The sequence below is a fragment of the Musca domestica genome, unplaced genomic scaffold, assembly GCF_030504385.1.
Source record: "Musca domestica strain aabys unplaced genomic scaffold, Musca_domestica.polishedcontigs.V.1.1 1, whole genome shotgun sequence".
NCBI lineage: Eukaryota > Metazoa > Arthropoda > Insecta > Diptera > Muscidae > Musca > Musca domestica.
This window is the reverse complement of record NW_026712114.1, coordinates 15,496,342-15,568,430: the sequence shown is the minus strand read 5'-3', so window position 1 is coordinate 15,568,430 and position 72,089 is coordinate 15,496,342. Positions and strand designations below refer to the sequence as shown.

At 37.0% G+C, this 72,089-nt stretch overlaps 3 protein-coding genes across 5 annotated transcripts in view; all 3 read left to right on the top strand.

Moving 5' to 3' along the window:
* Positions 1-6,996, top strand: part of LOC101890756 (aminopeptidase N) — a 10,022-nt gene extending 3,026 nt beyond the window's left edge. Inside the window, exons 2-5 of the mRNA XM_005179398.4 lie at positions 2,317-2,472; positions 2,547-3,021; positions 3,091-3,329; positions 5,412-6,996. Coding sequence (XP_005179455.2) covers positions 2,317-2,472; positions 2,547-3,021; positions 3,091-3,329; positions 5,412-6,933 — 2,392 coding nt within the window. The 3' untranslated portion in view covers positions 6,934-6,996. The remainder of the gene's footprint in view (positions 1-2,316; positions 2,473-2,546; positions 3,022-3,090; positions 3,330-5,411) is intronic.
* Positions 6,997-22,365: 15,369 nt separating this feature from the next.
* Positions 22,366-30,837, top strand: LOC101889891 (membrane alanyl aminopeptidase). Of its 3 annotated transcripts, none has more exons than XM_059119558.1 (7): positions 22,366-22,519; positions 25,155-25,669; positions 25,738-25,896; positions 25,975-26,449; positions 26,552-26,793; positions 29,232-30,356; positions 30,419-30,837. In XM_059119558.1, exons 2-7 carry the CDS (start codon positions 25,170-25,172, stop codon positions 30,720-30,722), a joined length of 2,805 nt encoding a protein of 934 aa, XP_058975541.1. In that variant the 5' UTR covers positions 22,366-22,519; positions 25,155-25,169; the 3' UTR covers positions 30,723-30,837. The 3 variants fall into 3 exon arrangements, with proteins under 3 accessions (XP_058975541.1, XP_058975559.1, XP_058975549.1); XM_059119576.1 differs by having other exon boundaries at positions 22,421-22,519; positions 25,152-25,669; XM_059119566.1 differs by having other exon boundaries at positions 22,436-22,580.
* A 7,164-nt stretch (positions 30,838-38,001) lies between these two features.
* LOC101889721 (uncharacterized) lies at positions 38,002-71,790 on the top strand. Its single transcript, XM_059124313.1, has 23 exons — positions 38,002-38,162; positions 41,461-41,975; positions 42,125-42,283; positions 42,349-42,823; positions 42,894-43,135; positions 45,238-46,359; positions 46,422-46,720; positions 49,108-49,136; positions 49,217-49,749; positions 49,816-49,992; positions 50,051-50,344; positions 52,954-53,140; positions 53,219-53,466; positions 56,498-57,616; positions 57,691-57,984; positions 61,182-61,246; positions 61,354-61,903; positions 67,054-67,212; positions 67,386-67,682; positions 67,746-67,932; positions 67,997-68,244; positions 70,264-71,382; positions 71,446-71,790. The coding sequence occupies exons 2-23, from the start codon at positions 41,476-41,478 to the stop codon at positions 71,741-71,743; spliced, it is 8,601 nt and encodes a 2,866-aa protein (XP_058980296.1). The 5' UTR covers positions 38,002-38,162; positions 41,461-41,475; the 3' UTR covers positions 71,744-71,790.
* The last annotated feature ends 299 nt before the right edge of the window (positions 71,791-72,089 follow it).

Sequence of the window (72,089 nt, the reverse complement as noted above, 5' to 3'; positions counted from 1 at the left end):
GAATATTTGAAGGTACCGTTATATGGGGGCTATACAAAAACGTAGGGGCTAGAACTCATTATGTACTACAAATACCAATTTTAGAGAAGTCCGTGAAAAAATGTGGCAAAAATCACCAACATACCGAATATCGGGAAGTACTGATATATAAGGGCTATACAAAAACGTGGACGTATACATACAATGTTTAGCCACCGGAGCCAGACCAACAAATACCAATTTTTAGGCAAATTCCTTGAAAAATGTGGCAAAAATCATCAAAATACCGAATATCGGGAGGACCACTAGACTAAAAGTTTCGCATGCATTGGTTGCTTTCCCGATGGTTCCGGTGGATTTTCCCTTCCAAATAGCCAATTCTATTGTGCCAAAAATGAGCTTCGTCACTGAATACAACTTTTCGTTAAAAAAAGTAGATTTTCGGGCATCTTCTCAAATGCAATGCGCTGTTCGTTGCTAAGACGATTTAGGGTAAAATCATAGGCCAAACTGAAGATGCTTGTCAGTTAAATAAAACACGAATTAATTTATTCATTCGATATACCCTACAACACTTTGTGTTGTAACACCTCGAAATATTGGTTTCCCACATAGGAAAGTATATATGGATCTTCCTATCTCGCCGAGCTGAGTCGATCTAACTATGTATGTCCGTCCGTCCGTCTGTCCATGTTAATTTGTAATTACTCTACAGGTCGCAAGTATGGCCCGATCTTCACGAAATTTAAAATGTAGGTGGGGTTAAGGTCAGAATAGAGCCCTATTTCTTTTGGAGATGATCGCATTATATTTAGGGGTTGAAATGGACCAAAAACTGAAAAATTTCCTGATTTTGCAGTCGCTCTACAGGCCACAATTATAGACCAATCGAAGCAAACGTCAGCATGGGGCTAGAGCTTAGGGCTGGGCAAAGAAGCCTTCAAATTTTGATGGTCATCGGGTAATATTTAGTGGGTGAAATAGGCCACAACATTTGTGTTAAATAAAACTCAAATTTTCTATTAAACCGCGAATATTTTTAACAGCGACGAAATCACAAATAGACGAACAGGTCAATTCTGACCGTAACGTAGATGCCGGTAGTAAATATGTCGGTTATATATAGCGAAATATATACAATGTGTATGTATAAAGGAAGGGGATGTTAGCTAGAATGCTTATATCTCAAGACCGATTTGGACCGATTTTGACAAATTTTGTCCAGAATGTCCTCTTGGCATAAAAGTATAAAATCTGAAAAAATCGCAGAAAAATATGCCAATAATGATGTTAATATAAATTTTGATTTATTTTGTGACATTTTTTTATTTTTTTCATTTTTTTATCGCATGCGATTTTTTCAATTTGACTTATAATATTTTGCAAAATTTTTCCACCTTACAACACAGGTTGGGGATATTATATAAGTATTGCAAAAATCGGCCGATCCTCACGAAAATTTCTACAAGGGTAAGGTTGGACTCAGAAGGGCTAGGCCTATTGTTTTCAAAGATGTCCGCAATATATTAGGGGGTTGAAATGGACCAAAAACTAATTTTTTTGCTGATTTTGCAGCCGTTATAAAGGTCACAAATAGAAACCAAAGTACACGAAATCTCGCATAAAGTTAGAATTTAGGACAGCAGGTACAATGGACCACTTATTTGGTGTGAAAAAATACCAGCATTACTCACAAGCGATATCTGTAATACGAACTTCTGGCTTTTTTATGCTGATTTCGTTGACGAATAGTCCAATATTGTTGACAAGCAAATTATATGGATGAGTCTAAATTTGAAGATGCAGAGCGGCTTCTTGCTTTTGGAGATGATCGCAAAATATTAAGGGGCTCAAATGAACCAAAAACAGGAAAAAATTCCTGATCACACAATTGAAGCCAAACGACACGCCTGTGAAGAGAGTTAAGGACAGGGAAGAATTCTAGCATTTTGGATGACCATTGGATTATATTTAGCTGTAAAATGGACTACAACAACTAACAGCCCGACGGAGTGCAGAAATATTGGCAAATGCCCCTAGTCAAAATCCTATTTTCAAAAGCGAAATCTTCCAATATGGATTTGGACATAAGGGGGCTTCTAACATATTGTAGTGTTGTAGGGTATAACATAGTCGGCCCCGCATGACTATAGCCTTTGCTTACTTGTTTTCATTTACATTTATTTATGTATTCATAGATTATTTATTTCTTTATTTATCTAGATTTTTTTATTTTATTCAGTTTCTTATTTTTGACCTTCTTCGATTTAAAAAAAAATCCTTTCTCTGATATCCTTAATAAGATTTTGAAATGTTTTTGTATATTCAACTCCACAGGTATCTGGCCACAACTCAATTTGAAAGTACCGATGCCCGTCATGGTTTTCCCTGTTACGATGAGCCCAACAAGCGTGCCACCTTCACCATTACCATTAATCACAGTCCCACATACAGTGCCATTTCCAACATGCCTGTTGATAAAGACGCCTCCTCGTAAGTTACATGAGCCTCCTCAAAATGTTTCATCTGCACACAAAAAATATCATTATTCTCTCTCTCTTTCACAGTTCGGGAAAAACGGTTTTCACGAAAACCGTTAGCATACCTCCCTATTTGATTGCCTTCATTGTCTCGGACTTTGTCTATACCGAAGGTGTTTTGAATGGGGTTCCTCAGCGTATCTATTCCCGCCCCGGTACCGAACATGAACAAGAATGGGCTTTGGTTTCGGGTATGCTGATTTTGGAACGTTTGGCTGAGTATTATAACGTTAAATATATGCTACCCAAAACGGATCAGGCTGCCATACCAGATTTTTCGGCCGGTGCTATGGAAAATTGGGGCTTGGCCACATATCGTGAAGCGTACATGTTGTACGACAAGGAAAAGTCAACGGTTAACACACAGACCAATATCGCCAGCACCATTGCCCATGAGTATTGTCATTATTGGTTTGGTGACTATGTCGCCATTGAATGGTGGACTTATTTGTGGTTGAAGGAAAGTTTCGCCACCCTCTTCGAATACAAGGCTACAGATGCTGTAAGTGGGATATATTTATATATATTTTTTTAGAGTTTTTGTCAATGTTGATGTTTATTTTTGTTTTAGGCCTATCCAGAATGGGGTATTTGGCAACAATTCCTCACCAGCTCCTATCAATCGGCTTTGGTGAACGATGCAGGCAATTCTCCCCGCCCCATGACCCATTACGTACAAACTCCATCAGAAATTAGTCGTATTTTCGATACTGTTTCCTATAGCAAAGGTGGTTCCGTTTTGAATATGTGGAATCATGCCTTGACCGATAAAGTTTTCCAAAGGGGCTTACACAACTATTTGGATACCAAGTAAGTATAGATGATGTTAAGAGACCAAGCCAGTAACACGGTCAAAAAATATTAAGAAATATAAAATAAATTCAAAACTATAAAAAACTTCAAATTCGAAACCATGATGGACAAAATACAGGGGGAGATGAAAAAAACTGCAACGAAGTTCAGATAGCTGTCATTTTTAAGCCACTCGTCCGACAGCTGTTAAAATTATTCCAGCGACAGCTCATTATATTGTTTACAAGCGTACGAAAGCATTTTGGCAAAATTTTCCAGAAAAAAAAATTATTCGTGATGGAATTCCAGCGTGATAGTGTGATTCCTATATATTTGGCTGGAAAACCACAAGTGGCTATCGTTAGAGCACTCCAGCATTTAAATTTGTCTCGTACCATCGCTCGTTACCGTGATACTGGTAGCGTAGCCCGACGTCAAGGAAGTGGACGAAAGAACACAGCAGCACCAGCAGAATTGGTTCGGAAAGTAAAGAAGCGACTTGATCGAAATCCGCGTCGCCGTGAAAACCGAAAAATAGCTTGTGGCTGAACATATCGCAATATTCCATTCGGCAAATATTGAAAAATGAGCCATTGAAATTCCAAAAAGTGCAAGAACTTACACCGCCACTGAAAGAAAATAGACTCAAAAGAGCAAAAGAGTTACATCCCTTGGCCGAAAGTGGTGAACTGTCGAATTTTGGTTTTATCCGATGAGAAAACATTCGTTGTCCAGCAGTTTGTAAACGAACAAAATGATCGTGTTTACTTGCCAAAGAGGTCAGCTGAAAATGTGCACCTTCGGTTGGCCACCAGAACTCAAGCGCCACCCATGATGATAGTGTGGGCCGCCATAACAGCCGATGATCGTTCTCCGCTCATATTAATCGACCGTGGCATCAGAATAAATGCCGAATATTATCGCGAAAATATTCTAGAGGGTGTATTAAAGGATTGCGCTCGCAAAATTTTTGGCCGCAGACCTTCGACATTCCAACAGGAAATGAGGTTCCTCGCTTCATTTCCAGCGCACTATGGTCAGCAAAGTCTTCGGATACCAATCCTTTGGACTATTGTGTCAGGAGTACTTTGGAAAGCATAGTTGGCATTAAAAAATACCAAAGTGTCGATCACCTTAAGCAAGCGTTTCGCCGGGAATGGGCCAAAATACCGTAGAGCAACATTCGGGCAGCGTGTGACGGTTTCATTGGCCGTTTAAAGGCAATAATTAGTGTCAAAGGTGACTAATTCGAACAAATCTAAACTTATTCTAAAATGTGATGCTATTTCCGACATTTTTCGCCTTCATTCTATAAAATTTTAAAAATTATGGCATTTGACTTTGTTGCAGTTTTTTATCTCACCCTGGCAGCAGCAGGATTTACACTCGCAATTTCTGTGTCACATTTTTTGGTCTCACGAGCCCTAATGGCTTCATTGTAATCCCTTCATAAAAGTTATCTCGGATTTGTTGTTGCAAAATGGCTTAATCCCTTTATTGTCGTTTTTATAAAAATAACGTTAATTTATTAGTGGAGAATGATGGTAATGTTTATCAAGGGGTAAGGCAGGGAATACCTAGATTTCGGAAAGAGCCACCAATCCTCATTTTATAAACATTTACATCTTTCTCCACTTGTATGCTTCTACGTTCTACCTGAACGAAGTAGCATGACCATATAAGTTGGTTTTGTCTGTAACAACACATAAATGCGGCTGTAAAATTTGTAAATAACTTCTGGGGAGAATAAGTGCGGTTGTAAGATTTAGAAGATTTTCCAAAAGAATTTTAGTTTTATTTAATTTTTTTGGTTCCTCTTCTATTGAGCTTACGATCTCGTCACTTGGGTAAAAAATTTTTTTTTGTCATAGAAGTTATTTTGAAAATAACTTCTGAGGAGAATATCCCAGGCAAAAAACAAGGGAACTGATGAGGATTGGTTTGGTTGACTCGGATTTCGAAATTTTCGACGGCTATTTACAGCTTGTTTATTTTTAATTTCTATATTTTTAAAATAAAATTCTAACGTATCTTACAAAAGGCATGTATTAAATTATCTTCCCCCTCTCTCTACCCCCACCCCTTTCCTATCTCTTATAGCCAATATAGCAGCGCTGTTGAGGAAAAACTATTCTTGGGCATTCAAAATGCTGCCAAGGAATTAAACTATCCCATTCCCGCAACTATCTTGGACATGATGAGCTCTTGGACTCGGCAAGGTGGTTACCCTTTGTTGACGGTGACCCGGAACTATGAAGATGGTTCGTTCACCGTTAGCCAGCAATCTTTCCACAATGACGAGAAAACTGTAACGCAGAAATCCTGGTACATTCCCTTCAATTATGCCCACAAATCGAAACCCGATTTCCGTGACACCGAAGCCAGCCACTATTTGCTCAATGTGTCAAGTGTGAGAGTCGATGCCAAGTTGGGCAAGGAAGATTGGCTTATTTTGAATAAACAATCCACCGGCTATTATCGCATTAACTATGACGAAGAAAATTGGAAACTCATTATTGAGGGCCTGAACAACAGTCCCTTCAAGATCCATCCACACAATCGTGCCCAGTTGATGCACGATGCTTATCGATTCAGTATCTCCAATCGTTTGCCTCATTCCATTCTTTTGGACATGTTTACCTATTTGCCCCAGGAAGATCAGTATGCACCCTGGACCACGGTCAATGGCATTATCAATGTCTACAATCGCTATTTGAACGGTGATGAGAAATACAGCGATTTTCAGAACTTTGTGGCCGAAATTGCCACGCCCATATACGAAAAGTTGGGTGTCAATGACAATCCCGGCGAACAACATTACCAGAAAAATACCCGCAATGTTGCCATCAACTTGGCCTGCCTGGCTGGCGCACAGAACTGTCTAAGCGATACCAATCAAAGGTTAAGGGATTGGCTTGAACAAGGCACTCCCATTGAAGCCAATTTACAAACCCAAGTCTATTGCAATGGCCTAAAACAATCTGCCGATGATGTTTTCTCATTTATGTTTAACCAACTTATGGAGTCCAAAGATCAAACCTTCCGTCGTGCTCTTATCTCTGCACTGGGTTGTTCGCAAAATGAGAAACAATTGAAAATCTATTTGGAAAGTTCCATCGACAAGGACAACAAGTTAAGTACCCAAGAACGCACCAGCATTCTGAATCCGGTGTACTCACGTGGATCTGTGGGTGTTATGGCCACCCTTGATTTCCTCGATGAACATTGGGATGAGTATGGCAAGGTGAATAATGGTGTGGGTAGTAATCCCTTGGACAGTGCATTGCGTGGCATAGCTTCTTATGTGGTCAACACCGAACAAGAAACCAGACTTTTGGCTTTGGTTGACAAGGTCAAGACGACTGCCCATGCGACCAGTACCTTGGAGTCCGCTGTTAAGTCCAACATTCAGTCCAACTTTGAGTGGTTGCAGAGTCATCGAGACCCATTGATGAACTGGTTCTATTCATACAACAAGAAGGATGATGGCAACGGTGGCGGCAATGACGGTGGCAACGGCGGTGGTAATGGCGATGGTGGCGGTGATGGCAGTGCTGCTATTGGGGGTTCTATTATGACCATTGGTTCCCTTCTGCTCTTGGTTATTTCTCGCCTATATTAGACCTCTTAGACAATAGCATAATTTTAGAGAACACCAACTTAACACCTTTTTCTGTGGTATGCGAATATTACGAATTTCTTACTTTGAAAATAAAATAATTTTTTTTTTCAAATTTCATTTGTAGTTTTGCAATATTTTTGTTTTCCTGTAACAATAAATTGTTGCCTAATAGGATATAAAATATTATTTATGATCGATTATATAGTAATAAAGTTGTCGCTGAACGATAACAATGCAGTACAAATTCGTTTGGCGTCAGGTCAAAAATAAGAATGGTAATCATCAAAAAAAATATATTTTTTATGATTTCTATTATTGGTACTCAGTGTGGACTAATGAAAAACAGTTGGAAATTATATAACCCTGTGCGATACAAAAATAATTAAAACAAATAAAATAGTATCAGTCGGTTTCGTCGACAGATGTACAGTGTGAGATAAAAAAACTGCATAATAATAAATTTTAAAATTTTTTATACCCTCAGCCATATGGGGTATATATCATTTGATACGGCCAAAATGTGCCTAGTCGAAATAATGGTTTTAGACCGTATGTCTCTTTGGACCAAATCCGTTTCAGAACATTTGGAGTCGATCTGGCAACGTCCGTCCGTCCGTCTTTCTGCCTGTCTGGCTGGCTGGTGCGCACGATAACTCTCGACGGGAGTATCTGACTTGGTCGAAACTTGGTACATCGTAATATTTTTGTCAAAATTAGATCGAGTTCGGAGATGGGCAATATCGGTCCACTCTTTCTGGTACCTCCCACACAAAAGGACGAAATTTTCAAAATATATATATTCTTTGCACAAAAAGAGAAACGATAATCCGATTTTGCTCCAACCTTGCAAATCCTAATATTTGCGTCAGTGCTGGGTCGGGTGTGCATCTGGACAATATCGGTCCACTCCATTAAGTACTTCCCCCACAAATGGTCAACAATTTTGAATAATTTCAACTTTCATAAAATGTTATGTAAGAGTCCGATTGTCTTCAAATTTCAAACATCCCAATATTTTTATAAACCCAAGACTTGGTGTTAAGATGGAATATATCGGTTCACTCCTTATGGCACACCCCCCACAAAACGGTCGAAATTTTCAAAAAAAAAATCAAAATCAAAAATTTTGAATAATTACAACTCTCATAAAATGTGATGTAAGTGTCCGATTGTCATCAAATTTAACACATCCCAATATTTTTATAAACCCAAGACTTGGCGTTAAGATGGAATATATCGGTTCACTCCTTATGGTACCTTCCCCACAAATGGTCGAAATATTAAAAAAAATGTATATTCTTTGAACAGAAAGAAAAACGATTATCCGATTTGGCTCCAACTTTGCAAATCCTAATATTTACATCAGTGCTAGGTCAAGTGTGAAAATGGAATATAGCGGTCCACCCCTTCTGGTACCTCCACTACAAAAGGTCGAAATTTTGAATATTCATTAAGCTCATAAAAGGCGAAATTAACATCGTATTCCATTTAGACTTGTGACATCTCAATATTTCTATCAACACAGGATCCTCCATCCTCCTGCTACCTCACCACAAAGGGTCAAAGTTTTTAATAACCAAAACGTTTATAAAACCCGAAATAAGTGAATGTGATGTGAAGATGGAATATATCGGTCCACTCATTCTGGTACCTACCCCAAAAAACTGATTAAAAGCGAAATTGATTGATCCGATTCTATTCAAGACTTGGTACATCCCAATTTCCATTAACACAAAACAGTCGAAATCTAGCACGTCGCAATATTTATATCATATTTAATTAGATCCGATACGAAATAATAATCATAACAGAACTCAAAATATTTTTAAATAATCGAACATTGGCTGAAGATATACATCTGTCGGCAAAACCGACCGATACTTTTTTACTTGTTTTTAATTTTATTGAATGAAAACAAACAAGTAAAAAAATATTAAGTTCGGCCGGGTCGAACTTTTAATACCCTCCACCTTAGGGTAATGGAAACACTAGAACCAATTATGACCCACAAATACCAATTTTTAGTCATATTCGTGGGAAAAATTGGCAAAATCATCAAAATACCGAATATCGGGAGGTACCGCTATATAGGGCTTTACAAAAGCTTGGACCTAAAGATGCAAAGATTCCACCGGAGCTAGAACCCATTATGACCAACAAATAACAATTTTAAGACAAATCCGTGATAAAATGTGACAAAAATCATCAAAATACCGAATATCAGAAGATACCGTTAAATGGAGGCTATACCAAAGCGTGGACCTATACATACAATGTTTCGGCGCACAACCTAGGACCCATTATGACCTACAAATACCAATTTTCAGACAAATACGTGAAAAAACGTGGTAAAAATCATCAAAATACCGAATATCGGGATGTACCGTTATATGGCGACTATACCAAAGCGGAGACCTATACATACAATGTTTCGCCGCACGAACAAGGACCCATTCTGACCTACAAATACCAATTTTCAGACAAATCCTTGCAAAAGTGTAGCAAAAATCATCAAAATACTGAATATCGCGATGTACCGTTATATGGGGACTATACCAAAACGTGGACCGATATATCTCATTTTCAATACCAACCATCCTAGACACAATACAAATTATTCTGTTAAATTTTGACGCTCTACGTCAAATAATGTGGGCTGTATCGTGATTTCAACAGACAGACGGACAGATAGACAGATGGACAGACAGATGGACAGACAGATTAACATCGTTAAATCGTCTTTGAATTTAATGCTGATTATGAATATATATACATTATGGGGTCTGCGACGAATATTTAGAGATGTTACAAACGGAATGACAAAGTTAATATACCCTCCTTTCAAAGGTGGAGGGTAGATTTTGCTGGGCACTGTGCGCTGGAAATGAAGCGAGGAACCTCATTTTGTAACCATTCTTGGGTGGCGCGTGCTGAGCGGTGTGCGACCATCGGCTGTTACGGCGGCCCACACCATCACCATGGCCGGCGCTTGATTTCTTGTGGCCAACCGAAGGTGCACATTTTCAGCTGACCTCTTTGGCAAGTAAACACGATCATTTTGTTTGTTTACAAACTGCTGGACAAAGAAACAACTCTTTAGCTCTTTTGAGTCTATTTTCTTTCTGTTGCGGCGAAGAAGGTACCCCTTCAAAGGGCCACTATTTTCAATACATTTTTCTGTCATAACTTTGGAGATAAGTCAGCAATTCTTTACCATTTGCTACATCTAAATATTTATCTCAACTAGAAACCTGAGATGAATATGGAATTTTTGATTTCGCATTGGATATAAATGTTCGACTTTCTTGTTATTTTGCCCATACTAATATTTTTTCTGTATTATACAAAGTATGACAGTGGAATGCTTCGGTCGACTGTATCTGGTACCTCAAGCACATTTTATCATTTTCTAAAAATTGTCACATATCTTAAATAAAGTGAAGGAAGTAACCAATATAGTCTAAGCCTGCCACGTCGCAATATTTATATCATATTTATTTAAGTCCGATAGGAAATGGAAAATATTGGCCTATTCCTTCGGAATCTTCTAAGTAGAGTTTCAAAAATTTGAATAATCATGAAAGAAGTCAAAATATATCTAATTCTACCGTCCACTTCCTTGACGTCGAGCTATGCTACCAGTATCACGGTAACGAGCGATGGAACGAGACACAAACGATTTATTCACATTTAAATGCTGCAGTGCTCTAACGATAGCCACTTGTGGTTTTCCAGTCAAATATAAAGAAATCACAATATCAAGCATAAATTCCATCCATAACAACTTTTTTGTGGAATATTCTGACAAAAATGCATTTGAACGCTTGTAAACAATATAATGAGCTGTCACTGGAATAATTTTAACAGCTGTCGGACGAGTGGCTTAGAAATGACAGCAGTCTGAATTTGGTTGCAGTTTTTTCATCTCATCCTGTATGTACAGTTCTCTGTAAGTATGTATCCTATAGTGAGAACACATATTTCTAATTTACAGCAAATTTGGTTAAATTGTGGCGAAAACACTCAGAAACAAGTAAAAAAAAACTGCTAAGTTAAGACCGGGTCGAACTTTTTATACCCTCCACCATTCGGAAGGAACTTGAAAATTTAAAAAAATTATCCGTGGAAAAATATCTCAAATGAAACTTTTACATTGGGGCTATACGAAGACGTGGTGCTGTTTATGTATTTTTATACCCTCCACCATAGTATGGAGGGTATTATATTAAGTTTGTCATTCGGTTTGTAACACCTCGAAATATACATTTTAGACCCCACAAAGTATATATTTTCTTGATCAGCATAAAATTCTATGTCGATTTATCAATGTCCGTCCGTCTGGCCGTCTGTGGAAATCACTCTAGCTTCCAAACAAAATAAAGTAAAATGATAAAATTTTACTCAAATGTGTATAATGTCTGCAGGTCTTTTGGTATTGGTATATGGGCCATGTAGGTCCACGTTTTGATATAGCCCCCATATAACGGTACCCCCCGATATTCAGTATTTTGATGATTTTAGCGACATTATTTACCGAAGTTGTTTCAAATTTGGTATTTGAAGTTCGTAATAGATACTACAGCATAAAACAGAAAATGGGCCATGTAGGTCCACTTCTTCGTATAGCCCCCATATAACGGTACCACCCGATATTCGGTATTCTGATGATTTTAGCGACATTATTTTCCGGAATTGTTTCAAATTTCGCATTTGAAGTTCGTAATGGATACTTCAGCCTACGACAAAAAATTGTCTGTGCAAGTCCACGTTTTACAACTCCTATGGTTCCTCCCTATATTCGGGATTTTGATGATTTTAGCTTAATTATAAACAGATTTTTTTTCAAGTTTCGCATTTGAATATTGTAATAGGTTGTGACAAAAGTTGCCTATGCAGGTCCACGTCGTCGTACAGACCCTGATATACGGCTACATTCATTATTTTTAAGATTTAACAGAATTTTTAACGGATTTTATTTTTTTGAAAATTGCCAAATTTGTACCAAATGGTGGAGGGTATTCAAAGTTCGGTCCGGCCGAACTTATAGCTTTTTGACTTGTTTGTCATAGGCTGTAGTTTTTTTGGTCATTCCTTCAGAACCCACACATACAGGGCCAAGAATCTGAATAATCATAACATAAGTCAAAATATATGTTCAACATTGGCTGATGGTATACATCTGTCGGCAAAACCGACTGATACTTTTTAACATGTTTTACTTGAAGTGCGACATAATTCAACAAAAAAATTATATTGATTGTATCTAGCACTTCAAACCGTGCTCGATTTTACACAGAAATTTAACACTGATATCTCGTTACCTCTTTCCCAATAATTATCTATGTATTCGTACTACTTTTTGTATAGTATTCTAAAAAATTCAGAAAGTTAAATTTCAATGGATAACTTCACATACCTTTTTTTCAAAACTGAACTTTAAGAGTTATAACACTCTTTGAGTAAACGAGTGCTGTGTATTAGTTAATCGCTTAATCGTATGTAACATTGCATGTTTTCATTTCACAAATCTATATGATTGCTTATTACGGTGCTATCGTTTATTGTATATTTTATTTTTACAATATATGCACGTGATACTCCAATATAGATTAGATTCGTTGTTGCCACTGTCATTCGTTTTGCAACAAATACTTCGATATTGATTTATTAATTGCAAAAGCATGTTTTAGTTTTACGTACACAAATAACTTTCCTTTTTTAGAATAAAAAAATATATTTAAAAATACTTCGGGTGTTAAAACTTCAGCATTCTCGTCGTATATAATTTTACATTATTTATGGCTACTCACTCGAATGTTTTATTTTCTTCATATGTTCGCGAAAAGTTAGAAAAGAAAACCTTTAAAGCTCCTTTAACCGCAAGTGTCTAGACGACCACGAGGAGTTATTAAGAGAGGACCAACGAAAGTATTTTTGTAGAAACATTTAATGTGTTTTGAAAAAAGTTTAAGAAGTGATCACATTGTATATAAATTATTTACACAAATTTCATAAATGAATAGGGGGTATTGTTGACATTGTCTTTAGCAGTAATAAATTTAGTAATAAACAAGTTAAAAAGTATCAGTCGGTTTTGCCGACCGATGTATACCCTCAGCCAATGTTCGATTATTTAAAAATATTTTGACTTCTGTTATGATTATTCAAATGTTTAACGCCTTATGCAATTGGTTCCGAAGGAATTGGCTATTTCGTATCGGATCGAATTAAATATGATATAAATATTGCGACGTGACAGGCTTAGACTATAAAGGTTACTTCCTTCACTTTATTTAAGATATGTGACAATTTTTAGAAAATTATAAAATGTGCTTGAGGTACCAGATACAGTCGGGGTAAAGCCATTGAAATTCCAAAAAGTCCAAGAACTTACACCGCAACAGAAAGAAAATAGACTCAAACGAGCTGCCGAATTCGGTTTTCTCCGATGAGAAAACATTCGTTGTCCAGCAGTTTGTAAACAAATAAAATGATCGTGTTTACTTGCCAAAGACGTCAGCTGAAAATGTGCACCTTCGGTTGGCCACCACAACTCAAGCGCCGGCCATGGTGATGGTGTGAGCCGCCATAACAGCCGATACATCAGAATAAATGCCGAATATTATCGCGAAAATATTCAGAGGGTGTATTCAAGCCTTGGGCACGCATACATTTTGGCCGCAGATCTTGGACATTCCAACAGGACTCAGCACCATCGCACTCAGCAAGCGCCACCAAAGAATGCTTACAAACTGAGGTTACTCGCTTCATTTCCAGTGCACAATTGCCACCAACATTTCCGAATACCAATCCGTTGGACTTTTGTGTCTGGAGTATTTTGGAAAGCAAAGTTGGCTCTAAAAAATACCAAAGTATCGATCACCTTAAGCAAGCGCTTCACCGGGAATGGGCCAAAATACCGCAGAGCAACATTCGGGCAGCGTGTTATGGTTTCATTATGGCCGTTCGAAGGTCATAATTCATGCCAAAGGAAAGAAAGAAATCTAAACTTATTATCAAATTTGATGCTATTTCTGACATTTTTTGTATTCATTTAAATGAAATTTAAAAAAATAAAATTAAAAAAAAAATTAAATAAAATTTAAAAAATTATGGCGATTGACTTTGTTGCAGTGATTTTAATCTCACCCTATAGTTGTTGGAAAAGTCGGTTTTCTCGTTGTTGTCATAATTGTTACAAAATGGTTCTCTAAAAAGATTTTTCCAAAAAAGGCAATTGTTTGTGTTTTCGTTTACAGAAACTCCCCTAGATTTTTAAAACATCGCCCTCTTGTGCTTGGTATCCTTTAAAATTCCGCCTAAAGCAATGTAGCACTCCTCGGTCCATCTTTTCGGTTATGCATTTATATACGATATTTTGAAGAATCCAGCCTCCAATTTCCCACCAAATCAGATGTAATTTCATATTTCGGCTTCTTTCTAAAAAAATAGAATTTTTAAGCATTGGTCAAGTTTTTATATGATGGAGGCTTATTCGGTTGGACCGAACCTATAATTGTTTGCAAAATTACAATTTTCTTAATAGCAAATTTTCCAAACTTCCCTTGCACACTTTTTGTACCAGCTGCCATAAATATTCTTTTGGGGGTAAAATACATTTCAACGAATGTGATTTCCTAAGTCCCTCAAATCTGCTTCTTGATAAATTAACATGGGGTTCGACGGCAATTAGAAAAAGTCCCCAAAAGAAGAAGAAGAAGAAAATGTAATCAAATTTTAAGTTAACGCCAACATTCACAAATTATGCCTTGATTAGTTAGCGATTATTTATGGCTTATTTGGCGCAACAATTTATTAAGCTGCGAGCCGAAAGATAATTGTTGAAGAAAAGGTTCTCACTTATACTCACACAACCTCAACGCCCAATGACACTTTCTAATCGCTTTTGGAGCCAGCTATTACCATTGAATCAATAAAAGTTTTGCATTCGATAATCATCGATAAGATAGACATGTCTGAGCAAAATCGAAATCAACTGCCTTCAAAAGTTAAAGATTTATTTTGAGATTAGACTAAAAGAACGTCATAGTTGTTTTTGAATGGGAGTCACTTTTTTTTAAATGAATTTCACAATGGAACGGAATTGTAGCGAAATTGGTTAGAACAAATCGCAGAGGTCCAATTAAGATATAAATGAGTTGGCTATTAAAATTATATAAGTTTATCACTTGGTTATATGTATGGGTATATAACGATTGGCGATTAGAAGTGGTTCTTTAAACGCGACCCGATATAATATTTAGAGTCGAGGAAGCCTTTGAAGGTGACAATAAGAGAACGCTTATGGGTATAGAGTCCACCAGAAATGTTTTTTTTTTTTTTTTTAAGTGAACGAAAGGGAGTTTTTCCGGTTTATTAGAAAAGAATCGAAGAAGACAGTTAATTAGGTCGACTACACCTTTTTAAATGTAATTCTGAAAATTCGTTTTTAATTCAGGAACTTCATTTTTAATACGTAAACTCTTAATTGAAATTCAAGAATTACATTTGTAATTCGAAGCATTTCAATTGTAATTTGAGAATTTCATTGAAGTTCGTAAAATTCCATTTGAAATATGTTATTAGTAATTGGTATTATTAAAATTGCAATTCGAATCAGTAAGGAAAGGTCAAAGGTCGAGCGGGTACCTATATGATACTCTACATCACTATGAGTAAAAGACCTAAAATAGTAAAGACTAGACAAAATGCATTTTGAACAAATGGTTTGTCACTACGACACAGGTGAGAAAAAAACTGCAACCAACTTCAGACTGCTGTCATTTCTAAGCCACTCGTCCGACAGCTGCTAAAATTATTCCAGTGACAGCTAATTACATTGTTTACAAGCGTACAAAAGCATTTTGGTGAGAATCTTCCAGAAAAAAAGTTATTCGTGTTGGAATTCAAGCGTGATAGTGTGATGATTTTTTTATATTTGGCTGGAAACCCACTAGTGGCTATCGTTAGAGCACTCCAGCATTTAAATGTGAAGAAATCTCTTGTGTCTCGTACCATCGCTCGTTACCGTGATACTTGTAGCGTTGCCCGACATCAAGGAAGTGGACGGAAAAAAAACAGCAACATCAGCAGAAATGGTTCGAAAAGTAAAAAAAGTGACTTGATCGAAACTTGCGTCGCAGTGGCCGAAAAATGGCTCGTGAGCTGAACATATCGCAATATTCCATTCGGCAAATATTGAAAAATGAGTTCGGGGTAAAGCCATTGAAATTACAAAAAGTGCAAGAACTTACACCGAATCAGAAAGAAAATAGACTCAAAATAGCTAAAGAGTTGCTTCGCTTGGCCGAAATTGGTGAACTGCCGAATTTGGTTTTCTCCGATGAGAAAACATTCGTTGTCCAGCAGTTTGTAAACAAACAAAATGATCGTGTTTACTTGCCAAAGAGGTCAGCTGAAAATGTGCACTTGCGGTTGGCCACCAGAACTCAAGCGCCGGCCATGGCGATGGTGTGGGCCGCCATAACAGCCAATGGTCGCTGTCGTGGCATCAGAATAAATGCCGAATATTATCGCGAAAATATTCTGGAGGGTGTATAAAAGCCTTGGACACGCAAACATTTTGGCCACAGACCTTGGACATTCCAACAAGACTCAGCACCATCGCACTCAGCACACGCCACCCAAGAATGGTTACAAAATTAGGTTCCTCGTTTCATTTCCAGCGCACAATGGCCAGCAAAATCTTCGGATACCAATCCGTTGGACTATTGTGTCTAGAGTATTTTGGAAAGCAAGATTGGCACTAAAAACTACCTAAGTGTCGATCACCTCAAGCAAGCAAGTCGCCGGGAATGGGCCAAAATACCGCAGAGCAACATTCGGGCAGCATGTGACGGTTTCATTTGCTATTTGAAGGCCATTATTCGTGCCAAAGTCGACCAATTCGAACAAATCTAAACTTATTCTAAAATTTGATGCTATTTCCCACATATTTTGCATTCATTTAATAAAATTTAAAAAAAAAATTAAAAATTATGGCGTGTGACTTTTTTGCAGTTTTTTTTTATCTCACACTGTATATGGGAGGTATATCTAAATTTGAACCAATTAATAGGGTTTGTCCTTGGGCCAAAAAGCAAATTTCAATAAAAAAATTACATTTGTTTGGATACTGCCTTCACACCAAGCGGCAGGCAAACAAGCAACGAACGGACGGACAGAATTTCGTCCAAAGAGACCTAAGGACTGTTTTTCAATCAATCTCTTTTCAAGCTCTTTTAGGGTTTCATTTTGACATTTGTCCTCACTATATGATTGGCTTTTGCACTTTCCTACTTCTGTTGATTGCCAATGCTCTTTGTACCGCTTAGTCTTGCAGTAATTAAAAATAAAAATGACATTTGCAGTTATGAGATCATGTATAAAATCGATTAGGCACCAAGGATTACTCATATATTGTTAAACCGATGACTAAGGGGTGAGTCTTAAGAGTTTAAAGAATATTGAAAGTTTTACAGTATATTCTATTTTTTTTTTTTTTTTTTTGTCAAATTTCATCAAGAATAAAAATACATTATTATTACTATTTTTATTGAAATTTAATCGATTTTTTTGCCTAAACATTGATAATAATCAAAAAAAAAAAAAACTTCCCCCAAAGATAATCTATTTTCATATTGAATTCCATGAAAATATGAGTCATTAGTCAATTTAACCAATTTTCATGGGAAAAACTAATATCACATGACATCATTAGTTTGGTTATAGTTAACATTAATGATGAGGATAAACTTCATAAGCACATAGGTAGATAGGTATGTTTCTCCAGTCCAAATCGATAATGGATAAGGAAAATACCCTGTCCTATCCAAAAATTTACAATGACACTGCACAAACATCATATTACCAAAAAAATATTAAATTTGAAATTAAGTACATTTGACGATATCAAAAAAAAAAAATTCAAGTATTCTATAAAGGAGCGGCATTTTCCAAAATGGATTTGACAGTTCATTTCAAATGCACACTTTTAATCAACAATTCAAAAGATAGATTTATCTGATTAGTTGGCTCTTGAAGTTAAAGAAACATGAAATTCTCAAGTGCAAAAAGACCAGTCAAATTTAAAAATATATTTTTTTGACGACCTTGGATTGATTGCACATACATATACTAGCAAAAAATATAGTGGGTGTGGTTCCGTGTAATGCAATTATGTTACTGGATCAATAGTGAAAGAACTCATTCGAGTTCCTTATTTTTATACCGTCAGCCATATGGCTAGAGAGAGTACATATCATTTAATACGGCCAAATGTGCTTCATCGAATGAACCGTTTTCGATCCGTTTCAGGACATTTGGAGTCGATCTAGCGAAAAAAAATAAAAAAATATTTTACTGCACAAAAAGAGAAAGGATAATTCGATTTTGCTCCAACTATGAAAATCCTAATATTTGCATTAGTGCAGGTCAGGTGAGAAAATTGACAATATCGGGCCGCTCCATCAAGTACCTTCCCCACAAAGGGTCAACATTTTGAATCATTATAACTGTAATAAAATATGATGTATGAGGCCTATTGTCTTCGAATAATACAAATCCCCATCTAAGATCCGCTGTGAAGATAGCGCAATGGGTCTAAATTTAGAATATCCAAAAAAAAACGATATTAATATCCGATTCCATTCAGACTTGCCACATCTCAAAATTTCTATCAAGACAAGATCTGTTATAACGATGGTAGAGATCGGGCCATTCCTTCTGGTACCTCTCCCACAAAAAGGTCAAAATAAGCATACGGTTTTCTTCATGTATCGCACAATCCGAAATAAGCATCTGGTTCTTTTTATTTTTCGCACATCCCATTATTTCGACTAACACAAGATCTGCTGTGAATATGAGATATATCGGTCCACTTCTTTTGGTAGCTCCCCCACAATGGGTCAACATTTTGAATAACCATGAAGCTCATAAAACGCGAAATTAACACACAGAGCGCATCTCAATACAGGGTGAGATAAAAAAAACTGAAGCAAAGTCAAACGCCATAATTTTTATATTTTTTATACCCTACAACACTATGTGTTGGGGGTATTATAAGTTTGATTGGGCCAGAATTTATGTAATACCTCGAAATATTGGTTTCCCATATAGGAAAGTATATATGTATCTTCCTAGCTCGCCGAGCTGAGTCGATCTAGCTATGTATGTCCGTCCGTCTGTCCATGTTCATTTGTAATCACGCTACAGGTCGCAATTATGGCCCGATCCTTACGAAATTTTGCACGAAGGTGGGGTTAGGGTCAGAATAGAAGCCTATTTCTTTTGGAGATTATCGCCAAAAGTTTAGGGGTTGAAATGGACCAAATACTGAAAAAATGTCGGATTTTGCAGTAGCTATACAGGTCGCAATTATAGAGCAATCGACGCGGAAGCCTACTAATTTGGGTGGTCATCGGATAATATTTAGCGGGTAAAATAGACCATATCTTTTGTGTTGAAAAAATTCAAAATTTTTCATTAAACCGCGAATATTTTAAATCCCGGCGAAATCACAAAGCCGTGGCAAGGTTACTTCTGATCTTTACATTGATGTTAACATCCAACAAAACGGACATTAGCAAAATATGTGCGATATATATGTTTATCAATGAAGATATGCTTGAAAAATCTATTATATGTCGAGAACGACTGAACTGATTTCGACAGTTCTCATTAATTCAGAATGGCCTCTTGGCAGGAAAGAAAAAACTTCTAAAAAAATCACATAAAAATATCTCTCTAAAGATGAAAATATTGATTTTCTAACATTTTCTCATATTTTTTTCAATTTTGTCATATTTTCATTTTGAATAAAACATTTGGTAATATTTCTACAGCTAACAAACCTAAGTAGTTAGGATATCAGGATATCATATGCAGATCGCATTTATGGCCCGATCCATACCAAATTTTGCATGGGGATAAGATGAGGGTCAGAATAGAAGCCTACTCTTTTTGGAGATGATTGCCATATATTTAGGGGTTGAAATGAACCAAAAAGTGCAAAGTCAGCAGGTCGTAATTATCGCCCGATCCTAACGCACATTTGAATGGGGGTTACCGGACATTGCAAAAGCCAAGCAGTTTTGGATGGCCATCCAAAAATATTCAATGTGTGAATAGTTTGTCAACTTTTGTAGACAAAATACGAAAATGACCATTTCAGTGACTTTTTGGAGAATTCACAAATACAGGAAAAACGCACTTCTGACTATTTCGTTAACGCTGATTTCGTTGAAGAATATAGTCAAATGTCTGTATCTCATATAGATGCGTTTCAGTCAAAAACCAATATTAAATGTTAATCTTTTGCCACTTTTATGAGATTGTAGGTCTTTGGGAAATATTGGTTCCAGATCTAGGAAGACCATTTACGTGCACATCTACCAATAAATTGGAAATGAGAAATTAGTTAAAGTTGCTATTATTCGAAAATTAGAGAACGAAACCTGATGGTTTTCTTTTATTATTTGTCACAATATCTTGTGGAATTCTTTCGAGTATCTCACCTATATAAACTGTATCGTTTATTATAGTGTTGTAGGGTATTCAACGGTCGGCCCCGCTCGACTGTAGCCTTTGCTTACTTGTTTTAGTATTAAATTTTAGAATAAGTTTAGATTTGTTCGAATTGGTCACCTTTGGCACGAATTATGGTCTTCAAATAGCCAATGAAACCGTCACACGCTGCCCGAATGTTGCTCTGCGGTATTTTGGCCCATTCCCGGCGAAGCACCTGTAGATTTTGGTGGCCATTGTGCGCTGGAAATGAAGCGTGGAACCTCATTTTGTAACCATTCTTGGGTGGCGCGTGCTGAGTGCGACGGTGTTGAGGCCTGCTGGGATGTGCAAGGTCTGCGACCAAAATGTTTGCGTGCCCAAGGCTTTAATACATCCTCCAGAATATTTTTGCGTTAATATTCGGCATTTATTCTGATGCCACGGTCATTTTATTTACAAACTGCTGGACAACGAATGTTTCCTCTTCGGAGAAAACCAAATTCGGCAGTTCACCACTTTCGGCCAAGCGCAGCAACTCTTTAGCTCTTTTGAGTCTATTTTCTTTCTGATGCGGCGTAAGTTCTTGCACTTTTTGGAATTTCAATGGGTTTACCCCGAGCTCATTTTTCAATATTTACCAAATGGAATATTGGGTTATGTTCTTCTTTCCGAACCATTTCTGCTGATGTTGCTGTTTTCTTTCGTCCACTTCCTTGACGTCGGTCTACGCTACCAGTATCACAGTAATGAGCGATGGTACGAGACACAAACGAATTATTCACATTTAAATGCTGGAGTGCTCTTATGATAGACACTTGTGGATTTCCAGCCAAATATAAAGAAATCACACTATCACGCTTGAATTCCATCGAGAATAACTTATTTTCTGGAAAATTTTCACAAAATGTTTTTGTACGCTTGTAAATAATATAGTGAGCTGTCAACATTTGCATGAAATAATCTACAAACATTATATTATATGGATCGTAATACCAATTCAAAAAAGGAAGGATGTGTCTATTTTTTTTAACTTTCCAATAGCTCTGAAAAAATCTGAAAAAGGGATGTAATAGAAACCATCCTCCATTGTAGCAAATTGTCCTCATCACTTCTAGACATATTATAAAAAAATCCAAAATACTGTTATACAAGTTTTTGCCCCATCGAACTTAACTGCTTTATTACTTGTTTCCAAATAACCATGCCAAGATAGTTTATTTCGATATCGATTCGTATCTTTGAAACTATAATCAGAACAAAAATTATTCTAATCAGCAACCACCACCCGGAACACATAATCTTTATAAACTCCCAGAGATATGCATATATTATCAAACACTTTCTCTCTTTTTAGGGAATAGTGATGTTAGAGCATGGAATCATTCTCAGAAATACGATCGTCTAGAAACAATGCCAATGAACACAGTCGACAGTCCACCAAACAACCACTTGAACTCAACAATGGACGCGGAAAATTCTTCTTATGGTCAATGTCCAAAGGAGTGGGTATTTCCGAGATAAGAGTGATAAGAATTTTGAGGAAAATCACAGATATCCAAAAAGCCGAAACATCGAACCCTATAATTCTGAACAGGCCTATAAGATGGCGCGTGCATATTTAAGCTTCTATTCTGTCAATAAGCTCATTTATATGGTACAAGGAAAAGGGCATAAATAATATGGCGAGCGAGCGACCGACCGACCGACCAGCCAACTGACAGTGGAGCTGTGAATGTCTGACAATAAATAATCATACATATGTATGTAGATAGGTATTTGACTGAAAGATACACAACCTGTTGCTTGTCGTATTTGAAGTTGTATTGCCAGCGATACGTATAATGTTCAGCTTTTTTATAAAATCAGTCAAACGATGATGGGGGCCTTATCAGATGGCCCATAAAATACAATTATTTTTGAGATAACTTCAAACCCAACAATAAACAGTTGGCATTTGTTATAAATACCAGCGTTACTTGCTGCCAGTCTTTAGTGGGCCGAAAGTTATTGGCCATATTTTGCGAAAAATATACTGAAACCCTCTCCGAAAATCTCGAAAGGATCCTATATTAGAATAGAGGTGGGTATTTTGAAAAACAAAAAAAAAACTGTGAGAAGTGATTGAACGACGTGATTGACGGGTAAATGTGAATAAATGAGAGAAAATTTAAAAATATTTTCATATAATAAAAAAAATATTTTTGAGTGACCATATTCCCGCAAAATCACCCAGATAAAAAGAATAAAACAATATTTTTTTTCATTTATTATTTTTAATAATTTTTTTTTTTTGTAAAAGATTGTAAATTGTTTTCAAAATGAATTGTCTTAATACGGGTTTCTAATTTATTTCAACAATAAATAAATAAATATATTATCGGCTTATAATTAAAAAAAAAATTATAAATTTCATCATAACCTTAACATTGAAACTGGTTGCTAAAAACGGAAGTCAATAAGACTGTATAGAAAAAAAAAAAAAACATTTTTTATGGTTTTCAATTTTTTTAAATTACATTTATGTTCGGCAAAAATATGTGAAGTGGAAAATAAAAAAATTGTGTGATTTTTTTTTTTTTTTAAATTAACAGAGCATAAAATTAGACTGCCGAGATCGTTGACTTACACAACATTCCATATCAGGATGACCAGAAGGAGTGGACCGATATATTCCCTCTTAACACCAGACCTTGGGTAAATAAAAATATTGGGATGTGTGAAATTTGAGGACAATCGGACTCTTGCTTAACTTTTTAAAAGAGTTATAATTATTCAAAATTTTGACCCTTTGTGGGGGAGGTACCGATATTGTCCACTTTCGCACCTGACCTAGTACTGACGCAAAAATTAGGATTTGCAAAGTTGGAGCAAAAAAGCGGATTATCGTTTCTCTTTCTGTTTGGAAAATATATTTTTTTGAGAATTTCGACCTTTTGTGGGGGTGGTACCAGAAGGAGCGGACCGATATTGCCCATCTCCGAAATCGATCTAAGTTTCATAAAAAAATTGGTCCAAAGAGACCTAGGGTCTAAAACCGTTATTTCGACTAGGCACGTTTTAACCGCATTAAATTTCTCTCATTAAATATTTTTCTCCTAATTGTTGTCAAAAATACTCTAAAAAATTCCCAATTTTTTCTCTAAAATTTTTAAAAACTGCAAGATTCTCCCTAAAAGATTCTCTGCTAAAAACGGAAGTCAGTAAGACTGTATAGAAGAAAAAAAAAAACATTTTTTATGGCTTTCAATTTTTTTTAAATTACATTTATGTTCGACAAAAATATGTGAAGTGAAAATAAAAAAAAAAAATTGAAATTAACAGACCATAAAATTAGACTGCCGAGATCGATGACTTACACAATATTCCATATCTGGATGACCAGAAGGAGTGGACCGATATATTCCCTCTTAACACCAGACCTTGGGTAAATAAAAATATTGGGATGTGTGAAATTTGAGGACAATCGGACTCTTAGTTCACATTTTAAAAGAATTATAATTATTCAAAATTTTGACCCTTTGTGGGGGAGGTACTTGATGAAGGGGGCCTATATTGTCCATTTTCGCACCTGACCTAGTACTGACGCAAAAATTAGGATTTGCAAAGTTGGAGCAAAAATCGGATAATCGTTTCTCTTTCTGTGTAGAAAATATATTTTTTGAGAATTTCGACCGTTTTGTGGGGGTGGTACCAGAAGGAGCGGACCGATATTGCCCATCTCGGTAAAAATAAAAATATTGGGATGTGTGAAATTTGAGGACAATCGGACTCTTACGTCACATTTTAAAAGAGTTATAATTATTCAAAATTTTGTTCCTTTGTGAGGGAGGTACTTGATGGAGGGGGCCGATATTGTCCATTTTCGCACCTGACCTAGTACTGACGCAAAAATTAGGATTTGCAAAGTTGGAGCAAAAATCGGATTATCGTTTCTCTTTCTGTGTAGAAAATATAATTTTTGCGAATTTCGACCTTTTGTGGGGGTGGTACACGTCTCCGAAATCGATCTAAGTTTCATAAAAAATTGGTCCAAAGAGACCTAGGGTCTGAAACCGTTATTTCTATTAGGCACGTTTTGGCCGCATTAAATTTCTCTCATTAAAATTTTTCTCTCATTTTTAAAGTCTGCTATATATATATATATATATATATATATATATATATATATATATATATAAATATATATATATATATATATATATATATATATATATATATATATGATTCACAGCATTCGTACAGAGTAAATATTCTTAAAAATGTCTGAATTATGGAATGTCTTAAAAAAGCTTTAAAAAAGCTTTATATGCTTAGCTGTGGATATATAAAAATATTCCTATAAATACATAATTATAGACTATCTTCAAAATCAAGGAGTATCACACCGTGAGATTTGAAACAGAATTCTAAAAAAATCTATATTGAACCTTAAAAAATATTTTTTAAAAATTCTCGATTGTAGCTATGTTGCCGATGTTAAAATGTTGGCCTAATTTTGTTAGCAAAGTCTAAGTTTTGTCTTATCCGATCATTTTGTTCAGCAATCTATGAGTAAAGCCCCGGCGATGCTGATATTTGAAAAAAATGTTTTTCAAAAAACATAATTTAGATTTTTTAGAGTGTGTTAATAGCGGGTCTAAGTACTTACAGCCCCCTTTGGCATTTTTTCTTCTTTTTTTATATTAAAAAAAATCACTTTTCCCTCGTTCCAGCAGATCATTTTCTTCAGCATGAAGTTCATGATTGTAGCTGCCACTTTGGCAGTGTGTCTGTGTTTGAGCACAGCAGCGCCGCTGACGGAAGAAGTTGAAAATATTGTTCCGGCTGCCGAAGAAAATTATCGCCTTATAACCGATATTGAACCCATCAACTATAATGTCTCCCTGAAACCCTACCTTTTGGATAGCGATCCCAGTGAGAAACGTTTCACTTTCGATGGTGAAGCTTATATTACGATCAAGCCCAAAGTTACCACAAGTACATTGGTTTTGCACAGTAAAAATTTGAAATATTCTCTGCGTGAATTTTATGCCAAGAGTAAACCAGATGTGAAGACAACTCTACCTGCTGTTGAACCCAACAATGTAACCGATATTGTCACCTACACTTTGACCTCGGCTCTGGTGGCAAATCAGGAATATGTTTTGCATTTCGTCTACACCGGCACCATGGATGATGATATGCACGGTTTCTATCGCAGTTCTTACACGGACTCTAAGAATAACACCAAGTAAGTGTAAAGAACCCAACATAAGGGAAAATTGCAAAAACAAAAATAATATTGATATTCTTCCACAGATGGCTTGGCTCAACTCAATTCCAAACCAACCATGCCCGTCGTGCCTTCCCCTCCTTCGATGAACCCCGTTTCAAGGCCACCTTTGATATTACCCTTACCCGCCACAAAAGTATGAAGACTTACAGTAACACACGCATTGTCAACAGCACCACCAATGGGTAAGAAAAAAGCCCAAAATAATAAAGAATTTTCTGATTTAATTTTTCCAAAAAAAAATCCCCTCTCTTTCCCCCCAGTGACTATGTGACCGATCGTTATGCCACCACACCCAAAATGTCCACCTACATTTTGGCTTTCATTGTCTCTGAATTCAATGAACGTTTCAATGGTGATTTTGGTGTTATTGCCCGTCCGGAATTCTATAAACAAACCGAATATGCCTTCGATGTGGGACAAGAAATCCTAAAGGATTTGGGTGATTACTTCGACATTCCCTATTACTCCATGGGCAATGATAAAATGCACATGGCTGCCATTCCCGATTTCTCGGCCGGTGCTATGGAAAACTGGGGTCTATTGACATATCGTGAACGTGCCTTGCTCTACGACGAAGGTTCCACAACTTTGAGTGCCCAACAATATATTGCTGCCGTTGTTGCCCATGAACAGGCTCACATGTGGTTTGGTGATTTGGTAACATGCCAATGGTGGAGCTATACCTGGTTGAATGAGGGTTTTGCTCGTTACTTCCAGTACTTTGGTACTCATAATGTAAGTGTGAAAGGAAGCACTCTCTCTAGATATCGATCCCTAATTCTCTTTTTTTTTTTTTGTATATTTTTTGTTTTTTTTTTTACCTTCTTTCCCCACCAGGTCGAGACCCACTATCAAATGGACCAACAATTCGTTGTCGATCAAATTCAGGCTGTCATGAACATGGATTCCACCGTCAACACCAACCCCATGAGCGACGAAAACACCAACACCCCCGCCGATTTGTCTCGCATGTTCAACAGCATTTCCTATAACAAGGGCGGTACCTTCATTCGCATGGTGAAATATGTCATGGGCGAGGAAAATTTCAAGAACTCTCTGCGTGAATACCTGAAGACACAGTAAGTATTGGTTTAAAAGTTTCAAAATTGTTTTCAAATTGGAATTCTTAAATATTTTACTGGCAAGGGAATAGAAATTCGACTTTTAATTTCGACTGTAGAAATGATAAATGCAGATTTTTTTCAATTAACAGGCTTTTGGTATTTTCGACTTTCAATCGAATTTCCCTATTGAAATAGCTCAACATTGACTTTTTCTCGTGTTTTTGGTATTGAAAAATCCTCAAAGTCGAAGAATGACTCACAAATGCGAAACTTTCTCTCTCTCTCTTCAATTGATTTTTGATATTGAGAATATTTCAAATTCAAAATCTACTTTTACTGGATCGAAAATTCGACAAATAAGTAACTCTACTTTCAATTTATCGGCTTGTGGTATTGAAACTGTCTTAATGTAAATCTCGACTTTTTCTAAAGTCTTTTGGTATGGCAGAAATCTCAAAATCGAAGTTGGCTTTTGGTTGCAGTAAGAAAACAAATACAAAGTGGACTTTTTAGTTTTGCTAATAACGGCTTTTTGCCGCTATGTTATTGTCATATGAGCCAAAAAGGGTATACAGGGTGAGATAAAAAAACTGCAACAAAGTCAACGCCATTATTTTTCCTTTTTTAATTTATTGAATGAAATCAAAAAAAGTCAGAAAAAGTATCAAATTTTAGAATAAGTTTAGATTTGTTCGAATTGATCACCCTTGGCACGTATTATAGTTTTTAAACGGCCAATGTAACTGTCACACACTGCCCGAACGTTGCTCTGCGGTGATGTGATCGATACTTTGGTATTTTTTAGTGCCAACCTTGCTTTTCAGAATACTCCAGACACAATAGTCCAACGGATGGTATCCGCAGATTTGGTGGCCATAGTGAGCTGGAAATGAAGCGAGGAACCTCATTTTGCAAACATTCTTGGGTGGCACGTGCTGAGTGCGATGGTCCTGAGTCCTGTTGGAATGTTCAATGTCTCTCTCCAGCACATTTTCGCAATAACATTTGGCATTTATTCTGATGCCACGGTCGATTAATACGACAGGAGAGCGACTATCGGCTGTTATGGAAGCCCGCGCCATCACCATGGCCTGCACCTAAGTTCGGGTGGCCAACCGAAGGTGTACAGTTTCAGCTGACCTCTTTGACAACTAAACCAATCATTTTGTTTGTTTACAAACTGCTGGACAAGGAATGTTTTCTCATCGGAGAAAACCATATTCAGCAGTTCACCACTTTCGGCCAAGCGAAGCAACTCTTTTGAGTTGCTTGAGTCTATTTTCTTTCTATTGCGGTGTAAGTTTTTGCACTTTTTGGAATTTCTGCTAATGTTGTTGTTTTCTTCCGTCCACTTCCTTGACGTCGGGCTACGCTACCAGTATCACGGCATTAAGCGATGGTACGAGACGCAAAAGATTTATTCACATTTAAATGCTGGAGTGCTCTAACAATAGCCACTTGTCAAATACCAACCATCACGAATAACTTTTTTTTTCTGGAAAATTATCAACAACTGGAATAATTTTAACAGCTGTCGGACGAGTGGCTTAGAAATGACAGCAGTATGAAATTGGTTGCCGTTTTTTCATCTCACCCTGCATATATGTTATTGTTTCAAATGTTGTGTTTGAAGTTCCTAGAAAAACTGAATTTGCAGTACACGTGATTTTAGCGATATTATTCAGCGGAATTGTTTCAAGTTTCGTATTGAAGATCATAATGATCTAAGACAAAAATTGCATATACAGGTCTTCGTAAGTCCATATATTCGGTATTTTTATGATTTTAACAGTGTTTTGCAACGCATTTTTGTTTTTCACAATTTTCAAATTCTTTCCAAATGGTGGAGGGTATTCAAAGTTCGACCAGCTCGAAACTACTGTTTTTCCACTTGTGTAATAGAATTTCCACTTTTGTCAAGAATTTTCACCATTAAATCAGTCTAAGGATGGCCACTTCCAATTGATCACCTTTTGGCATCAAAAAGTCAAAAATTCGATTTTGAGATATTAGAATTTTCTCTGCCATACGAGCTCCAAAATGTGCAACAATTTGTGAAATTTCTCTTCATAAGATTTAATATCAAAATCCGAAATTATCGACTGAATTGAATTGAAAAAAAAAAACGAAAATCGATTTGTTGTAGATCATCGATTTTTCATTAAAGAAAAATAATGCAAATATAGCAACAACCGGAAAGTGACCTTCTTTGGTTGAAGATAATAATTGTATAATTTAAAAGGGTGATGTTTTAAGTGCTAAAAGAAAGCTTATCAAACATCAAATTCAGAAAAAATACATAAAATCTTTATTTTAGGCGATAGTATAGGCCTAGGTTCCCTTCAAACATAAAATTGTTTTTCACTGTCAAAAAATAGTAAACGTATAAGACCAACCCCATACGAATAAATTAAATTAATTCATATTTTCTTTTCCACCACCCACCCCGCTAGCCAATACACCAATACCGTTCCCTCGGATTTGTTTACCGTCTGGAAGAAATATATACCCGCACAATTCCAATCGTATGCTGATGGTCTGTTCAAGAGCTTTACCGAACAGGTCGGTTATCCAGTGATCACCTTTAATTTGACCACGCCCACAACTTTGGTTATTAGCCAAAAACGTTTCCTGTTGAAGGAAGGTGATGGTGCCGATGGCAGCCTATTGTACACTGTGCCCATTACCTATACCACCAATGTTGAGAACAATTTCAATTTGACCACACCCAAATTGTTTGTCACTCCCAACGACACCAGCGTCGAACAAACCTTGCCTCAAGCTGTCTCCTGGATTGTTGGTAACGTCCAAGAAACCGGTTATTATCGCGTCAACTATGATGTTAAATCCTGGCATGGTATTCATCACGCTTTGCTCACCAACAACTGGGGTGGCATCCATGAACTGAATCGTGCCCAGGTTGTGGATGATCTCTTCAACTTGGCCCGCGCCAGTGTCATTGACTATGATTTGGCTCTCGATATCTTGGCCTATTTGAAGACCGAAACAAATTACCTGCCCTGGACTGCTGCCTTCAATGGCTACAATTATTTGGTTATTCGTTTGGGTCTTGATACCAAGAACTTTGCCGTCTACATTCGTGATATGACCTCCAAGGCTTACGATTTCTTGGGCTTCGAAGATAAGCCAACCGATACCACTTTGGATATTTATAATCGTGCCAAGATCTTGTCATGGGCTTGTAAATTCGGCAAGAAGGAATGTATCACCAAGGCCCAGGAATATTTCAAGAATTTGGACAACAAACCGGTGCCAGTGAATATTCGTTCCGCCGTCTACTGTACTGCCATGCGTGAGGGTACCGAGGCTGATTTCAACAAACTCTACAACAAATACCTGACCGAAACTGTGGCCACTGAAGTCACCTTGATCTTGAATTCTTTGGGTTGTGTCAAGGACTCGAAATTGGTTAGCAAATTCTTCCATATCATTGTGTCGGACAGTGTACGTCGCCAGGACAAATCTGCTGCCCTCAGCAGTTTGTACAGTGAAAACAATGAAAATGTTGAGCCTGTTTTCGATTTGGTTGCTGAAAATCTTGATGCTTTGGCCAATTCGTAAGTTCCACATTTGATCTCTTCTCTGATCACATGAAAACTAACTGCTCTTTTTATTACAGCATGGGTGGCTACTCCTCAGTTGCCTCGGTCATTTCCAATATTGCCTCCCGCTTCACCACTGCCCAACAAGAAACCAAATTGAAGAACTTTAATACCCAGAACAGGGGCAAATTTGGCAGCTCTGCCAGCACCTTGGACTCTGCCGAAAAGACTGTTAAGGAAAACTTGGATTGGGCCGAAAAGAAACTGGGCACCTTCAAGTCCCATCTGGATAAGTACACCACTGGTGGTAGCGCCAGCTTGAGCGGTTTCACCGCCCTCTCCATGGTATTGTTTGCCGTTTTAGCACGTTTCTTGTGCTAAAAGTGCCCCCGTTAGTTATGAAATTGTTGTAAAATAATATTAATAATATTTTTTTTTTTAGTTTTTAATTAATAAAATTCTTTTTCTAAATAAATCGAAATTTTTTTGTAACAAATGCCAATGTGTCTTTTTACGAAATGTATTGCAATAATCAACTCAATTTTCCTTCTCCTGTCGTACGTCTATCAAATCAAGCAATAATAAATAATAGAAATATCCACCTGATAATCTTATCACCGATCCGTTTGCTTTTATCGCCAACGTATATCTGGGCAACATCGATTGCCCAATAAATTTTCGTTATATGCTTGTTGAAAAGCATAATCGCTGATAGCGGTAACACTATCGGATCATAAATGAAATGAACGTGTGGTAATATGTAATATAGCGTTGGCGTTTCGCGTTTCTGCAATAGGTTGCTTGCTTTGAACAACTTGTAGCGTTATCTTGGAAAATGGATTATGGATCTGCATATAAAATTTTGTCATAGACCATTACGATATTCAAATACGAAACTTTAAACAATTCCCGGGAATAATGTCTCTAAAATCATCAAAATACGAAATATAGGAAAGTGCCATTATATAAGGCCTATATATGCAATTTTTTGTCACAGCCTGTATAATCCATTAGGAATTTAATACTAAATACTGAATTCGAAACAATCCTCAGAACACCATATACAGGTTGAGATAAAAAAAACTGCGGCAAAGTCAAACCCCATAATTCTTACATTTTTATACCATACACCACAAGGTGGTCAGGGTATTATGTCTTTGTGCATTTGTTTGTAACAGGCAAAAGGAAACGAGATAGACCCATAGTTCCTTTTGATGATCTGCATAGAATCACATTCTGAGTCGATTTATGCATGTCCGTCTGTCCGCCCGTTCGTCCGTCTGTCCATGTATTTTTGTAAACAAAGTACAGTTCGCATTTATTGCCCTATCCAGATGAAATTTTTCACAAATCATTTGTTTGGCCCAAGGACGAACTCTATTGAAATTGGAGATAATCGGTCAAAATTTAGATATAGCTCCCATATATATCTTCGTCCGATTTGCCTTTTATTGTGCATCAAACTTGTAATATCCGTCCGAATAGTATGGAATTTTTCACGTATGATTAGATTGGACCTGAAAATAAGTATGCCAAATTTGATCGAAATCGGTACAGATATAGCTATAGCTCCCATATATATTGTTCATCCGATTTGTTATTTTTGTCCTCCGCAGCCGTAATATGCACTCTGTAATAACAATATTTGGGGAAATATATCAAATACAGCTCAGAAATACATTTGCTAAATTTTATCGAGATCGGTTCAGATTTGGATATAGCTCCCATATATAACTTCGTCCGATTTATTGTATTTGTTACCCACAGCCGTAATATGTACTCCGTAACAACGATATTCAGGGAAATATATCAAATACAGCTCAGAAATATATTTGCCAAATTTTATCGAGATCGGTTCAGAATTGGATATAGTTCTCATATATATTTTTATCCGATTTCAAATTAATTTCGCACGAAATGGGCAATACAAGTCCGAATTTAAAAGATACAAATGCTTCGGCATATTTAGTCCTTTGAATTTTAAATTATAATTATAATCATAGCGTGTATGATTGAATTCTCCCATAAAAACTTTTAATTATTAAGTGGAGCTCAACTAAATTAGCAAAGTGGTGTAGGGTATGCTAAAGTCGTCCCCGCCCGACTTTAAGACATTCTTTACTGGTTTTTTATTTTATTTATTTATTTATTTATTTACTTATTTATTTATTTATTTATTTTTTTTTTTTTGAATGAAAGCAAAAAATGATGGAATGTTGGTATTTACCCGACGAAGCGCTTGGTTGAGGTGATCGACACTTTGGTATTTTTTAGTGCCAACCTTGCTTTCCAAAATATTCCAGACACAATAGTCCAACGGATTGGTATCCGGAGATTTTGGTGGCCATTGTGCGCTGGAAATTAAGCGAGGAACCTCGTTGTGTAACCATTCTTGGGTGGCGCGTGCTGAGTGCTATGGTGCTGAGTCCTTTTCGAATGTCAAAGGTCTGGCTTTAATACACCCTCCAGAATATTTTCACTATAATATTCGATATTTATTCTGATGCCACGATCGATTAATACGAGCGGAGAGTGACCATCGGCTGTTATGGCGGCCCACACCATCACCATGACCGGCACTTGAGTTCTGGTGGCCAACTGAAAGTGCACATTTTCAGCTGACCTCTTTGGCAAGTAAATACGATCATTTTGTTTGTTTATAAACTGCTGGACAACGAATGTTTTCTCATCGAAGAAAACCAAATTCGGCAGTTCATCACTTTCGGCCAAGCGAAGCACAACTTTAGCTGTTTTAAGTCTATTTTCTTTCTGTTGCGGTGTAAGTTCTTGCACTTTTTGAAATTTCTATGGTTTTACACCGAACTCATTTTTCAATATTTGCCGAATGGAATGTTGCGATATGTTCAGCTCATGAGCCATTTTTCGGCCACTGCGAAGCGAGGTTTCGATCAAGTCGTTTCTTTACTTTTCGAACCATTTCTGCTGATGTTGCTATTTTCTTCCGTCCACTTCCTTGACGTCGGGCTAAGCTACCAGTATCATTTTGATGCTGGTGTGCTCTAACGATAGCCACTTGTGGTTTTCCAGCCTAATATAAAGAAATCACTCACACTATCACGCTTGAATTCCATCACGAATAACTTTTTTTCTAGAAAATTCCCGGCAAAATACTTTTGTATGCTTGTAAACAATATAATGAGCTGTCACTGGAATAATTTTAACAGCTGTCGGACTAGTGGCTTGGAAATGACAGCAGTCTTAATTTGGTTGCAGTTTTTTCATCCCACCCTGTATATGCGAGTTATATCTAAATCTGTTCAGATTATCACCGATTTCAATAGGGTTTGTGTGCTTGGACCAAACAAATGATTTGTGGGTATGTTCATCTCTATAAATGCGACCTGTATTTTTTTTTACAAAAATACATGGTCGGACCGAAATGCATAAATCGACTCACAATTTGATTCTACGAAGAACATCAGAAGGAACTGTGGTTCTATCTTGTTTCCTTCGGTATGTTACAAAGAAATGCACAATAATTTAGTACTTTTCGTACAATTATAGTACGAAACCACCCCCAAATGTCTAGGCAAAACATTAATAGCGACCCCAATACCAAAAGTTCAAATTTAAAGCACTATCTTGATCCTATACCAAATATAGTACTATTTGGTACTTTTCGTGCAATTAAAGTACACATTTTCAAAACCACCACTATAACACAAACCTTCCACCAGCAGGGACCCCAATGAAAAATTTCAAAATTCCAGCTTTATCCGATCACCCTAAATCAAATAATTTCAAATTTAGTCCCATTTAGTACAGTTCGCAAACCTAGAACACATATCCAAAACCACCTTCAAACTTACTTTCCAAACTGGATTATCTTACCATATTTATAGTTTTTATCTGAATCCGTTCACATAATACCGTTCACATAATAATAATAATGATTAACCCATTTAGCACCGATATATATTTTTTTATATGAGCGAAAAAGGAGTTTTATAAGTATAAATAAACCGATTTGTTTGTCTTGCTGTTTTATGCACTCAAATCTAATCACACCACATTTAAAGTTCAATTTTGTGTTCCCAAAACACTTAAAAGTTTTCGTTTTATTCCACTAGTTGACGCTTTAATTGTGCCATCTGATTGGTTAATTATTTGTATGTCTTTGCTATACAAACTCTCTACAAGTCTGGGGAAATCTGGGCAAAGATTAGCAATCGTCTCAAGATTTTATAATATAACCATATAAAAAAACAAAACTTATCTACCATGCAGTATCGGTTTTAACATCGGTTGAGTATATTACTGCAGGCATATTTATGATGGCATCGTTTATGATGGCGATGGAAAAATTTTTGAGAGTAATGGTAATTTATTTATGAAATAATCGCTTGGACAAATTTGTTGTTTGTTTATGCCACACAGAGTTAGGCTATGATTTGAGAGACTGGAACTGGGAAAAAATTGCAGATGATAATGTTCATGGTTCGGATGGATATAACTTTTCAAGGCCTCTATTGTCTGAAACTATGGACAAATTGTCTGTCCTTAAAATCCGTAAACAATAAATAAAAATATATAAAATAAAAAAAATAAAAAAAAAATAAAAAAATATAAAGTAAAAATATCAAATATGATAAAAATATGAAAATATGAAATATAAAGTAAAAAACTAAAAAAAGCAGTGCATTCAGAAATCGGGCTAAAATTGTGGAAATAAAAAAAATTTATAAAACAAAAATTTATGAATTTATATTGATTTAGATATTATCTATACAATTTTCTCTTGTTCAGAAACCCACAATGAATTTTGGTCTAAAATATTTCTTCTCTTGGCACTCCCCAAAATATGAAGTATAAAAGATATTCACACCTACAATAGCGGTAAAAACGTAAACAAATAATTTTGCTCTTACTGGACTTACATCGAATGTAATTTTCTTGAAAATTTTAAGCCTAGATGTACCTGTATTATTCAAGTTTTTCGGAAAAAATAATAAGAAAATGTTTTTTCTTTTGCATCAAGATGTCTTCAAAGTCTATAATTTTAAAGTTGAACCTATCATTTTGAAGTTGACCGATGAGGATGCTAGTAAAACCATGCAACAATGTGTAGATGTGGGTCAATCAATTTTTCTTCCAACAGTTTCAAAATTTCAGTTCTATCCCTTCACACAAATACCAAATTTTGTAACGTATATTTCCATATCTCAACCCTAAACTTCAGCAGTCACATCTATACATTTCAGGATTTCAGCGCTATCCCTTCAGCCAATAACAAATATCGTATTATCCACTCCCTATTTTAGAAGCTTAGTAAAATTTTAGACCTTTTAGTAGCCTTAAAGTTCGAATTTCCAGAAACCCTGTTGTACAGCTGTACTGCAAATTTCAGAATTCTAGGTCATTTCATTTGTACAATACAAAGTATTCAACTTTTAGTAAATTGTAGTACTTTTCGTACCTTTTTGTAGTACGTTTCGTACCCTTTACCAAAATCGACAGTTCACCACTTTCGGCCAAACGAAGCAACTCTTTAGCTCTTTTGTATCTATTTTCGTTCTGTTGCGGTGTAATTTCTTGCACTTTTTGGAATTTCAGTTTCAGTTCACAAGCCATTTTTGGAAATCAAACTATCACGCTTCAACTCCATCACGAATAACTTTTTTTTCTGGAAAATTCTCATCAAAATGTTTTTGTACGCTTGTAAACAATATAATGAGCTGTCACTAAAAATTATTTTAACAGCTATTGGACGAGTGGTTTAGAAATGACAGCAGTCTTAAGTTGGTTGCAGTTTTTTCATCTCACCCTGTATTCTTGATCAGCGTAAAATTCTAGGACGATTTAGCTCTGTTCGTCTGTTGTAATCACGCTATAGTCAAAACGAATTAAGATAGGAAGCTAAAATTTTGCACAGATCTATCTTTTGTCTGCAGGCAGGTCAATAACGGTACCCCATGATATTCGGTATTTTGATGATTTTAGCCGCATTTTCCAATGAAATTGTCTGAAATGCCACACAAGGAGTTCTTTATGAGTATTTTACCCCCTGAAAAAATAGTTCATATATGTCCACGATATCGTAATCTCCCATATAACGGCACCTCCCGATATTCTGTATTTTGATGATTTTAGCCTCATTTTTTAACGGAATTGTGTGAAAATCCTCACAGGGAGGATTTATTCCCTAGAAGAGAATTGTCTATATAGGTCCACGATATCGTAAACATCACCCCCCCCCCCCCCAACAGTAAAACGGTACCCCCAATATTCAGCATTTCGATGATTTTAAATTTTGAATTTTTGAATAATTTGAATTGATACCATTCCGTTCAAAGAGAAACAAGTAAATAGCAGCTAAATTTTTGCCGCGCCGAACTTTTTTTGTTATAGGTTGTGTTACCAATTCCGAACTTCAAATACGAAATTTGAAACAATTACGCTTAATAATGTCGCTAACATCATCGAATATAGGGAGGTATCGCTATATTGGGGCTATACGACAACGTGGGCCTACGTGGGTAAATTTTTTTATCATAGGTTAAGATCTTCAAAACAATATCGGTAAATAATGTCGATAAAATCTTCAAAATACCGAATATGGGGAGGAATCGTTGTAATGTGGCCTATAAGAAAACATGGAACCGCATACGCATTTTTTTTTGTCATAGGATTATTTTATAACGAACTTTAAATATATAAATATATTTTTTAGATATAAGTCAAAACAAATATATAATTCAAAACAATTTCAAAAGGCAGACAGATGGACTTCGAATTTTACCCTGTCCAGAATAGATATACTTTGCACATGAGTATTTCGAGGAGTTCCAAACGGAATGACAAAGTTAATATACCCTCTGTAGAATGGTGGAGGGTATAAAAAGGGCTAAAAAGAACATCTTATGGACTCGCTTGAGGGTTAAAACTGTCGACTCAAATAGTCCTCTTTTTGTTTTCAAAAATATTTCCGAAGACACTATTTCTAGAAGAAGAAAGAAGGGAAAATTTGTCTACTCTATTTAGGTTTCTTTGTGATGTAAATTTTAAAAACTCCTACTTTTAATCCGAATAATCTTCAATTGTTATCGGTAATATTCCACTGACTCCAAAACATCTTAATCCGAAAATTTCAAAAAATGTGAAATTATTTTGTGTTATTATTATTTTCTTGAACAGGCCTGCGAAATACAAAATATACCAATCGCAATGATCTGCATTTTTCAACAACCACTTGAAGTAAGCAATGGCAGCGGAATTGTTTTTTATGGTCAATGTTCGTGCGATAGATTGGATAATTTCCTTTGTAGCTACATACCGTGAGAGAGATAAGCGATAAGGCTATTAAAGAAAATAAAAATCGTTTTTAAAATATAGCGCGTGAGTATTAAGGTTCTATCGTCACTTAGGCGCACTTGTACGACATATAGAAAATCATAATAATTATAAGAAAAAACAAAAAAAAATACAACAAATCCATTAATCAACCGACAGTGGAGTCAATAATGTTTAATAACTGTAATCATTGACTTTTTTTCTTGGAAGAGACATACCTCATGCCACCAACACATTTGACTTTGAATTGCCTGTATTGGATTGCAATACGATTAACTACATATATGAGTGTTAATTCAACTACACAACTGGAATCTTATCAAATGACCCATAAAAAACAATTATTCTTATGATAACTTCAAACGTATCGAATTAAAAATTTGTTATAAATTCAATCGGTTCTTGGTGCCAGCTTTCAGTTGGCCGGTCGAAAGTTATTGGCCATACTTTCGAATAAAATTAAAAAAAAAATCCCCGAAAATCTCAGTCCTTAAAGGATCCTCCAAAAAGGTGGGTAATCGAAAACGAAAATGTGGAAGTGATTCGGAAGCTAATGTGTTGTGTATCAATGAGAAAGAACTACAAAATTAAAAAAAAACGACAACAACTTATTTGAAAAATTATATAATAACATGAAGTACATTTTATGGAAATGAAAATGACAGTGGAAATGCAACGTTTTAAAATACCTGTTCCCAGTGGTGTTTGTTATTAAAATTTGATCTTTAACTTCCTTCAAGCGAATGTTTCCGATCAATAAATACACAAAAAAAAAAAAAATATGAACAAATGAAATGAAATTTTGTCAAAAAGTGTCTGGATAACACCGGTTCAATATTCTTTCTGGCATAAATATAAAATTATACAAATTATAATTACATGAAAGTCAATAACACAAAATCAAGCAAATTGAGGTTTTTCAACTTCGTACCTTGAGGATGGAAAGAAAACAACTTCCTCGCAAATATTTCTTATAAAAAAATCACCACTAGTGCTCCGAAAATTTCTGGAGAATATTCTGGAAGCCACTGAAAAATATTCTTTAAAAAGTCCACGATTTTTGTTCTGGAAGCCACTGAAAAATATTTTTTAAAAAGTCCACGATTTTTGTTCTGGAAGCCACTGAAAAATATTTTTTAAAAAAATCCACGATTACTGGTCTAAAAGTCACTTCAAAAAATATTCTTTAAAAAATCCACGATGTTTGGTCTGGAATCCACTGAAAAATATTTTTTAAAAAATCCACGATTACTGGTCTAAAAGTCACTTCGAAAAAATATTTTTTAAAAAATCCACGATTACTGGTCTAAAAGTCACTTCGAAAAAATATTCTTTAAAAAATCCACGATTATTGGTCTGGAAGCCTCTGAAAAATATTCTTTAAAAAGTCCACGATTATTGGTCTGGAAGCCACTGAAAAATATTCTTTAAAAAGTCCACGATTATTGGTCTGGAAGCCACTTCAAAAAAATATTCTTTAAAAAATCCACGATTATTGGTCTGGAAGCCACTTCAAAAAAATATTCTTTAAAAAATCCACGATTTATGGTCTGGAAGCCATTGAAAATATTATTTAAAAAATCCACGATTTTTGGGTCTAAAAGTCACTTCAAAACAAATATTCTTTAAAAAGTCCACGATTTTTGGGTCTAAAAGTCACTTCAAAACAAATATTCTTTAAAAAGTCCACGATTATTGGGTCTAAAAGTCACTTCAAAAAATATTCTTTAAATATTCTTTAAAAAATCCACGATTATTGGGTCTAAAAGTCACTTCAAAAAATATTCTTTAAATATTCTTTAAAAAATCCACGATTATTGGGTCTAAAAGTCACTTCAAAAAATATTCTTTAAATATTCTTTAAAAAATCCACGATTATTGGCTTGGAAGCCACTGAAAAATATTTTTTAAAAAATCCACGATTATTGGCTTGGAAGCCACTGAAAAATATTTTTTAAAAAATCCACGATTATTGGCTTGGAAGCCACTGAAAAATATTTTTTAAAAAATCCACGATTTATGGTCTGGAAGCCACTGTAAAATATTCTTTAAAAAATCCACGATTTATGGTCTGGAAGCCACTGTAAAATATTCTTTAAAAATTTCACAATTATTGGTCAGGAAGCCACTGAAAAATATTCTTTAGAAAATCCACGATTATTGGTCTGGAAGCCACTTCAAAAAAAAATATTCCTTAAAAAGTCCACGATTTTTGGTCTGGAAGCCACTTCAAAAAAAATATTCTTTAAAAAGTCCACGATTTTTGGTCTGGAAGCCACTTCAAAAAAATATTCTTTAAAAAGTCCACGATTTTTGGTCTGGAAGCCACATCAAAAAAATATTCTTTAAAAAGTCCACGATTATTGGTCAGGAAGCCACTTCAAGAAATATTATTTAAAAAGTCCACGATTTTTGGTCTGGAAGCCACTTCAAAAAAAATATTCTTTAAAAAGTCCACGATTTTTGGTCTGGAAGCCACTTCAAAAACATATTCTTTAAAAAATCCACGATTATTGGTCTGGAAGCCACTGAAAAATATTCTTTAAAAAATCCACGATTATTGGTCTGAAAGCCACTTCAAAAAAATATTCTTTAAAAAATCCACGATTATTGGTCTGAAAGCCACTTCAAAAAAATATTCTTTAAAAAATCCACGATTTATGGTCTGGAAGCCATTGAAAATATTATTTAAAAAATCCACGATTTATAGTCTGGAAGCCACTGAAAATATTCTTTAAAAAATCCACAATGATTGGTCTGGAAACCACTGAAAAATATTTTTTAAAAAATCCAAGATTTATGGTCTGGAAGCCACTGAAAATATCTTTAAAAAATCCACGATTATTGGTCTGGAAGCCTCTGAAAAATAGTCTTTATTTAGTTTTTTTTTTAAATTTTATTGAATGAAAGCAAAAAATGTCGGAAATAGCATCAAATTTTAGAATAAATTTAGATTTGTTCAAATTGGTTGCCTTTGGCACGAATTATTTCATTCAAACGGCGAATGAAACCGTCACACGCTATCCGAATGTTGCTCTGCGGTATTTTGGCCCATTCCCGGCGAAGCGCTTGCTTGAGGTGATCGACACTTTGGTATTTTTTAGTGTCAACCTTGCTTTCCAAAATACTCCAGATACAACAGTCCAACATATTGGTATCCGGAGATTTTGGTGGCCATTGTGCGCTGGAATGAAGCGAGGAACCATTCTTGACTTTGTAACCATTCTTGAGTGACGCGTGCTGAGTGCGATGGTGCTAAGTCCTGTTGGAATGTCCAAGGTCTGCGGCCAAAACGTTTGCGTGCTCAAGGCTTTAATACACCCTCCAAAATATTTTCCCGATAATATTCGGCATTTATTCTGATGCCACGGTCGATTAATACGAGCGGAGAGCGACTATCCGTTGTTATGGCGGCATCAGCATGGTCGGCGCTTGAGTTCTCGTGACCAACCGAAGGTGAACATTGGCAAGTAAACACGATGATTTTGGACTTTTGGACAACGAATGTTTTCTTATCGGAGAAAATCAAATTCAGCAGTTCACCACTTTCGGCCAAGCGAAGCAACTCTTTAGCTCTTTTGAGTCTATTTTCATTCTGTTGCGCTGTAAGTTCTTGCACATTTTGGAATTTCAATGGCTTTACCCCGAACTCATTTTCCAATATTTTCCTAATGGAATATTGTGATATGTTCAGCTCTCGAGACATTTTTCGGCCGCTTCGACGCGGGTTTCGATATTCCAAATAAAAAAAATATTTTTTTTTTAAATTCTAGCAAAAATCAATTATCTTATTTCCTGTTTTTTTCAGATCATTTTCTTCAGCATGAAGTCGATGATTGTGGCTGCCACTTTGGCAGTATGCCTGTGTTTGAGTTGGGCAGCACCGCTGACGGAGGAAAATGTAAATATTGCTCCGGCTGCCGAAGAAAATTATCGCCTTATAACCGATATTGAACCCATAAACTATAACGTAACCCTGAAACCCTACCTATTGGACAGCGATCCCAGTGAGAAACGTTTCACCTTCGATGGTGAAGTTTACATTACGATCAAGCCCAAAGTTAACACAAGAACATTGGTTTTGCACAGCAGAAATTTGAAATATTCTCTGCGTGAATTTTATGCCAAGAGTCAACCAACTTTGAAGACAACTCTAGCCAATGTTGAACCCAACAACGTAACCCACATTGTAACCTATAGTTTGACCACTGATTTGGTGGCAAATCAGGAATATGTTTTGCATTTCGTCTACACGGGCACCATGGATGATGATATGCACGGTTTCTATCGTAGTTCTTACACGGATTCCAAGAATGTTACAAAGTAAGTAAGGGGAGGGATGGGGATTTTTCTTTTGTTTCTAATTCAGAAACAAAATTTCCTCGAAATTTTTAGGAAAACCATTTGATATCCTTTAAATGGAAATCTCTCTGAGCCAAAAAAATAATAATAAATTTTCATTTTCCTCTCAGATGGCTTGGTTCAACTCAATTCCAACGCAACCATGCTCGCCGTGCCTTCCCCTCCTATGATGAGCCTCGCTTCAAGGCTACTTTCGATGTTGCCCTTACCCGCCATAAGAGCATGAAGACTTACAGTAACACACGCATTGTCAACAGCACCACCAATGGGTGAGAAAAGAGAAACAAAAACACAAAATTCATAAATTTTACTAAATTTCCCCCTCCCTGCACAGTGATTATGTTACCGATCGTTATATGACAACACCCAAAATGTCCACCTATATTTTGGCCTTTATTGTCTCGGAGTTCAATGAGCGTTACGATGGTGAATTTGGCGTCATTGCCCGGCCCGAGTTCTATCAACAAACCGAATATGCCTACGATGTTGGTAAATTGAGTTTAAATGACTTGAGTGACTACTTTAACATTCCCTATTACTCCATGGGCAATGATAAAATGCACATGGCTGCTATACCCGATTTCTCGGCCGGTGCCATGGAAAATTGGGGTCTATTGACCTATCGTGAACGTGTGTTGCTCTATGAGGAAGGATCCACAACGCTGAGTGCTCAACAAAATATTGCCCGTATTGTGGCCCATGAACAGGCTCACATGTGGTTCGGTGATTTGGTTACATGCGAATGGTGGAGTTACACGTGGTTGAATGAAGGATTTGCCACCTATTTCCAATATTTTACAATTCATAATGTGAGAATGCAAAAAAAGAAAAAAAAAATGGTATTATTTTGAATTAATTTTTTATTTAATTTAATTTTAGGTCGAGCCCCACTATCAAATGGATGTACAATTCGTGGTCGATCAAATCCACAGTGTCATGAACATGGACTCGACCAACAGCACAAATCCCATGAGTGATGAAAACACCAACACCGAAGAAGATCTGGCCCGCATGTTCAACAGCATTTCCTACAACAAGGGTGGTACCGTCATTCGCATGGTCAAGCATTTTATGGGTGAAGAAAACTTTAAGAATTCCCTGCGCGAATATCTAAAGAAACAGTAAGTATTGAAATAGTGTGGCAATGTATGATGCATACTTTTAGGCTGCAATTGTCGTATTGGGGGTAATTTGTCTTTGATATTATATCCTCAGCCTTACTTTATACGCCAAATTGTCATGGAAATAACAGATCACAAGACCCTCTGGACGAAGTATGCTTCATGGCATTTAGGGTCAAATTAAGATTTTTCCCCCTCTTCAACATTTTTTGAAACTTTCGGTTAAAGATTAGAGGATTATTTCGGTTGCAAATATTAACCCAAAAGCGAGGTTCAAAAGGGGCATTTTTGATATTCTACAAAATTCTTTGCCAACAAATTCTGCTATTGGTACTAGAAGACAAAAAACTCTAAATTATATAAAGGTGTATCAGTGTTTCATGCGCATTTATGCAAAATACTCCTGCAAATTATCGCTTTTAGAAGGATAACGTGAAAGACAGAAGTATTCCTAATCAAATTCCAATATAAGTCACCAATGAAAAAAGTCCATATTTCCATTATATATCAAATAAATACAGGGTAAGAATTGGTCACCTTTGGCACGAATTATGGCCTTCAAACGGCCAATGAAACCGTCACACGCTGCCCGAATATTGCTCTGCGGTATTTTGGCCCACTCCCGGCGAGGCGCTTGCTTGAGGTGATCGACATTTTGGATTTTTTTAGTGCCAACCTTGCTTTCCAAAATACTGCAGACACAATAGTCACTGTGAGCTGGACATGAAGCGAGAAATCTCATTTTGTAACCATTCTTTGGTGGCGCGTGCTCAGTTCGATGGTGCTGAGTCCTGTTGGAATGTCCAAGGTCTGAGGCCAAAATGTTTGCATGCCCAAGGCTTTAATACACCCTCCAGAAATTTATTCTGATGCCACGGTCGATTAATACGAGCGGAGAGCGACCATCGGCTGTTATGGGGGCCCACACCATCACCATGACCGGCGCTTGAGTTCTGGAGGCCAACCGAAGGTGTACATTTTCAGCTGACCTCTTTGGCAAGTAAACACAATAATTTTGTTTGTTTACAAACTGCTGGACAACGAATGTTTTCTCATCGGAGAAGTCCAAATTCGGCAGTTCACCACTTTCGGCCAAGCGAAGCAACTCTTTAGCTCTTTTGAGTCTATTTTCATTCTGTTGCGATGTAAGTTCTTGCACTTTTTGGAACTTCAATGGCTTTACCCCCAGCTCATTTTTCAATATTTGTCGATTGAAATAATGCAATATGTTCAGCTCACGAGCCATTTTTCGGCCACTGTGACGCGGGTTTCGATCAAGTCGCTTCTTTACTTTTCGAACCATTTCTGCTGACGTTGCTGTTTTCTTCCATCCACTTTCCTTGATGTCGGGCTACGCTACTAGTATCATGTTATAGAGCGATGGTACGAGACACAAAACACATTTAAATGCTGGAGTGCTCTAACGATAGCCACTTGTGGTTTTAAGCCAAATATAAAGTAATCAAACTATCACGCTTGATTTCCATCACGAATAATTTTTTTTCTGGAAAATTCTCACCAAAATGCTTTTGTACGCTCGTAAACAATATAATGAGCTGCCACTGGAATAATTTTAACAGCTGTCGGACGAGTGGCTTAGAAATGACAGCAGTCTGAAGTTAGTTGCAGTTTTTTCATCTCCCCCTGTATATGTCATATATCAGCTCAAATTCAATAGATTTGTTCATATTTAACCGAATTTTAACGTTTGGTGAAATCCCGTCCGGTATAACTATTGCTCCAATAACTATTTTTTAATGTAATCCTTATCGAACTCATATCATGCACTATGCAGCAATGTTATTGGGTTCTTAGGTGGTATAATTTACTTCACAAAAATTCCCAATATAAAATACGCATAGGGGTGTAGGGTATCATATAGTCGGTCGCGCCCAACTTTTGACCTTTCCCTACAGGTTTATAATGTAATTTTTTAATTGTGTCATGCATACTTTTAGGCTATAATTTACAGGTCATTATTTTAATATAAATTAGGAAAACAAAAAAACAGGCCTCATAGGTACCTTCAACTCCCTTTAGAATAACTTAAAAATTATGCATTTATTACCAAAATTATTTTTCTTTTCTTTACTCTCCGCCAGCGAATACACCAATACCGTTCCCTCAGATTTGTTCGCCATGTGGAAGAAACACACTCCCGCCAAATTCCAAAACTATGCCGATGGTCTGTTCAAGAGCTTTACCGAACAAGTCGGTTATCCAGTGATAACCTTCAATTTGACCACACCCACCACTTTGGTTATTAGCCAAAAACGTTTCCTGTTGAAGGAAGGTGATGGTGCCGACGGCAGCCTATTGTACACTGTACCCATTACCTATACCACCAATGTTGAGAACAATTTCAATTCGACCGAACCCAAATTGTTTGTTACGACCGCTACCAGTGTCGAACAAACCTTGCCTCAAGCTGTCTCCTGGGTTATTGGTAATATCCAGGAAACCGGTTATTATCGTGTCAACTATGATGTTAAATCCTGGCATGGTATCCATCATGCTTTGCTCACCAACAACTGGGGTGGCATCCATGAGCTGAATCGTGCCCAGGTTGTGGACGATCTCTTCAACTTGGCCCGCGCCAGTGTCATTGACTATGAGTTGGCTCTCGATATCTTGGCCTATTTGAAGACCGAAACAAATTACCTGCCCTGGACTGCTGCCTTCAATGGCTACAATTATTTGGTTATTCGTTTGGGTGTTGAGACCAAAAACTTTGCCGTCTACATTCGTGATATGACCTCCAAGGCTTACGATTTCTTGGGCTTCGAAGATAAACCAACTGATACCACCTTGGATATTTACAATCGTGCCAAGATCTTGTCATGGGCTTGTAAATTCGGCAAAAAGGAATGCATCACCAAGACCCAGGAATATTTCAAGAATATGGACAACAAACCGGTGCCAGTGAATATTCGTTCCGTCGTCTATTGTACTGCCATGCGTGAGGGAACCCAACAGGATTTCGATAGACTCTACAACAAATACCTGAAAGAAACTGTAGCCACCGAAGTCATTCTGATTATGAACTCTCTGGGTTGTGTCAAGGACTCGGATCTTGTGAAAAAATTCTTCAACATCATTTTATCGGATAAGATTCGTCGCCAGGACAAATCTTCTGCCCTCAGCAGTTTGTACAGTGAAAACAATGAGAATGTTGAACCTGTTTTCGATCTGGTTACTGAAAATGTGGATAAATTGGCTGAAGCGTAAGTAAATCACGTATTGTTTGCAGTTTCAATGCACTAATTTTTATATTTTGCACTTTCAGTTTGGGTGATTATTCCTCGGTTGCATCGGCCATCTCTGGTATTGCTGCCCGTTTCACAACTACCCAGCAACAGACTAAGCTAAAGAATTTCAATATCCAAAACCGATCGAAATTCGGAAACTCTGCCCGTACCTTGGATGCTGCCGAAAATACAGTGGCTGAGAATTTGTTGTGGGCCACCAACAAATTGGGTGTTTTCAAGTCACATTTGGAGAAGTACACTACTGGTGGTAGTGCCAGTTTGAGCGGTTTCACCGCCCTCTCCATGGTACTGTTTGCCGTTTTGGCACGTTTCTTGTGCTAAGGGGTCCTGCAGTCCCATTTTAGTTATCAATTTGTTGTTTGTAAAAGTCGTTGCCTAGTTTTTAATCCATTAAAAATAAACCAATATATTTATATGTATTATTACCAAAATCCTTATCGAATAACATCATAACTGATAGCGGTATTATCTGATCATAAAATTAGTTAATTGCAGTTATAGGTAACAATCAGGTGCTGTTGGGTGCATGAGTTCTTATAAATCGAATATAGTGGTAGTTGTTTTACTTTCGCTCTGCTATCTTTGCAAATCGATTATCTCATTCGAATAATAGAAATACTTTTCGATAATAAGCCAGGAGGAGAAAGATTACATTTGGGCGGGGCCTACCACGTTTATTTTAAGTAAAGGGCCCGAGGGACAAACATGAATGTGTGTGCAAAAATTGGATGACTGTTCTCAAGATCTGACATTATGGAAATTGACTTTGGTGATGAATAAAATTTTCTGGATGAACATCATTCGCACCACACTTAGTAAAACCAGTAAAGAAAGGCTCAAAGTCGGCGGGACCGACTTTATGATGTCCTAGACCAATTTGAATTTTATGGGGACCTATATCCAAATCTGAACCGATCTCGATAAAATTTGGCGAATTTATTTCTAAGCTATATTTGATATATTTTCTCCAATATCGTTGTTGCAAACGGGGTGCATACTACAGCTGTGGAAGACAAAAATAACAATTCGGATGAACAATATATATTTAAGTTATATCTCAGGCGATTTCCACCAAATTTGGCACACTAGTTTCTAGGCTCAATTTGGTTATATGTGCCAAATTCCATCCTATTTTGACTAATAGTTCACATTTGATGCGCAATAAAAGTAAATCGGTTGAAGATATATATGGGAGCTATATCTAAATTTTCCAATCCAATCCTCCAATTTCAGTAGGGATCGTCTTTGGACCAAACAAATGTTTTGTGCAACATTTTATTTAGATCGGGCAATAAATGCCACCAGTACTTTGTTTACAATAATAAATGGACAGACGGACGGACATGCATAAATCGAATGTAATGAATGTAATTCTGTGCAGATCATCAAAAGGTACTATCCTTCTCTTTGTTACAAACAAATGCACATAGGCATAATACCTTATCACAGTGTGGTATAGGTTACAAAAATTGTGGAAACCCTAATGTGCTCTTTCACGGCCCTGCTCTAAAAGGACATTCCCTTTTCCTCTGATAATTTTTACTACTTTCGTTGCCTTTTATGGCCTATGAGAAGAAGGGACCCTCTGCTCTTCTATAGCAAGAATGAACCTTCGTCTCTTCTATGGCAAGAATAAACCTTCGTCTCTTCTATGAGAAGAAGAGACCTTCGGCTCTTCTATGAGAAGAAGACACCTTCGGCTCTTCTATGAGAAGAAGACACCTTCGGCTCTTCTATGAGAAGAAGACACCTTCGGCTCTTCTATGAGAAGAAGAAACCTTCGGCTGTTCCGTGAGAAGAGCCTTCGGTCCTTTTATGAGAAGAAGAGACCTTTGACTCTTCGATGATAAGAATGAACCTTCGGCTCTTCTATGAGAAGAAGAAAACTTCGGCTCTTCTATGAGAAGAAGAAACCTTCGGCTCTTCCGTGAGAAGAGCCTTCGAGAAGAAGAAACCTTCGGCTCTTTCGTGAGAAGAAGAGACCTTTGACTCTTCGATGAGAAGAATGAACCTTCGGCTCTTCCGTGAGAAGAGGAGACCTTCGGTCCTTTATGAGAAGAAGAGACCCTTGATTCTTCGGTTAGAAGAAGAGACCGTTAACTCGTCGGTGAGAAGAAGATCCCTTTGACTCTCCAGTGAGAAGAAGAGACCCTTGATTTTTCGGTTAGAAGAAGAGACCTTTGACTCTTCGGTGAGAAGAAGAGACCTTCGGCTCTTTCATGAGAAGAAGAAACCTCCAACCTCCGAGAATGTGAGAAGAGATCTTTTTATGTTCTGTGAGAAGAGACCTTCGAGACTTCTACGAGAAGATCTTCCGTTTTCAATGAGAAGACCTTCTGCTCTTCAGTGATAAGACCTTCAGCTTATCAATGAAAAGACCTTCAGCTCATGTATGAGAAGGCCTTCTGCTCATCTATGAGAAGACTTCGAAGAAGGCGGCACTTCCTTTAGAATTCCTTTGGCTTTTCTATGAGAAGACCTGGGATTTATTTTTTAGAAGACCTTCGGTAATACTTACTTTCATTCAAATTATCGTGTTAATCAGAAAGCGCAATTTAAAAGTTTGTGATACCCAAATTATCACACTACCCCTATTGCCAAGGGGACATCCCCGATGTGGTGATGTTTTTGCAAAAGCAGAAAAAAAAAGTTATCTTCAATTATTTTCAACACTTATTGAATGAAATAAAATTCTCTCCACAGATCTAATCGCGTGGCGTTCAAATTTCATAGTACTTCAATACTTTCGATTTCTTGTTTGCGATTTCGCTGTAGACCACCATACCAGTCTTAATCAACATTTCGCTGACAGCAAACAACAATACAACGCGGATCGGATCGGCTCGGACTGGTGGCAATTGATGTGTTCCAACAGTTAATTTACGGCATTGAAATGAAATTGTTTATCATTTGTTTGTGCCTGTTTGTGCTGGGGGCAAGTCGCGGTACTCTGGCCCAAAATTATCGCCTGCCAAAAAATGTTATACCCACTGGTTATGACATAGCCATAAAACCTTATCTGGAGACTCGCGATGGAGCCAAAAAATTTACCTTTGACGGTGAGGTCAACATAACACTGCATGCCGTTGAAGAAAATGTCAAAAATATCACTCTGCACAAGGATTATATTGAGATTTTGGATACGATTCTGTATGATGGCGAGGGACGAATTGTGGAGCGCGTTGCCAGTGAAAAACTGTTATACGAAACATTAACGGATAAACTGACCGTGCCCTTACAAACGGCATTGGTGCGCGATAGAAATTATAGTTTGTATTTTAATTACACTGGACAAATTCGAAGTGGTTTGGCGGGTGTTTTCCGCGGCACGTATGACGATGAGAGGTAAGGTGAATGGGTGTGGTTTTAAATCATTTAATTAAAACATTTATGTATGTAATTTATTTGTAGTGCGATCTATATATCCGATTGGTATGCCATTACCCAACTGCAACGGATTGATGCCCGCACTGCTTTTCCATGTTTCGATGAACCCCAATTGAAGGCCACATTCCGGATGCGCATTACCCGACCCAACCACTATTTGTCATTTTTCAATACCAGAATTTTAAACTCCCAGGCAGAGAGGTAAGAAAGTGAATACCAACATAATTTTTAAATTTTAATTTTGGAATTTGAATTTTAGCAATAACCGTTACACGGATTATTTCGATACCACTCCACCCATGTCCACGTATTTGGTTGCCTTTATGGTCGGACCTTTCGAAGTCCAGGGTGATGATGACTTCAAATTGATTATTCATCGATCGCTAATGAACAACACGGCCTATACGCGAGAAGTTGCCCTGAAAACAATAGCAGCCTATGACAAATACACCCAATTGCCCTATAAGACATTGGGTAATGCGTTAATGCAAAAGGCTGGCTCAAGACGTTTCCCCCACAATGGTATGGAAAATTGGGGATTGGTTATATATCAGTAAGTAAAAAAAAACAAGTTTGAAAGTAATTGCCGCTTTGCGGGGTGTTAGAATTCAATGTTAGTCTCCGAACCAAAAAAATTTGTACACATATGTGCAAAAGTAGACAGATGTGGCTCATAAAAAATAACTTAAAACAGGGTTTTATGCCCTCCACCATACAGGGTTGCCCATATTCGACATATGTGGAAAAGTAGACAGATGTGGCCCATAAAAAATGAAATAAAACAGGGTTTTATAACCTCCACAATACAGGGTTGCCCATATTCGACGGACCTTTGGGTCCATTCCAATCAACGAGGCTTGTCCGCAGGCAAAATTCTTTGCGTCAATTGAATTTTGTACGGGAACAAATGCAAATCAATGCGAATAATCCGTTGTAAAGTGGACCAAGCCATGCCCAACTGCTGAGAACGGCGTTTTTGGGATGTTCTTGAGGACCTCTCAACACTGGCTCGTACGGCAGCGATATTCTCGGCCGATCGCCTTGGTCGACTTTTATATGGCCTCTGCGGATTAGAAAGAGCCTTACCACTCGAAAATTTTTCGTATAAACGCTTAACGGTGTTCTTAGAAGGCGAACTTCTCACATTTTTTATTGCTTTAAAAGCACGTTGAGTTTTCTCAATTGACTTCAATTGACACAAATGACTATTTCAGCGCGCTCGCGTGGCGTGTATTGGTTCATGGTAAATATCTGCTTGGACTGACGCTTCAAACGCGGCATGTCATTAAGCAATGTGACATCTCTGTCAAAAGTTCTACGATACGATATCGTATAGCCCCCATACAACTGTGACCTCCGCTATTCGATATTTTGACGATTTTAGGGACATAACTCACCGGAGTTATATTTTTTTATATTTTAGAGTTCGTAGGAACTATAGTCTATGCCAGAAAGCTGTGTATGCAGGTTAAGGTCTTCGTATAGCCCCATACATCAGCGACTCCCTATATTCGGTATTTTGATGATTTTAGATAGAATATTCAACGAAATTTCGTATTGGAAGTTCCTAATAGGAACCGCAGACTGTGAAATTGTCTATGTAGGTCTTCGTAAAGCCCCGATAGAACAGTACCTCCCTATTCAAGGGATTTTTTTCAAGTTTTATATTTGAATACCCCAATATAACGGCTATATTCGGTATTTTTAAGGTTTTAACAGAATTTTTAACGGATTTTGTTTTATTGAAATTTTCCAAATTCGTTCTAAATGGTGGAGGGTACTAAAAGCTCGGCCGGGCCAAGCATACAGCTTTTTATTTGTTAATGAACCAAAATTGCTGCTATTTATGCCCCACAACAGTATGTGTTGGAAGTATTATAAGTTTGATTGGACCAAGAAACTATATATGTATCTTGCTATCTCGCCAAGCTGAGTCGTTCTATATAAATGGTGAGATAAAAAAAAAACTGCAACAAAGTCAAACGTCATAATTTTTACATTTTTTTTTTAATTTTTTGAATAAAAGCAAAAAATGTCGGAAAAAGAATCAAATTTTTGAATAAGTTTAGATTTGTTCGAATTGGTCACCTCTGGCACGAATTATGGACTTCAAACGGCCAGTGAAACCGTCACACGCTGCCCGAATGTTGCTCTGCGGTATTTTGGCCCATTCCCGGCGAAGCGCGGGAATGGCTTTAATACACGGCTTTAATACACCTTCCAGAATATTGTCGCGATAATATACGGCATTTATTATGATGCCACGGTCGATTGATACGAGCGGTGAGCGTCCATAGGCTGCTATGGCGGCCCGCACCACCAGCATGACCGGCGCTTGAGTTCTGGTGGCCAAGCGAATGTTTTCTCATCGGAGAAAACCAAATTCGGCAGTTCACCACGTTCGGTCAAGCGAAGCAACTCTTTAGCTCTTTTGGTCCATTTTCTTTCTGTTGCGGCGTAAGATGTTGTACTTTTTGGAATTTCAATGATTTTACTCCGAGCTCATTTATTAATATTTACCGAATAGAATATTGCGATATGTTTAGCTCCCGAGCCATTTTTCGGCCGCTTCGACGCGGGTACGAATTTTTTACTTTTCGAACCATTTCTGCTGATGTTGCTGTTTTCTTCCGTCAACTTCCTTGACGTCGAGCCACACTACCAGTATCACGGTAACGAACGTTGGTACGAGACATTTAAATTCTGGAGTGCTCTAACGATAGTCACTTGTGGTTTTCAGCCAAATATAAAGAAATTACACTATCACGCAGTCTGAAGTTGATTGCAGTTTTTTCATCTCACCCTGTATATCAGTACCTCCCTATATTCTGTCTTTTGACGATTTTAGGTACAATATTCACCGATTTTTTTTTTTTTTTTTTTGAAATTTCGTATTGGAAGTTCCTCATAGGTACTACAGACAGAAAATTGTCTATGCAGGTCCAATATTCAACGATTTTTTTTTTTTTTTTTTTTTTTTTGTTTTTTGAAATTTCGTATTGGAAGTTCCTCTGTGACAGAAAATTGTCTATGCAGGTCCAGGTTTTCGTATATCCCCGATAGAACGGTACCTCCCTAAATTCGGTATTTTGATGATTTTAGCTACATTTTTTACCGAATTTTTTTAAGTTTTATTATTATTATTTTTTTATATTTTTCCAGTGACTCAGTTTTATCTCATCAAACCAATTACACCGATGGTTGGGCGGACAAGGAATATACGGTCACAATTCTGGTCCATGAAACGGCTCACATGTGGTTTGGCAACAGTGTCACATTCAAATGGTGGAGTTACTTTTGGCTAAATGAGGCCTTTGCTCGTTACTATCAATACTATTTGGCACATGAGGTAAGTCCAGCGCCCACGCCCCCCAGAAAATACTTTTAATTTTTCTATAATTTTTTATTTTTCAAAATTATATTCTAGATCTATCCTGAATTTGAACTGGACAAACAATTTGTGGTGAATCAAATACATTTGATATTCGGCACCGATGCCACCCAGAGCACCCAACCGCTGACAAGTCCCGAAGAGAGCATCAACAGTCCATCACAGGTGGCATATAAATTCAGTGGCATCACCTATGCCAAGGGTGCGGCAATTGTTCGTATGTTCTGCAATTTAATGGGCAAAGAGAATTTTGATAATTCTCTGAGAGAATATTTAAAAGAGAAGTAAGTGCAATTTGCAGGCAGGACTCCTTCCATCTATTTTTATGTCTGTCTTTTATCATACTGTCTTCTATACATAGACGAATTTTTTTTTAATGACCTAATGAACCGGTGTCATATCCTTTTAGTCTTATATTTAACTTAGACCTTGTAGGGTTCTTCGATGGTGACAGCTCTATTCGATGAAAGCCCTACACAGATCTTCCATCTATTGAATTAATTTTATCCCCAGAAGTGTTCTAGCCATAGAAGACGTTCCACAGGACTTATACTCAAAAGGCTCTCTTTAGATGTTTCATCCATAGGATAGTTTTATACAAGTTATCCGAATGATAAAAATGTATTGGCCGCCTTATGCAAATGCTTTGAATGAATTATCCGCTTTATCCAAATGATACAAATGTATTGTGCGCCTTATGGAAATGATGTGAATTCTATTCATAGAAAGCCCTTTACAGATCTTCTATCTATTGAATTAATATAATTCCCAGAAGAGTTCTAGCAATAGAAGACGTTCCACAGGACTTATACTCAAAAGCTCTCTTTAGATGTTTCATCCATAGGATAGTTTTATACAAGTTATCCGAATGACAAAAATATATTGTCCGCCTTATGCAAATGCTTTGAATGAATTATCCGCTTTATCCAAATAATACAAATGTATTATCCAAATGGCATAAATGTGTTATCCTTGTTATACATAGGACATAAATGTATTAACCGCGTTATCCAAATGACATAAATGCATTATCCGATCTAATGATATAAATGGAATATCCACGTTAACCAAATGGCATAAATATATTATCCAATATAATAATATAAATGGATTATCCGCGTTGTCTAAATGACGTACATGTATTATCCACGTTATCCAAATGGCATAAACGCATTATCCAGGGACCTAAATGTATTATCCACGTTTTCCAAATGGCATAAATGCATTATCCATGTTATGCAAAGGACATAAATGTATTTTCCCCGTTATCCAAATTACATAAATGTATTATGCGCGACATAAAAGTATTATCCGCGTTATGCAAAGGACAAAATGTATTATCCGCGTTATCCAAATGACAATAATGCGTTATAAACCTAATGCAAATGATATAAATGGAATATCCGCTTTATCAAAATGGCATACATACATTCTCCGCGTTGATCGAATGACAGAAATCCGCTTTATCCAAATTACATAAATGCATTATCCACCTTATCCAAATGACACAAATGGATTATTTTTGGAATTTCCCCGTCCCTGTACATGGAATATCCGCGTTATCCAAATTATGCAAATGGATTATCCACGTTATCCAAATTATGCAAATGGATTATCCACCACCATGTCTTATCCGCGATATGAAAATGATAAAAATGTCTACGTTATCCAAATAATTTTATCCAAATGTCAAATGCAAAGCGTCATAAATTCACTATCCGAATTATTATAATCATATCATTTTTCATCCAGGTTATCCTAATGGCATGTATAGATTATCCGTGTCATCCAAATGCGTAAATGTATTATCCACATGATTCAAATAATCTTATCCAAATGTCAAATGCAAAACGCCAGCAATTCACTATTGGAATTATTGAAATTATATAATATTTTTTATCCAGGTTATCCAAATGACATCCGTGTCATCCAAATGACATAAATTTATTATCCACGTTATACAAATGCCACAAATGCATTATCCTTGTTACCCAAATTACATAAAGGGACTATCCCGTTGTCCGCATGACAGTAACCCTATGAATTATCTGTGTTACATAAATGCATTATCCTAAATAAATGCATATACGTAAGTGGTTTATCCGCGTTATCCAGATGATCGTTTGTAGCTCTTCTAATCATACAAAGATTTCTATGTTTACTCTATTTACAGAAAACTTTTTGAAAACCTTCAGTCCAATGAAGATTCGAAATTGATTTTCTAATTGTAAAAGACATTCAAGCCTGGTGTAAGCCTATTTTCAAATGTCTTCTACAGGTATATTATGCTTCAAAAATCTTCTGTGGGTCTTCTATACTCAAAATATATTTCATCCATAGAACTCTTTTCTAGTTCGTCTATCCATAGATCTTATATCAATTCTCTATCCATAAAATACCTTCTCTAGGTCTCCTATCCAAAAAAAAAACATTTTTTATCCATAGAAGATCTTATGTGGTAAATTTATCTATAGAATACCAACACCAAGGCCCTCTATTCAAAAAAACCCCAGTGAGAAAACTTTTTTAAGGCCTTCAGTCAAATCAAGATTCGCTATTGATTTTGTAATTGTAAAAGACATTCAATAGTCCCTCTGTCCTTCTTCTAGTCTGCTGTAAATCTATTTTCAAATGCCTTCTATAGGTCTATTATGCATCAAAAATCTTCTGTGGGTCTTCCATACTCAAAATACATTTCATCCATAGAACTCTTTTCTAGTTCGTCTATCCATAGATCTTAAAACAATTCTCTATCCATAAAATACCTTCTCTAGGTCTCCTATCCAAAAAAAAAAACATTTTTTATCCATCGAAGATCTTATGTGGTAAATTTATCTATAGAATACCAACACCAAGGCCCTCTATTCAAAAAAACCCCAGTGAGAAAACTTTTTTAAGACCTTCAGTCAAATCAAGATTCGCTATTGATTTTCTAATATTAAAATATATTCAATAGTCCCTCTCTCCTTCTTCTAGTCTGCTGTAAGCCTATTTTCAAATACCTTCTATAGGTCTATTTTGCATCGAAGATCTTCTGTGGGTCTTCTATACTTAAAATACATTTCATCCATAGAAGATCTTATATTAATTCTCTATCCAAAAAACTCCCTTCTTTAGGTCTCCTAATCATAAACAGTACATTTATCTATAGAATACTAACACCAAGTTCATCTATCCCGTAGTAAGGCCTTTTGTAGATTGGATGGCCTCTAGACCCCTTCTATCCAGAGCAATCCTTCTAGAGATCTTCCCTGTATTTTATAATCGATGTATTTTCTCATAATCTCATATTAACATAATTTCCGTTTTTTTCAGCCACTTGAAAAGTACTGTACCCGCCGACCTATTCAAACACTGGAAACAGCACTGGCCAAGCGATCATCATGTCGATTTAGAACAATTATTCAGTGATTGGACCGAACAGCCGGGTTTTCCCATCATAAATATTACGACCACCGAATCCGGGAGTTATGTGCTAAAACAACAACGTTTCATCCTGGATCCCACAGATGGAAGTGATCTAAGCCTAAAATATACCATACCCATAACCTACACCACCGATAGCGAAAAGAATTTCGATGACCTCACACCGAAATTTTATTTCAATAAAACCCAAAACGAACTGGTATTTGGCGATTCGAAAGCAGATAAGTGGATTATTTTGAATTTACAACAATCCAACTATCATCGCGTTTTCTATGACCCACAACTGCTGGATAAGATAAGCGAAGCTCTGAAGGCCAGCAATCACAGTGGCATTCATGTTATTAATCGGGCCCATTTGATCGATGACCTCTTTACCTATGGACGCATTGGCCTCATGGGCTACGACAAAGTGTTTGCCTTTATGGAATATTTGGCAACGGAAGTTGAATATTTACCCTGGAATCCGGTCTTCAAGGCATTCGATGTGATAAGCCAACGTTTCACCTTGCAACAACACAAGCAATTTGGCAAATTTTTATTTGATATCACGTCTGCGGTGTATAAAAAGTTGGGATTTGAAAATCCCAATGACACCGTTTTGGATGTCTACAATCGCAATAAGATCATATCTTGGCTGTGTAGATATCATCATGACGATTGTAATCTAAAGGCCCAACAATATTACCCATCATGGGAGACCGAGCATGTGCCAGCTGATTTCCAGGAAACTCTCTACTGTGCCGCCAATCGCTATTCTAACTACCACATTTATTATTCATTGAAGCAAATGTTCGTTAGCCCCAACCTCCAAAAACAAAAGGAGAAAATTTTACGTACCATGGGCTGTACTCGGGAATATATGGAGCACCACTATTTCTACTTACTGAGTGAGGCTGTTCCAAAGGATATGAAGACTGCCGGCATTAATGCCTTATACACACAAACGCCGGAAAATGTGGAACCATTGTTTAATACCATCTCGGAAAGTGTGGATGTCTTGGCTGGAGCGTAAGAAACCCTACCCCGCAACAGTTTTTCTGTTTAATTGCCTAATTGATTTTGTTTTCCTTTTTTCCCCTCAGTTTGGGTAGCTGGTCAGCTACTGCCACGGTTATCAGTGGTTTAGCCAATTACTTTACCACACCGCAACAATTGAAAATGCTACAGGACTTCGTTGACACAAAGGGCCATTTGTTTGGCACCTCGATTACAACACTGGAAAATGCCGTCAAGAATGTGGAGCAAAATTTGGCCTGGTCCGAAAAGTATCTGGGTAGCCTTTTCCAATATTTGGATGAACGTAATTCAGCAGTAACACTCCAGGGCATGTCCTTGCTGGTGCCTTTATTTTTATTTGTATTATTCAATAAAATCTGGTAAGCAGATTTAAGGTTGAAATGAAATGTTCACTTTTGTTGTGTAAATAAAAACAAACAGCTTTACTTTGTGAAATATATAAACTAAAGTGTGTGTGAAATATTCGGAATAAGATTATATGGTAGCAGTGCATTTTCGAAGACCCTCTGGTCGTGACCACTTGTCCCTCTATGAGATTTTGGTTTGGTCTTCTATGAGAAGATCGTTTGGTCTTCCATGAGAAAACTTTCTGGTCTTCTATGAGAAAACTTTCTGGTTTTCTATGAGAAATCCGCCTGGTCTTCTATGAGAAGTCCTTCTGGTCCTTCTGGTCTTCTATTGGAGGACTTTCTGGCTTTCTGTGAGAAGACCTTCTTGTCCTCTATGAGAAGATCCTCTGGAACGGTAAGAATACCTTCTTCTGTAAGAATGTCTTCTTCAGATCTTCTGAAAGAAGACCTTCTGGTCCTCTATGAGAAGACATCTGTCCTTCTTCTGTAAGAATGTCTTCTTCAGATCTTCTGAAAGAAGACCTTCTGGTCCTCTATGAGAAGACATCTGTCCTCTATGGTCCTCTATGAGAAGACATATTTTATGAGAAAACCTTCTGGTCTTCTATTGGAGGGCTTTCTTCGAAAAGACCTTCTGGTCCTCTATGAGAAGATCCTCTGGAACGGTAAGAAGACCTTCTTCTGTAAGAATGTCTCCGTCATCTTCTGTAAGAAGACCTTCTGGTCGCATATGAGAAGACCTTTCGGTCTTTTATGAGAAGATCTTTTGGCCTTCTATCTGAAGACCTTCCGGCCATCTATGAGGAGACCTTCCGGTCTTCTGTGAGGAGACCTTCTAGTCTTCTTCTATGAGGAGACCTTTTAGTCTTCTTCTATGAGAAGACCTTCTGGTCTTCTTCTATGAGAAGACCTTCTGGTCTTCACCTATGAGAAGACCTACTCGTCTGCTATGAGTAGACCTTCTGGTCTCTGGACTCCTATATGAAGAAATATTGGACTTCTATGAGAAGATCTTCCGGTCTTCTATGAGAAGACCTTCTGGTCTTCTATAAGTAGATCTTGTGGTCTTCTATAAGTATACCATGTAGTCTTGTATGAGAAGACCTTGTGGTCTTCTGTGAGAAGACCTTCTGGTCTTGGTTCCTGCTCTTGGTTTTTGCTGTTGCCACACCGGTAGACCAAATTTAATATTGCCTCCTTTTTATAGTGTAGGATATAAAAATTCTCATGGGGCAGCCACGGATGAGGAGACTAAAAAAACCACGTTATATGCCATTAGTACATTTCAGGGAACAAGGGCAAATGCCAAAATGAGTCACCTTGTGGAAGAAGCCGAAATCGAAATTTCTTCCGTTTGACGAAATACATAATGTTCTATCCTGCCGAGATCCAAGCAATTAGATATTGAAGATTTACGTGATGCACATATTTGTCATTAGTTCCCCTTAGTTCAATATTTGGGCTATTGGGTTCTTGAATATGATTCGTAAGGGGTTCTCTCATTCTCTGTGATCCACATCGATGGTTATTTCCATAAAAAGAGTTAGAAAATCGCACAAACAAACGATTATAATACTATTTGGATAAGCACAATCGTTATCAAAATTCTCCCCTAATTGTGGAGACTTTAGACAACGCCACAATCTTATCAGAGGCTAATATTTAGCGGAATATTTTATGATTCACTTTGTTGTATTAAATTAAAAGGTAAATGCAAGGCCAAAAAAAAAACATAACCAAACAAAGGGGCCTTAAAATTATAATATTTTCTGAAATATAAACGAAAATGAAACATATTTTACAAGTATGGAGTCAAAACAATCAAACATCCAAATGGCGCTCAGCTTTTGAACGTTATTTTTTTAATGACATAGATTCTGCTCCAAGAAACAACTCATCAAAAAAGCCCTATGAATTATAATTTTTATACCCTCCACCATACTATCGAGGGTATATTAAATTTGTCATTCCGTTTGTAACTCCTCGAAATACTTATGTCAGGCCCAACAAAGTATACATTTCCTGATCAGCGTAAAATTCTAAGGCGATTTAGCCATGTCCGTCTGTCTGTCTGTGTGTCTGTCTGTCTGTCCGTCTGTTGTAATCACGCTATTTTTCGAACAAATTGAGATAGAAGGCTAAAATTTTGCACACATATAGGTTCAAGTTATCATATAGTCCCCATATAACGGTACTTACCGATATTTGGTATTTTGATGATTTTAGCGACATTATTCACCGGAATTGTTTCAAATTTGGCATTTGAAGTTCGTAATGGATACTACAGCCTAATACGAAAAATAATCTGTGTATATCCACGTCTTCGTATAGCCCCCATATAACGGTACACCCCGATATTCGGTATTTTGATGATTTTAGCAACATTATTCACCGGAATTGTTTCAAATCTGGTATTTGAAGTTCCAAATGGATACTACACTCTAAGACAGAAAATTGTTTGTGCAGGTCCACGTCTTCGTATAGCCCCATATAACGGAACCTCCCAATATTCGGTATTTTCATGATTTTAGCGTCATCATTTATCAGAATTGTTTCAAATTACGTATTTAGAGTTCGTTATAGAAACTACAGTCTGTGACAGAAAATTGTCTATGTTGGTTCAGGTCTTCGTATAGGCCCCATATATCAATACATCCCTATATTTGGTATTTTGACGATTTTAGGTACAATACCCACCGAAATTGTTTGAGATGTGGTATTTGAAGTTCGTAATGGATGCTACAGCCTGTGACAGAAAATTGTCTATGCAGGTTCAGGTCTTCGCACAGCTCCGATATAACGGTACCTCTCTATGTACGATATTTTGATGATTTTAGCTGCATTATTCACCGTTTATTTCAAGCTCATTTTCAATATTTGCCGAATGGAATATTGCGATATGTTCAGCTTGCGAGCCATTTTTCGGCCACTGCGACGCGGGTTTCGATCAAGACGCTTCTTTACTTTTTGCACGATTTCTGCTGATGTTGCTGTTTTATTCCGTCCACTTCCTTGACGTCGGGCTACGTTACCAGTATCACGGGAATAATTTTAACAGCTGTCGGACGAGTAGCTTAGAAATGACATCAGCCTGAATTTGGTTGCATTTTTTTTCATTTCACCCTGTATGTGTTCTAAAACTTTTATTTTTCTTTGATTTCAAACGAAATCGATTGATTCTAATATTAACCCTCGATAACCCTAAGGCCCCTTCAGATTGAGGCCCCCTTTAATGTACGGAAAACCCTCGACAGTTCATTAATCGCTATCCGTTTTTTTTTTAATTTCGCTTTTGATGATTTGTTATTTAATTCCAAATTCCTTCGGCGTGCATGTAAATCAAACGTCAATTTTCAGTTTAAATTTTGAAGTCAAAGTGAACGCAACAAGTGCCTGGTTGCTGTTTGTTTAAAAAAAACAAACAAGCAAACAACAGCAGCAGCAACAACATGCCTTGTTTACGACAATTCATATATTCATTATTATTTTTTACACTGGCAATCGTTGGCCCCGCCTTATCTCAGTCAATAATTGACTATCGCCTTAACACAGATGTTGTACCAGATTTCTATGATATCAAAATTAAACCTTATCTGCAAGCGGGAGATGGTGCCAAACAATTCACCTTCGATGGCGAAGTCAATATAACGCTGCAGGCAAAGGAAGGAATAAACGTTCGTAACATCACCCTACATTCGGCATATTTGGATATTTGGGAAACGGTGCTGTACGATGCTGAGGATAAAGTCATCGAACGCTGGATTGGCGAAGATAAATTACATTATGAAGAGATTACAAACAAATTGAGTGTGCCATTGTCATCGAACTTAGCCGCTGACAAGTTGTATAAACTATATTTCAAATATTCAGGTCGGATACGCAGCAATGAGACGGCAGGTATTTATCGTGCCAGCTATGATAATGAGAAGTAAGTAGTGTTAACTTTTTTTTTTGAATATATATCGCCCATTTGGCCAAAGAGTGTCACATCTGAAAATAAAATCCAGTTGCGAGAAAAAACGCTTTTTAAGTTTCGCGATTGAAATTTGATTTTCCGCATCGACATTTATTTGCACTGAGCTCACCCAATATTAGTGCTAAATTTCTGGACATAATCCCCTTTCCATTATGGGGGTTATGACCGAGAAAACCAGTCCTCGATATCGTATAGCCCCCATGTAACCATACCCCTCGATATTCGGTATTTTAATTTTAGCTACATTTTTCAATGCACCTGCCACGTCTTCCACAATACGATACCTCCACATAACGAAAGCTTTCAATATTCGGTATTTTGATGATTTATTATTATTTAGAGTTCGTAATGGAAACTACAGTCTTTGCCATAAAACTGTCTATGCAAGTTCAGGTCTTCGTATAGCCCCCCATATAACGGTACCTCCTTTTTTCGTTATTTTGATGATTTTAGCGACATTATTCGCCGAAATAGTTTGAAATTTGAGGATCTTAATGGGTACTACAGCTTATGACAAAAAATCGCTTATGCACGTTCGCGTCTTCGTACAGGCCCACAGGCCCGTATAAAGTTCATCATTTAAACTGTATTTTTCGAAATTTGTTGAAATTTTTCAAGTTCCTTCTAAATGGTGGAGGGTATTAACAGTTTGGCCGCCCGAATTAGCTGCTTTTTTCCTTGTTTCAAAGTAAGGTTGGCAACTTCCCTCAAATACGTTCGTAACAAGTCTATACAGGGTGAGATAAAAAAACTTCCACAAAGTCAAACGCTACAATTCTTACATTTTTTTAAAAAAGTTATTGAATGAAAGCAAAAAATGTCGGAAATAGCATTAAATTTTAGAATATGTTTAGATTTGTTCGAATTCAAACGGCCAACGAAACCGTGACACGATGGCCGAATGTTGCTCTGCGGTATTTTGGCCCATTCCCGGCGAAGCGCTTGCTTGAGGTGATCGACATTTTGGTATTTTTTAGTGACAACCTTGCTTTCCAAAATACTCCAGACACAATAGTCCAACGGATTGGTATCCGGAGATTTTGCGCTGGAAATGAATCGAGGAACCTCTTTTTGTGGCGCTTGCTGAATGCGATGTTGGAATGTCCAAGGTCTGCGGCCAAAATGTTAGCGTGCCCAAGGCTTTAATACACCCTCCAAAATATTTTCGCGATAATATTCGGCATTTATTCTGATGCCACGAACGATTAGTACGAGCGGAGAGCGACCATCGACGCCTCTTGATTCTGGTGGCCAACCGAAGGTGCACATTTTCAGCTGACCTCTTTGGCAAGTAAACACGATAATTTTGTTTGTTTACAAACTGCTGGCCAACAAATGTTTTCTGGTCGGAGAAAACCAAATTCGACAGTTTACCACTTTCGGTCAAGCGAAGCATCTCTATTATTATCTATTTTCTTTCTATTGAGGTGTAAGTTCTTGCACTTTTTGGAATTTTAATAGCTTTACCCCGAGCTTATTTTTCAATATTTGTCGAATGGAATATGCCGATATGTTCAGCTCACAAGCCATTTTTCGGTCACTGCAACGCGGGTTTCGATCAAGTCGCTTCTTTACTTTTCGAACCATTTCTCTTTTAGAGGAAATTTTAATTCATATTTTTATTAAAAAACCCCACAAGGGGCTCTTTAATGACCCCAGTCTTGAAATAAATCTTAATCTAAAATCAAGAAATCCGAAAATTTGCACCATGAAATATTTTCAAAATACCATTAGCTTGGCACTTGTTTGTAGTCGTCGTCATCAATTATCAACTAAATCATAAATAATTTGAGGATAGCCGATTTGACCATCATTAAAGTTTTAATAGTTCAAGCTCATTTAACACTGATTTATTGCCAATCGTAATTTCTCTCTTATTTGGTCCTGCTCTCGGCTTTGAGTTTTTGAGCCACTCATTTTAAGTTGTCTTATTATTTGAAGTCTTCTCTGAACTCTTGGTTGGTTTACGTATACATACTAAGATGGTACGACAAATACTCTTTTTTTGTTATGTTGTTTTGGGAAGAATCCCTCATTGTATATAGTGAATTACCTGATGGTTGTAGATAGATATTTTTACTTAGAGAACTATGTATTTCTAAGGCTTCCTATGGGAAAAAGACAATCTCTAGAAATTTTTCAGATAACGCTCTAAAAAGATATTTGTTACATTCCCCTGTCCCTTAAACAAAATTTCCCACAGTTTCTTTCCAAGAAAGAGTTCGTCATGTGGTAAAGCAACGAATTCTGATAACAGGTTTGTAATCTCATTGGACCCCACCGCCATTAAACATTCAAGTGCAGTGTGTGGTTTCCCCCCTTCTTTGTTATGTGTCAAATCAAATATTGCGGCTAATTAATTCTCAAATCCAGTTTCGGTCATTGATAATGTCAATAACATTTGAGAGAATTCTACGCTAAATGTAAACAAAAATTATTAATTTGATACACATTGGAACGAGGGGCGTTTGTTAAGGCGTGTGAATTCCATTTCCATAGAGACAAGGAACTTGACCCCTCTATTTTCTTGTATACCCTCCACCATATGGAGTGTATATTAAGTTCTCAGTAACTCACAGAAATAATTTTATACCCAACAAAGTATATATATTCTTAATCAGCGTAAAATTCTAAGACGATTTAGCTCTTTCCGTCCGTCCGTCCGTCCGTCCGTGTTGTAATCACGCTAGAGTCAAAACGAATTAAGATAGGAAGCTAAATTTTTTGCACAGATCACTCTACTGTCTGCAGGCAAGTCAAGTTCATAGATGGGCTATATCGGTCCACGATATCGTATAGCCCCCATAAAACGGTACCCTCCGATATTCGGTATTTTTATGACGTTATCCACATTTTTCAATGGAATTGTGAATACTTTATCCCCTAGAAGAGAATTGTCTATATAGTTCCACGATATCGTATATCATCCATATAACAGTACCTCTCGAAACACGGTGTTTTGATGATTGTAGCCATATTTTCCAGTGCAATTGTCAGAAAAACCACACAAGGAGTTCCTTGTGAGTACTTTGTCCCCTAGAAGAGAATTGTCTTTATAAGTCCCCCGTAAAACGATTTCCCAGAATGTTCGGTATGTTGATGATTTTAGCAACACTTTTCAAGAGAATTATCTAAAAATCCACACAGGTGTTTCTTCTGAGTACTGAAAGAAAACTGTCTACATAGGTCCACGTTTTAGTATAGCCCCCATATTGCGATACCCCCAGATATTCGGTGTTTTCATGATTTTTGCGACGTTCATTCACCAGAAATGTTTCAAACTTCTTAAATAAAGTTCATAATGGAACTTCAACCAATGTAGAGAATTTGTACAGGGTGAGATGAAAAAACTGCAACCAACTTCAAACTGCTGTCATTAATAAGCCACTCGTCCGACAACTGTTAAAATTATTCCAGTGATGGCTCATTATATTGTTTACAAGCGTAAAAAAGCATTTTGGTGAGAATTTTCCAGAAAAAAAGTTATTCGCGAAGGAATTCAAGCGTTATATTTGGCTAAAAAACCACAAGTGGCTATCGTTAGAGCACTCCAGCATTTCAATGTGAATAAATATTTTGTGTCTCTTACCATCGCCAGTTACCGTGATACTGGTAGCGTAGCCCGACGTCAAGGAAGTGGACGGAAGAAAACAGTAACATCAGCAGAAATGGTTCGAAAAGTAAAGAAGCGACTTGATCGAAGCCCGCGTCGCAGTGGCCGAAAAATGGCTCGTGAGCTGAACATATCGCAATATTCCATTCGGCAGATATTGAAAAATTAGCTCGGGGTATAGTCATTAAAATTCCAAAAAGTGCAAGAACTTACACCACAACAGAAAGAAAATACACTCAAAAGAGCTAAAGAGTTGCTTCGCTTGGGCGAAAGTGGTGAACTGCCGAATTTGATTTTCTCCGATGAGCAAAAAACATTCGTTGTCCAGCGGTTTGTAAACAAACAAAATGATCGTGTTTACTTGCCAAAGAGGTCAGCTGAAAATGTGCACCTTCGGTTGGCCACCAAAACTCAAGCGCTGGTCATAGTTATGGTGTGTGCCGCCATAACAGCCGATGGTCGCTCTCCGCTCGTATTAATCGACCGTCTCATCAGAATAAATGCCGAATATTATCGCGGAAATATTCTGGAGGGTGTATTAAAGCCTTGGGCACGCTAACATTTTGTCCGCAGACCTTGGACATTCCAACAGGACTCATCACCATCGCACTCAGCACACGCCACCCAAGAATGGTTAAAAAAATAGGTTCCTCGCACAATGACCACCAAAATCTCCGGATACCAATCCGTTGGAATATTGTGTCTGGAGTTTTTTGGTAAGCAAGGTTAGCTCTAAAAAATACCAAAGTGTCGATCACCTCAAATAAGCGCTTCGCCGGGAATGTGCCAAAATACCGCAGATCAACATTCGGGCAGTGTGTGTCGGTTTCATTGGCCGTTTGAAGGCCATAATTCGTGCCAAAGGTGACCAATTCGAAAAAAATTAAAATTTGATGCTATTTTCGACATTTTTTGCTTTCATTCAATAATATTAAAAAACATGGAAAAAACTATGGCGTTTGACTTTGTTGCAGGTTTTTTATCTCACACTGTATATATTCTTCCTAAAGCCCCCAAACATCCCCCAGATTTTCGGTATTTTGGTGGTTATAGGGACATTGTTGACCGAAATTGTTTCAAATTTCGTAATTAAAGCCCGTAATGAGTACCATTACCTATGACGGAAAATTAGCTATGTTGGTCCACGTCTTCATTTAGCCCACATATAACAGTACCTCCCTTTATTTGGTATTTTGATGATATTACCGAAATTTTTTGCCGGAATATTTTCAAATTTCGTATTTAAAGTTCGAAATGGGCACAACCTATTATGCCAAGGATCACGTCTTCGTAAGGCCACAATAAATTATTTCCTTTGAGCGACATTTCGACGGATTTTTTTTTTTTTTTTTGAAATGATTCAACTCTCAGAATCAGCTGGAATAATTGAATTTTGTAGCACAGTGTTATTTATTTCATATTTTTGACTATTACTACTATATATTACCATATTATATCTTAAAAAATGCAATTTTCTTTGATATTTCAGTTGGTATGTTATGACACAATTGCATCGCACCGATGCACGCACTGCATTTCCATGCTTCGATGAACCTCAAATTAAGGCCAAGTTTCGTATGCGGATAACACGACCAAAGGAATACGTGTCATTTTTCAATACTCGCATAGAAAACACAATAGCCGAAAGGTAAGATGATTTAAAAAATGTCAATTTGGAAAGCTTCAGAAAATAAGTTGAAACTAAGTTTGTGCGTAAGCGGAAATGGGACCAATTACAAAATTTAGTTTCTGCCCAAAAACTCAAAACTCATTTCGCTCCTGAATTCAAATAAAAAAAAAATATTTTGTTTTGACTTCCAGCGATGGCCGTTATACCGATAGCTTTTATAGTACACCACGTATGTCCACCTATTTGGTAGCATTCCTTATAGCCAATGATTTCGTTGTGGAAGGCAACACCGATCTGCAGTTGATAATGAATCAGAAATTTAAACATAAAACCAACTTTACTCAAGAAGTTGCCGCCCGAGCAATAGACTATTATGACAGCTACACTGGCATGAATTACAAATCATTGGGTAATGACATCATGCAAATGGCTGGATCGAATAGTTTTCCACACAGTGGTATGGAAAATTGGGGTTTGATTTTTTACAAGTAAGTTGCGAAATTTCCCCACGAAGAAATTCAAATTTGTTATTTATTAACTTTCCTCCACAGAGATGTGCTATTGGCCCATGAGCCATATTACACGGACGGTTGGACGCACAAGGAAGCCACAATATCGTTGGTGGTACATGAAGTCGGTCACATGTGGTTTGGCAACAGTGTCACACATAAATGGTGGAGTTATTTTTGGTTAAATGAAGCCTTTCCCACATACTATTCCCATTTTTTGGCCCATAGGGTAGGGATTAAATTCATTTTTGTTTTTGCCTTTTTAAACTCAGCCATTTTTTCGAATTTTCCAGATGTATCCCCAATATAAGTTGGATCAACAGTTTGTGCTGAAACAAACTCAAAATATTTTTGAACTTGACGCCACCTCTTATACTCAGCCATTAAGCCACCCGGAGGAAAATATTAATACTCCCGATGAAGTTGGTTATAAATTTAGTAACATTGCCTACAGCAAGGGAGCTGCCATACTTCGCATGATTTCAAACCTAATGGGAACAGAGAATTATGATAATGCCATAAGGGATTATTTGAAGGAGTTGTAAGTATTGATTACAGGGTGAGATAACAAAGCTGTAAAGTCAAAAGCCATAATTTTTATTTTTTTTTTAAATTTTATTGAATGCAAAAAAAGCAAAAAATGTCAGAAAAAGCATCAACATTTAGAATAAGTTTATATTTGTTGGTTTACAAACTGCTGGACAACGAATGTTTTCTCATCGGAGAAAACCAAATTCGTCAGTTCACCACTTTCGGCCAAGCAAAGCAACTCTTCAGCTCTTTTGAGTCTCCACCATAATATGGAGGGTATATTATCTTTGTCATTCCGTTTGTAACTCCTCGAAATACTCATGTCAGACCCAAAGAAGTATTTACATTATTGATCAGCGTAAAATTCTAATTCGATTTAGCGATGTCCGTATGTCTGTCTATCTGTCCGTCTGCCTTTTTTCGTCTTTCGAACGAATTGAGATAGAAGGCTAAAATTTTGCACACATGTTTATTTTTCCAGTAGGTAAATGGACCATGTAGGTCCATGTCTTCGTATAGCCCCCATATAATGGTACCTCCCATATTCGGTGTTTTGATGATCTTAGAGTCATTATTTACCGGAATTGTTCAAAATTTGGTATTTGAAGTTCGTAATGGATACTATAGCCTAAGACAGAAAGTTGTCTGTGCAGGTCCACGTCTTCGTAAGCCCCCATATAATGGTACCTCCCTATATTCGGTGTTTTGATGATTTTAGCGTCATTATTCACCGGAATTGTTTCATATTACGTATTTAGAGTTCGTAATGGGATTTACAGTCTGTGACAGAAAATTGTCTATGCAGGTCCGGGACTTCGTATAGTCGGCATTTTCGGATATTCGGTATTTTGACGAATTTAGGTACAATACCCACCGAAATTGTTTGAGATGTCGTATTTGAAATTCATAATGGATGCTCAGCCAATGACAGAGCATTTTCTATGCTGGTCCAGGTCTTCGCACAGCTCAGATATAACGATACTTTGATAATTTTAGCTATATTTTAGCTGATATTCACCGTTTACTTCAAGTTTCGCATTGGAATATGATAATGATTTATGACAAACAATGCCTGTGTAGGTCCACGTCGTATAGACACCAAAATAACGGCTATATTCGGTATTTTTAATATTTTAATAGCATTTTTTAAGGATTTTATTTCCAAATTCGTTCCAAATGCTGGAGGGTATTCAAAGTTCGGGCCGGCCGAACTTAGTGCTTTTAACTTGTTTCTTTCTGTGGCGGTGTAAGTTCTTACACTTTTTGGAATTTCAATGGCGTTACCCCGAGCCATTTTTCGGTCACTCCGACACGGGTTTCGATCAAGTCGCTTTTTTACTTTTCAAACCATTTCTGCTGATGTTGCTGTTTTCTTCCGTCCACTTCCTTGACATCGGGCCACGCTACCAGTATTGCGGTAACGAGCGATGGTAAGAGACACAAAAAATTTATTCAAATTTAAATGGTAGAGTGCTCTAATGATAGCCACTTGTGGTTTTCCAGCCAAATATAAAGAAGTCACCCTATCACGCTTGAATTCCATCACGAATAATTTTTTTTTTCTGGAAAATTCTCAGAAAAATACTTTTGGACGCTTGTAAACAATGAGTTGTCACTAGAATAATTTCAAAAGCTGTCGGACGAGCGGCTCAGAAATGACAGCAGTCTGAAATTGGTTGTAGGTTTTTTATCTCACCCTGTATAGGGAGGTACTATTATATGGAGGCTATACCAAAACGTGGACAGACATGTTCCAACAATTTAGTACCATTTAGCACAGTTCGCACATAAGTAAACATTTCTAAAACCACATTCTTATAATCAAACTCACATTACAACCTTGATTCGCATACCAAATTTCAAGTTTCCTGCCATTTTAGAACTTTTCGCAACAATTAACTTTGAATTAAACTAAGCTGAGCTCCATCAGTGTGTCATATTTAGTACATTTTAGTACTTTGTGTACTCTTTTAGTTCAGATTTCCAAAAACTCACACGTATATCATATATTGATGTTTTTTACTTTTAGCTTTCAAAATAACACCACTCCCGAAGACTTATTCAAACATTGGAAGAACTACTGGCCCAAGAATCAAGAAGTTGATTTAAATCAATTATTCAGTGATTGGACTGAACAGCCAGGTTATCCAATAATTGGCATATCGATCACCCCAAATGGTCGTTATTCACTCAAACAAGAAAGATTCCTCTTGGAACCCGAGGATGGAAGTGATGGCAGTTTCCTTTATACCGTTCCCATAACCTATACCACAAGTCGTGAAAGAAATTTCCTCAATTTAAAACCGAATTTTTATTTCAATAAAACTAAGCCCGAACAAGAATTTGGATTTCCCGGTGATGATGAATGGATTATTTTGAATTTGCAACAATCCAATTACTATAGAGTCTTCTATGAAGCCAGTCTCTTGGAAAAACTGAGAAAAGCTTTAATGGCCACCATGCACAGTGGTATCCACGTTATAAATCGGGCTTATTTGGTTGATGACCTCTTTACCTATGGACGTATCGGTCTTATGTCTTATGATGAAATTTTTCGCTTTATGGAATATCTAGCTAGGGAAAGGGAATATTTGCCCTGGCAGCCGGCCTTCAAGGCTTTCGAAATGATAAGTGCCCGTTTCACTTTGGAGCAACATAAAAAATTCGGTGAATTTTTATTTGACATAATGTCGACGGTGTATAAAGAATTGGGTTTTGAGAATTCCGGCGATAATGTTTTGGATGTCTATAACCGCAACAAGGTCATCAGTTGGCTGTGCAAATATCATCACGAGGATTGTAATCAAAAGGCCCAACAATTGTTTAGATCTTCAAAGCCGACTCAGATTTCGGCGGATTTCCAAGAGACTCTTTATTGTGCCGCAAATAGGGATGGTACTTTCGATATATACACCTCACTCAGAACGCAATTCATTGACATGGAGTTACAAAGTCAAAAAGAGAAAATTCTACGGGCCATGGGCTGTACACGTCACTATGTGGATAATCATTACTATTTTGTGCTGAGCAGCAAGGTACCGCAGGAACTTAAGAGTGCCGGCATAAGCTATTTGTTTAGACAAACACCGGAAAATGTTGAGCCAGTTTTCAAAATAATAGACGAAACCCTGGAAGAATTGGCCAATGCGTAAGTTCTTTACATGAATATACAATTGAGTTATTTTGAAAACTAACTTCTATTTCCTCACAGTTTGGGAAGCTGGTCTTCAACAGCATATCTAATAAGTGATCTCTCATACTATTTTACAACCAACGAACAACTCAATCAATTCCAGAAATTTATTGTCACAAAGGGCAAGCTTTTTGGCACCGCTCTTAGTATTTTGGAGGATGCAGCCATAGATGTTGAGAAAAATCTTGTTTGGTCTTCCAAACATTTGGCAAGTCTTTTCCAATATTTAGATCAGAGAAGCGGTGCTGCTGCCCTCACCAAATCAATACCAATATTGTCAGTTATTATTGTTGTTATTTCTTATTTCAGATTTTAAGTTGAAAAAGCTCGAAAGAAACAAATAAAATAAAGAAAATATGTTTATTACTAAAATAACTATTCTATGAAGGCTTGTAAGGTTTGTTTTTGTTGACTGCGGAATAGGTTATTTTTTTCACGCAGAGTTTCAATTCGGCACAACAATTATATTGGTATAGCCGCCATATGACGGTACCCCCCGATATTCCGTAATTTTGCCACATTTTCCATGGATTTGTCTAAAAATTGATAATTGTAGTTCGTAATGGGTTCTAGCTTCGGTGGCGGAACATTATACGTATAGGTCCACGTTTTGTACATTCCCATATAACGGTACCTCCCGATATTCGGTATCTTGATAACTT

Excerpts from the sequence above, each read along its gene's own strand:
- LOC101889891 (XM_059119558.1), top strand. The coding sequence starts at position 25,170 with ATGAAGTTCATGATTGTAGCTGCCACTTTGGCAGTGTGTCTGTGTTTG. Across the intron at positions 25,670-25,737 it reads GACTCTAAGAATAACACCAA|ATGGCTTGGCTCAACTCAAT; the intron begins GTAAGTGTAAAG and ends ATTCTTCCACAG. Across the intron at positions 26,794-29,231 it reads CGTGAATACCTGAAGACACA|CCAATACACCAATACCGTTC; the intron begins GTAAGTATTGGT and ends CCACCCCGCTAG.
- LOC101889721 (XM_059124313.1), top strand. The coding sequence starts at position 41,476 with ATGAAGTCGATGATTGTGGCTGCCACTTTGGCAGTATGCCTGTGTTTG. Across the intron at positions 49,750-49,815 it reads GGCACGTATGACGATGAGAG|TGCGATCTATATATCCGATT; the intron begins GTAAGGTGAATG and ends ATTTATTTGTAG. Across the intron at positions 53,141-53,218 it reads AATACTATTTGGCACATGAG|ATCTATCCTGAATTTGAACT; the intron begins GTAAGTCCAGCG and ends ATTATATTCTAG.